General features: G+C 40.8%; 6 protein-coding genes across 13 annotated transcripts; 4 read left to right on the plus strand and 2 right to left on the minus strand.

The window, feature by feature from the left end:
* Positions 1–1,579: 1,579 nt before the first annotated feature.
* Positions 1,580–9,516, plus strand: mazb (MYC-associated zinc finger protein b (purine-binding transcription factor)). 2 transcript variants are annotated; one of them, XM_068306277.1, is made up of 7 exons: positions 1,580–2,165; positions 2,336–2,531; positions 4,801–4,907; positions 5,788–6,035; positions 6,457–6,520; positions 6,845–7,016; positions 7,340–9,516. In XM_068306277.1, the coding sequence occupies exons 1-7, from the start codon at positions 2,133–2,135 to the stop codon at positions 7,681–7,683; spliced, it is 1,164 nt and encodes a 387-aa protein (XP_068162378.1). In that variant the 5' UTR covers positions 1,580–2,132; the 3' UTR covers positions 7,684–9,516. The 2 variants fall into 2 exon arrangements, with proteins under 2 accessions (XP_068162378.1, XP_068162379.1); XM_068306278.1 differs by having other exon boundaries at positions 2,336–2,486.
* Positions 9,517–11,074: 1,558 nt separating this feature from the next.
* On the plus strand, positions 11,075–19,365 carry tlcd3bb (TLC domain containing 3Bb). 3 transcript variants are annotated; one of them, XM_068305056.1, is made up of 7 exons: positions 11,075–11,770; positions 13,133–13,330; positions 13,518–13,601; positions 14,043–14,268; positions 14,901–14,996; positions 15,999–16,108; positions 16,265–19,365. In XM_068305056.1, exons 2-7 carry the CDS (start codon positions 13,206–13,208, stop codon positions 16,530–16,532), a joined length of 909 nt encoding a protein of 302 aa, XP_068161157.1. In that variant the 5' UTR covers positions 11,075–11,770; positions 13,133–13,205; the 3' UTR covers positions 16,533–19,365. The 3 variants fall into 3 exon arrangements, with proteins under 3 accessions (XP_068161157.1, XP_068161158.1, XP_068161159.1); XM_068305057.1 differs by having other exon boundaries at positions 11,075–11,766; XM_068305058.1 differs by lacking the exon at positions 11,075–11,770 and adding an exon at positions 12,582–12,681.
* Positions 19,366–20,059: 694 nt separating this feature from the next.
* On the minus strand, positions 20,060–22,282 carry pagr1 (PAXIP1 associated glutamate-rich protein 1). Its single transcript, XM_068305059.1, has 5 exons — positions 22,094–22,282; positions 21,624–21,824; positions 20,728–21,046; positions 20,538–20,626; positions 20,060–20,433 (listed from the first exon to the last, which is right to left on the minus strand). Exons 2-5 carry the CDS (start codon positions 21,787–21,789, stop codon positions 20,198–20,200), a joined length of 810 nt encoding a protein of 269 aa, XP_068161160.1. The 5' UTR covers positions 21,790–21,824; positions 22,094–22,282; the 3' UTR covers positions 20,060–20,197.
* A 335-nt stretch (positions 22,283–22,617) lies between these two features.
* Positions 22,618–28,437, plus strand: kif22 (kinesin family member 22). 2 transcript variants are annotated; one of them, XM_068305055.1, is made up of 13 exons: positions 22,618–22,762; positions 23,036–23,246; positions 23,335–23,462; positions 23,704–23,855; positions 24,541–24,750; positions 25,144–25,540; positions 25,919–26,039; positions 26,394–26,514; positions 26,615–26,789; positions 27,331–27,428; positions 27,610–27,810; positions 27,910–27,969; positions 28,218–28,437. In XM_068305055.1, exons 2-13 carry the CDS (start codon positions 23,059–23,061, stop codon positions 28,245–28,247), a joined length of 1,881 nt encoding a protein of 626 aa, XP_068161156.1. In that variant the 5' UTR covers positions 22,618–22,762; positions 23,036–23,058; the 3' UTR covers positions 28,248–28,437. The 2 variants fall into 2 exon arrangements, with proteins under 2 accessions (XP_068161156.1, XP_068161155.1); XM_068305054.1 differs by having other exon boundaries at positions 27,910–28,437.
* A 262-nt stretch (positions 28,438–28,699) lies between these two features.
* prrt2 (proline-rich transmembrane protein 2) lies at positions 28,700–34,576 on the plus strand. 4 transcript variants are annotated; one of them, XM_068305848.1, is made up of 5 exons: positions 28,700–28,879; positions 31,058–31,357; positions 31,449–31,744; positions 31,838–31,967; positions 32,819–34,576. In XM_068305848.1, exons 2-5 carry the CDS (start codon positions 31,126–31,128, stop codon positions 32,833–32,835), a joined length of 675 nt encoding a protein of 224 aa, XP_068161949.1. In that variant the 5' UTR covers positions 28,700–28,879; positions 31,058–31,125; the 3' UTR covers positions 32,836–34,576. The 4 variants fall into 4 exon arrangements, with proteins under 4 accessions (XP_068161949.1, XP_068161946.1, XP_068161948.1 ...); XM_068305845.1 differs by lacking the exon at positions 32,819–34,576 and having other exon boundaries at positions 31,838–32,305; XM_068305847.1 differs by lacking the exon at positions 32,819–34,576 and having other exon boundaries at positions 31,088–31,357; positions 31,838–32,305.
* A 4,393-nt stretch (positions 34,577–38,969) lies between these two features.
* Positions 38,970–60,543, minus strand: LOC137588515 (double C2-like domain-containing protein alpha). Its single transcript, XM_068305640.1, has 11 exons — positions 60,315–60,543; positions 56,719–57,083; positions 56,310–56,389; positions 55,379–55,453; positions 55,000–55,109; positions 51,827–51,953; positions 50,124–50,183; positions 43,797–43,996; positions 42,148–42,229; positions 41,805–41,901; positions 38,970–40,282 (listed from the first exon to the last, which is right to left on the minus strand). Exons 1-11 carry the CDS (start codon positions 60,344–60,346, stop codon positions 40,146–40,148), a joined length of 1,365 nt encoding a protein of 454 aa, XP_068161741.1. The 5' UTR covers positions 60,347–60,543; the 3' UTR covers positions 38,970–40,145.
* Positions 60,544–69,630: the final 9,087 nt, after the last annotated feature.

Here is a 69,630-nt window from a genome sequence, read left to right on the forward strand (position 1 = left end):
TGGGTTGTTCTTACTGTCAGAGGTTGTGGCGAGAGCATGGAAGTCTCAGTACCTGCACCATGATGCCCATGTGAAAGATGAAGACAAAGAAGCAACACAGACTCATCTGTGTTTTGCAGAGTTTTCTGGTGAAGTGGGGTTGGGGGCAGAAATAGTCATCAAAAATTCAAATCAAGCAATTACAAGCAGGAGGAGACAGCAGATGAGTCTTAACAAATGTGTTAGAAAAGAAATGGGGTGCTTTAAAAAGTAAGTTAAAAAAAGATAATAAATTGATATTAACACTATAGTTTGTCTTTTTTTTTTTACATGCTTTACTCAAATTACATTATTTGGGTGTTTAACTCGGTTTCTACTACCTCAGACAGCTAATTAATTGGTCAGTCATCCAAAATAATTCCTGAACTACTTTTGATTTTTCATCGTCTAAATAATTTTTTTAAATATACAAATGAATATTTTTTGGGTTTGACTGTTATTGGACAAAAAAAGGACATAAATAAGCATTCGAAATCTGCCAGAGTTTATAAATATTATCAGTGTTATTCATAATATCTAATTTAGAATGAATGTTTGATGGTTATAATCACTAATTACCTATTGCAGACTGCTATAATTATTGATTAGTCTTTCAAATTATTTTCTTGTTGAGTATATAAACACCGATTTTACACTGACTGGAAAAAAAACCCCATTTCTGAGCTGTTTTTCTTAATGAATGAGATGATCTCGACTGAGAAAACGCGAGACGCTTTTTTTTTTCCTCTTATGATTGCATAACGCTCCCATAAAAAATGTCCTGCTTTATCCTACAAAAGATATACAAATACACCACTATTTACACTTACGAGGTTGGAATAAGTAAATTATGGGGATTATAAGAAAAAAAAATTACTGAACTGATTGACCGATCGCCACTTATATTTTTCAGATAACTGATTGATCCGCTGTTTTCCGGTCGTGTTACTCATTGTCAGTGCGCTACTTGGTGGCATAAATGATTCCTAACCCGTTAATTTCTATTATGAGCTCCTCATCTATTGTGTGTCTCCTTAGCTGCTATTCGTCCTGTGTTCTACGTCTGTCTGACATCATTATTACAGGCCAACTGGGAGGATCTGTGCGCACTTCCCTTTAAAATGCGTCTGTCATCTCCGCTAATGGACGGCGTTGTGCTTATTTTCTGCGCTGGAGCGGCCGATCTGTTCCATCTGGCCTGAGGAAGGGAAAAAAATCAGCCGCCGTGCCGCATTTTGTGTCGGCCGACTCCACAGGACGGAAGGGGCTCCGCGAGGGAGACGGAAATGAGAAGGGGTGTCCGAAGAGGAAACTCTATCCCTTTAAGAGCAAGTGGGACATAGCGGTGCGAGAAAAGGAGAGGAGGGGGAGAAGAAAGAGGAATTAAAAAAGAAAAGGAAGAAAGAGACAGGGAGGGAGGAGGGAGAGCGGGCGATAAAAAAAGAAAGATGACATCCTCGCTGCTGAACGGCCGAGGTGGAGCGATAGGCTGCGGCCCGGCGAGAGCGCCGCTCGCCGGGGTCAGGGCTTGAATCCAACAGCGAGGCTTCGACAAACACCCGATAGGCCTGTTGAGGGAAATCGGAAAAATAGATTCATAAATTAAAAACAAAGCATGACCTGCCGTGCTGCCAGATGCGTGTGTAATGACTCATATTTGTTATCTTGCGTAAAAACGCATCTATATAACGTAGAATTGTTTATTGCTCAAATGTAACTCTGTAATATGCGGTTTTGGTTTTTTCTTTAAAAACCAGTTTAGCTGTTGGGAGGATTACGTTTTAGTGAGGTTTGATGAATTAAAGTTAGAAACCAAAGTGAAATAGTAGCAGGCCTTTATTGTACCCGGCCTGCTCCGCCACCGCTTGCGTTAAACAGCTGCATGCATGTTAATGGACAGCTTTGGGCTACCTCAACAAGAAAAAAATATATTTTTATAGACGACTTTATCCACGTTTTTTTCAAGAAAATCCCGAAGTTGGTCGTTTCTGCTGCAGGACAGGCGACGGTTCGCACCTCTTTATCACCGGTGGGCCGATTTAAACCATGCAAAAGCTGTTCTCCTCGATCTCAATCAGGAGCTGACTTTATAATCTCCACCGCTGTGGCGCAAAATGGATGCTGCTTGGAGCAATTTTCTCTTCCAGGTAGGCTTGTTGTGCCTTTCTGCATTTTGCCTCTCACACGGGACACTTAAATATGAATGTATATGCATGTATGTGTCCGCTAATCCCGCCACCTCCACGTCTTGTGTTGCTAAAGACAATACTTTAGCTTGTGTTTACCCACGGTGACGGCCTTCTACTTGCTTCTTCAGAATACTCCCACCCCGAACCAAGTGGAGGGGAGCCTCCAATCAGAGCTGCTGCCCGTGCACACGAGCTCTCCCCAAACCCCGCCCACCGAACACGTCACGCAGCCTCCGTCCACTGTGGACACTGCTGCCCTGAGCGAGGAGCCCCTGCCTGGTGAGGGACACTTCAATGCACTACATGCTTGCAGAGATGAAAACAGTAAGGGATTTAAAAAACAACAATATATTTTTGGTTTAGTTATATATTAACTTTTTAATTAATTTTCTGATTTAATGACTAACAAATAGACATAACAAAGCTGAAGACTTGAGTGCTATCTTTTTTTTTTCCTGCGACAGTTGAAATACTTATTTTGACACAATGAATAATCGATAACCCCCCTCCACACACACACCAGTGACATGCGGTGAGGTTCATGGCTGGTGAGGCACCGATGTCATCATGATCACGTGATCAGATATACAAAAATATGAACCTACAGTGTAGCTTATTCACCATTTAATTAGCAACAGTGAGTGGGTTATGTTAAAGTCTCATTGCAGAATTATTTACACATACAAACTGTAATGCACAAATAAGCATATTTGATTTAAAAAAACCGGAATGTTGTTACGTACCTGTTAATATGTCAGGTTTACTTGTAAATGAAGTCCATGCGCCGCTCCCTCTGAACAAACGCATCAATAACTTGTTTGTAGAAATTGTCCGTATCTTCCTCCAGTTTGTAATATTAAATTCTTCCATTTGAATAGGCGAGCGGAAAAAAAATAATTGCTGCACTTGACTTAATGTAGATCGTAGCCTGCATTCTCTTATTCTTCGGCTGAGGAGTCCCAAGACGAATCCCTGGGATCACCAGCGCCCCCCATCCATGAGGCCGGGTATTTTTGTGCCTCACCTAGTGCCTTTTGAGAGCGGTTTCAGGACTGCTGACTCAAGAAAGACGTTACACACATACAGCTGTTGACAAAAAACACTGTACATTATATACATTAGCTAAATTACGGGAATTTAGTTTATAGAGCAAACTTGTTTGAACATTTTAATAGCGACATATAGAGAGATAGCATTACAATCTCACTGTATAGCTACCAGCACAGCTATCTGAGCTATTGCGCAATTTATGGTGAGGCACGGCTGGCTGGTGTCTCACCGCAGGTCTCTTCTCCATATTTCAGCGGTAAATGTGAAAATATAGCGATTTTGAGTAAAAATAACCTCAAATTAGTGGCGAAAAATAAGTTTGTAATACGCATCGCTGGATAAATATTAGCATTTTATTTATACCTTTTTCCAATTTTTGCTTTCATGATGGCAGGTGAGGCCGGGCCTCCCCTGACCGCACGTCACTAACACACACACACACACACACACACACACACACACACACACACACACACACACACACACACACACACACACACACACACACACACACACACACACACACAGACATCAGCATTGATAACAGCAGGGATCCTCATCTTCTCCCAGACCCTGTTTATGAGGTGCAGCAGGGAGATTTGTCAAACCTATATTTAGACTGTTGCCGGTCTGACCTCGTGTCTGATGCCATATCGATGGCCATAGACAGATGGTATTGTGGAATGAGTGATCACTGCCCTGCCCCTCAACCAACCTGATCCCACTTTTGTTGCCCCATCATTGGGATTCTTGCAGATAACGTCGTGTCTTTGCATAGGGATGGGTTAGATTTACACAAGTTGGATTAGTTGCGTAAAGTCTCTCCATAATTGTTGTGTTTTGAGTGTCAGGACAAGTCAGTCAAGTGTTACCAAACTTTTTAAGAAAGATCATTAAACCTTCTCTCTAAATAGAGAAAAGGTCTTCTTAAAGTGGAAATGCGTGAGGGTTACATTTTAAAATCCCTTGAGTGTGTAATAACATTTAAATAACATCAAATTATGATTTTATTCAAATCATATTGTGATTTATTCTGAGCCAGAATAAAGTAATTTTGATAAAACACAACATTAAGCCAAGATATGTAAATATAACTGGTAAATGAAGGTAGTATGATGAATAAATATTTACATAATAATATATAAATGCATGTAGCACTCCCTTGAACTACGCCACACATTTAGAAATACATTATCTTTGCTGATCAGTTAGAAAAAAGAATCATGAATTTGGAAACTTTATCATCTATTTTTATTGTTGTGTTTTGTGTTTATGAGTAGAAACAGACCAACATGTTTTCAAGTTGCTGCTTTAGTTTGAGTCATAGTCTAGAAAGAGAAGATGTTTAGTTAACAGTGATAAAAAACAGAAAATCAGTAACATTTTGAGAAGCTGAATTGAACATGTATCATGTTTAACTAATAACGGACTCCTTCTTGATGTCATGTTCTTTTAAATAAAGTGTTTAAAATGCAAAATCACCTCTGTTTGAATGAATAATTACTCTCCTCCTGTCTCTTTTTCCTGCCTCCCTGTGGTCCAGTGAAGCCCGTGTCTCGGCCGGCCCGTGTGCCTCACGTCTGTGCCATCTGCAACAAGCAGTTCAAGAACAACTACAACCTGCGGCGGCACCAGTCGGTCCACACCGGGGTACGCATGAAGGACAGGGCCAGAGAGCAGGCGGAGGGGGCAAAGGAGGGAGCAGCCGGCCAGGTGGCTGTGGCGGCCCCGACGGCCATGGCGGTGGGGGCTGGAGGGAGGGCGGAGAGGACCACGGTTCCCTTCTCCCTGCTACACCTCTCCGCTCCTCCCCCTCTCGCCCCTCCCGGCTTGCTGACGGGGGCCCAGCAGCCCCCCCTGGGTAGTCAGGATGGTGATGGGGTTGCCATGTCAAACGTAATGGCTAGCGTTAACCCTCACGCTCCGCCTCCTGCTGCTGTCGTCATGGCCACAGGGGCGACAGTACAGGTGGGTCAGGGCCTTGTGGAGATGGCTGTCGTCAACCCCAAACCTTCAAGCATGTTGTTTCTTAAGCCGCCTGGCTACAGGGAAGTTTTGAGCCAACGCCTTTGTTTACTGTTTGGGACTCACAAGCAGTTTCTGTGTGTCACCTGCTGTCTATTCTGCTGAAACTCTCCCGTGTGTTAAATTTGGCAAAATCTCTATGTACAGTAATGTGGTCAGGGACAGATAAATTCTGTCCCAGGGTTTGGCACTGGTCCCCAGTTCTAGAAACAGTGTGCTAGAAGACCCCCACGCTCCCCTGCATGTTCTCTGTAACAAAAACACTGTGAGAAAACATGTAAAGACTTCAAATCTAGCGGGAACCACTGAACCGGAGATCAGTCAGTGAGAACTGTTTGCCTAAGTGACGACGTTCAAATCAGGCAACAATATCTGTGTGCATTTGCATGGTGTCAAAAGAATAGTTGACACTGAGTGTGTTGCATTTCTTTTTTGCAACTACATGTACAAACTACTCTCATCTAAACTGTACAGTTTGTTCATCTGCTTGTCTATGTTGCATCAGCGGCCATCAAATCCCAACCCAAACCCGGTGAGAAAGAACCACGCCTGCGAGACCTGTGGGAAGGCTTTCCGCGATGTTTACCATCTCAACCGCCACCGCCTGTCACACTCAGACGAGAAGCCGTTCTCCTGCCCCATCTGCCAGCAGCGCTTCAAGAGGAAAGACCGCATGAGCCACCATGTGCGCTCACACCAGGGCGGTGTGGAGAAACCCTATGTCTGCCCTCACTGTGGCAAGGCATTCTCCAGGTGACAGCAAAAGAACATTACCGTCAATAGTGACTTCATTGAGGTGGAAGACATAGTTTGAACTCATGCCAGCGAATGTCAGAAGCAGTCGTTGTTTCCTACTTACCAAGTCATGAACCCAACTTTGATGGTCCAACTTGAGACTGGAAATTTTAACCTCCCACTTCAAGTAAAAATAAAAATTCCTTAAGCTGTTAATAAAATGCAAATACCATGAAAACTTTTCAAGCTAATGTGTCAAAACTAATGGGGCAGCAATAAAATGCATGCCATCACACACTAATAGTGAACAGGAGTTCATTGTTTGCAAGTTCAGCTTAATTTTGAAGAGGGAGTTCATTTGGATGAACCAGTGGGTTCAAATCTTGTATACATACACCCTTCAGTTTTCATAACATTTGGATTCTTGTGTCTTCTGAAGGCCCGATCATCTAAACAGCCACGTCAGACAGGTGCACTCTTCAGAACGACCTTTCAAATGTCCGGTACGTCATGTTTACCATCACCTGTCGGATGATGAGGGTATCTTTATGCTGTTTATCACTGTTAACAATGACCATGGTGACAAAGATTTAAACCTTCTTAAGAAACATTGTGTGTTTATAAGTAGAGAACTCAATAAAATAATCACAAAGGTTTAATTGTTTTTACACAATTTAATTCAGTAAAATGACGAGAAAAAAATCCATGTACATATCTGTCGTACTATTGGTGAAAATGCTATTTGTGTAAGATTTTGTAACAGTAGACGTTATACATGCCTATTGGAATTTATTTTCTCCATACTCATCATTTCCTTGTTCTTTTAGACCTGTGAGTCGAGCTTTGCAACAAAGGATCGTTTGCGTGCGCATATGATTCGGCATGAGGAGAAGGTCCCGTGTCACATCTGTGGCAAGCTCCTGTCTGCTGCTTACATCACAGACCACATGAGGGTGCACAACCAGTCGCAGCACCATGCTTGTCATCTCTGTAACCGTAGTAAGTACAGTGCTTTTACTGCTTTATATTAAAGCTGCTATTATCAACTTATATGTAATCTCATTGTTTGTTTGTTCCAGTCAGTGTCATCACTGCTCCACTCATTTCTGTTTGATGCATGCAGTTGTTTTAAGTGAAAAAGCCATAATTGTCCATTTACTCACACCATGTAAACAGATAAAAGTTTGTGACTTTCCTCAGAATTGACTGGAGAGCAAACGTTGGACCTACATTCACTTGGCTTTGGGCTGAATGAATCATGTCCTTAACCTCTATAACATCCTCCTTGTTGAAAAGTGCTTCTTGTTCATTTGTTCCATCAGGCTTCACCACGCTGACATACTTGCGTGTCCACGCCCAGAAGCATCATGGCCAGGAATGGAAGGAGAGTCCGGGGGGCTTTGGCGGCACGGCCTCTGGCGGCGTACTCGTCTGCCACTTGTGTGGTGTTCACTGCAAGACACCCACCCAGCTCCAGGGGCATATGGGCACCCACACAAACAGCCAGGGTGTCCCTAGCCCCATCACCTCTAACGTGGCTGCCAGCAGCTCTGTCTCCCTTAGCAACATGGTGACAGCACCGACTGTGTATGTCACTGGTAATACAGTGGTGGACCTGCTCGTCACAGACTGCTCTAGCATCGCAGCACCACAGCAACACAGTTAACAGTAGAGAGCTCAGCAATAAAAACCTCAGTTTTGTCAATGGGGGCGTTCAAGAGCAGTATCACCTCCAAACTGCAGAGCTGGAGAATCAGAGGAAGGTGAAGAGCTGTAATTATAGGGAGTCTAGTTATTCAGTGAAGGACATTTGTGGCTGCAGCGGGTTCATCGACACTAATGACAAAAATGGATGTGTTGTCCAAATATTCCTGAACCCTCTTGTGCTTTTAAGACTCCAATGAAACTGTGGTATTGTGAGCATCTACTGTATTACTCTCCCCTCTCTGCCCTTTCCTTCAGTCCATTCTTTGAATGCTAGCTTTGGATGCTCTCTGCAAGTGCACAAAGTACTGTATATCTCACACCAGCTCTGATCTTACCTCCATTTTGCAGCTCTCTAACTAAAAATCCAAATGGCTTTGTGTTAAGAGTAGTGGGGATAAGTTCCAGTAAGCATAAAGTAAGAAGAATCACATTAGACACGGAGCTTTGTGTTGGGGCGTATGTGTAAGTCAGGGTTCCTCTAGCATGTTTGCTTGTTTGTTGAAAAAAAACCAACTAAAAAACAAAACAAAAACTGATTTAGCAGTGCCAGTTCATTAGGTCTGTAGAGGGCTGTTGTTTTTAAATCAGGACATTAGACCAGATGTCATTGGTCGGTTTGGAACTGTGGGATGTACTTATTTGTTTTGTAACGGTACAGAGTTGAGAATAGAGTCGCGTTCAGGAGTGTCAAGCACCTTAAATTGTTATAGTTTGATTCAGCGAGGACCAGTGGGTTTGAGATTTCTTGGATTTTCTTGCTCTGAGTCTTCCTTTCTGGGTCTGGGCCATTAAAATAAAAGGCAGCATAACCGCTTATCAATACTTAAGCTTCTGACATGGCAGTTCTTGCACCTGAAGACTACCTTCTGCATGCAAATAAGCTAGCTCAGTCATGCTTATTGTTAGGGAGCTGTCAAAACGAGTCATTTTTAGCAGTTCCTCCATGTTAGTTGGCTGTAAACAATATTTATAAAAGTGTTGATTTTATTCAGACATTTTAACATTGTTGGCCATTCATTTGATTGTAAATGTCATTGCCATAGCGCTTTGTTTTCTCTATGTACCAGTTCAGTGAGTGAATCTTATGCATTAGATTTAGCCGTTTTATTCTGTATAGCACACAAACGTTCTGAACCAAGTCATTGTCGTTCTACATTAATCATGTGAAGATGGGTCACTTCTCTGTTGAGTATTTTGGTTTCTTTGAGTTATATTGTCGGTGATGTGGTGTCGAAAAGGGCTTATAAAGTCATATGTCAGGATACATAAATACAAGAGATGGCAACACCATGTGGTATGCTGTAAACAAATCCTGGTTCTGTACTGGAGTGCTTTTTCAGTTTTTTGTTACGTTGAAGGTTGTAGAAATGTTCATTCTTCCTTTTCATTTTCCCTTTGGAAATGTGTTCTTCCTGTTGGGAAAAATAGTGATTTATTAAAAAGTTGATTTTAGGGTTTTCCTTCATTACACTAAGAAAGTAATACCTCTACTCTAGGATTCTGTACAGCTCTTGTGATACATCTTAATGCCTTATCATACTCAACTGCATTTTAATTCTTTTATGATGAAATATTTCAAATCTTAGTCATGGATTCATTAAGAATATTAATGGGATGTATTTATATTTATATTTTTATATTTCTCTACAGTATGCATGTTTAAAAAATTGTTAGAGCAAAAAAATCAACGATGCTTACTACAGTCATAAATCTTACGTTATTTTGTAGATGAAGTAGAGATCATGGTATTATTTTGTAATTTGGACAATTAAAAGTAAAAAGAGTAAACATATATTGTTTTGTTTGCTGATTTGTTTACCTTGTCTGGCATGTGAACACTTGTTTCTCACACAATACCGTGGTTTACGAGCATATATGCTTGGGCAGTAGTTTTAAATAGAATTATGAAACAACAAAAACCTAAAGTAGAAAAAAATATGACCATTATATAAATAAAACGGACCGCACAGTCGTTAGACAACATATTTCAAATTGAGCAAAATATGCAGATACGTTTCAGCTATTACAGAAGTTAACTGAAAGCTTCTGAACAATCATAAAACTATTTTTCTCCAGACAAACTAACTACAGCAGAAAGTAACACAGAAAAAATATCTCAGCTTCTTTAGAAAACTAATGTATTCTTACTGTGTTATCGCTATTGTCATCACTATACAGTCTATTGAACATATTCTCCACAGTTAAAGTAAATCTGGAAATATTCAAATACAATTAAAAGGGTATAAGACTTACAACAAAAAGTCAAGTTGGGTGATTAAGCTGGCATGGATGAGACAGTGAACGCTTTGAGTAATCAATTTAAAACTCCGTCATGTCATGATTTTTCACTAAATTTTACACTGAAGACAAGACATGCATATATCTCAGCTTTAGGACTGTGTCTGGAGATTAAAATATTGATGACTTTGTCCAGATGAGTTCTGCTTTGATGACTACATTGATCTTTGCTGAATTTTAAAATACAACATTAAACATTCACATTATTTACAGCGCTTTGCTTGTTTCTGAAAGCACTGATTAAATTACCACTTCTCTGCCCAAGTGAAGTAAATAGTAAACACGGACATATTGGCTGTGAATTACTGTATACATAACTAATGTAATTTAGAGTTAAATAAAACAAATAAAAATAATCACAAAACTACAGTTTTTAACAGTGTTTTAACTTTCCCTAATCCTGACGATAGAATCGATCATTGTTGCAAAACTTGAGCAAGGCTATATTGATCAGAATGCATGCCTCACGACTCCAAACATTTCACAATTCGTCAAGTGTCAAAACGTAGAAAAACAAACAGACACACAAACAAACAAAAAACAAGAACCAATGCAGTCAGACTGCAACATCCCACGACACCCCTGAATTAAAATTTTTACCTTGACCTACTTGCATAGGTCAAAGATCAAAGCTAGTGCTCTGACCTACTCGTGTTGATCAAAGTACTAGCTTTGATCTATGATCTTACACTGGCCTTCTATCTCGTCTTTCTATCTTATCCAGTTCCTCAGTGTACAAAAGTTGAAATTTCACCTTGACCTAGTTTTCACAAGGTTAAGGTCATCATCTCATTTTCATCCCCTTTGCTGCCCGAGCAATGTGCTTTTTGTTTCATCTCTATCTGCAATTCTGCAATGGTTGCAAAGATATTTGGTGGACATACGAACGAACGGAGTAACGAACGGACGAACACTGACAATTACAATACATCAGCGCTTTGAAGCGGGATGCAACAAGAAATAAAGGGGGTTGATAAGTTGTCGGTCTTTTTGAAAATCCTGGTATTCAAAGATCAATTTAATAAGCATTCAAAACTAAACAATAATCTAAGTCTTTACAGACAGAAATGATATTATTTGCTGGTCAACTATTGGAGTGACTTATTTTAAAGAGATTTCGAAAGGTTAAACATTCTACATAATTGCTTAATCTATTGTCTGTTTACAAAAAAACAAACTATGCACAGGTTGAAAATGAAAAAAAACCTACAGCTGGAATTATCGTGAGGATTTCATTGAACGTTTTCCAACCATGAAACGACAAAAAAAAAAAAAAAAAAATGCAACGCAGTGAGTTGGCGCAAATCCCCGGTCGCGTCAGGAGCGGTCGCCCGGACCTGTAGGCGCAGCAGCCGCTGTGTTGAGTCAACGTTGCGCCGGCAGAGCTGAGGCGGCGGCAGCTTCTCTGCTCATCCGTTACGAGATGTCTTAGCGACTGGAGCGGCTGGAGACGCTGACACTCAGTCCAGACCGGCGTTGTTTCATAATCTGTTGGCTTTTTTTTTTGTTGTTGCCTAAACTATCCAGGTTGCAGGATAACCACCATCGCTCTTGGCTTGGCTTCTCATACATGTTGATGTAACTTGCTGCAAGCTAGCAATAGCTCGCTGCTGACATTACCATTCAGACATTGAAGTCGCCACACAAAAATGCGGATCATTGAGGCGGAGAGCCCTGGGACATCTTTAAACGCCTTCTGTAGAACTGCAAGAGTTTCGACTGGCCGCTGATTGGACTCTGCAGAGTATGTGCGTGAATATTTAAAATTTGTGATTTATTCTAAACATGTGCAAACTCCAATCTGTTAGCCGGTTGGCCGCGGCTAGCGATCACGGTTAGCAAGGTGGCTACTGCTAACTGCTACAAACAAATAAGCTAACAAAACATGCAGTGAAAATATCACTTTAGTGAATATAAGCTGCTGATTCTTGTGTGACAACTCATTGTTTGCAAAAGCTACAGTTGAATGTGGTGAAAAACCAAATGGTTGCTAACTAGGCCAGTGGTGTCTAGCTGGATATGCTAACACCACATTTGAGGGCAATGCTAACATTTCTAGCGTCATTGTTAGCAGCCTGCTGTCATGCTGAACAGGGCGATGGATGACATTCACTATTAGCAAGACCTCCTCTGCTCACTCACCATACGTAAATCAAGTTTAGATGCATATAACCGAGCACATTGTTTGTGTTAGCTTGAGCTTGCTTGAGTAATTTTTAGCTCATCCAGCAGGTTTATTTTGCAGGAACCCTTACTAACAGTAGCCAAGTTATCGTTAACGTCAGCTCGTTTGGCGGATGAGAAAAGTCGATTTTGGTCATCTTGGAACTGATCTTCAGTTTTATTATAGTTGCCTGTAATAGCGCTAATATTAACCTGTAACAGTAGTAGTGAGCGCAGTTATTAAAGTTGATGGACGTTAGTATGCATGTCAACATACGGGCGGTCGAAATGCTTTATTTTGATTGTCATTTGCTTAAGCTTGGCCACTCATTCGTTTTCTAGACAGGTGATATTCACCAACACGCTGCTCAGATCTGTGAGCTCCAGCACGCCTGGAAAGAATGTGTCGATAATCTCGACGTTGTGGATTTTTAAAATAGCGCAATGCGTATTTTGCTAATGGACTTCAACTTTTTAATGAGTCAGCTCGTGTTCTGTAAGTAAACAGCAAAACTCGTGTAAGTACAGCATGTTAAGTGTAGGAACAACTAGGATCAAAGATCAAGTATAAACCTTACAACGTGAGCAGGTGGATCTCCTCTCCTGCCACTGTTAGCAGCATTTATTTAATCACATTACTTGTTATCCCATGTGCTGCCTTCTTTCAACAATAATATAGGACTATATTCCCTTATGTAGCTCCGGTGTCTTTTCATACCACTTGGAATCTCGCTTAATCTGTCTTTCGTCTGCCATGGAATTGTTCTGCACAGTGCACACATAGCAGAACCTTTAATGAACCTTAATGAAGCTAGAATGCTCACACTACATATGTTGGATGTTGATACTATATGTTGTCGTATCTCTCTGGGTGCAGATAACTGTATGCTCATGGGAGTTGCCTCCTAGACATCATCTTGAACTTCTTAATACGTAATGTTTTTCAGAGAGGGCGAAGTGCGACAGATCTCAAGAAACGGCTTGCCCACTCCTCGACTCGCAGATACATTTCCAGGGACCATGCTGACCTTCCTAGCTGCTGGGTCTGTGTTCTTTCCAGGCCTTTTCCTGCTTTCTAAACAATGCCTGAAGTCAATCCCAGCATTGAGATGGAGCGAAAGAGATGCAGTCATTGTGTCTGCTAGGTGAGATATCCTAAAATGTGCATTCTGGTTTCTTTGTACAGGGATTTTCTGTGTTCATACTCACTAATAGTTTCACAGCAACACATTGTGGTTTAAAGTGAGATCCACATTGTTTTAGACGTGTGTGTAGTTATTTTGTGCAACTACTAGGAGTGCAAGACTTATTGTTGCTATGTCCTGCTCACAGGTTGGTGTCATCAGTTCAGGCAGTTATGGCTTCTTCGGCTGGCTACATCATTGCTTCCTCCTGCAAGGACATCATTGAGGACCAGTGAGTCAAGACGTGTTTATTAGAATATTTTCAGTATAATCTGAACTTCCTGTAATGTATGCAACAAGTGAACTACTGTTGTTCCATTCAGGGATACACAGGGATAATTTGACTTCATGTCATGTTCTGTATATTAGCTGCAAGTATAATTTAAGGATTTGACTCATTAGTGATGCCTTGACATGCCTTTATACAGTATATTTCAGGATCAGAGAAAGAGTATGAGCAAATTTCAGTATAGATCATTATAAATTCGGGTGAGAAGAGTTCCACTGAGATTTGCCTGTCATGTCAGGGTTTAATTATGTTAATGCTATCAGCCAAATGGGGAGACATGCTGCTGGATTGTATTTGTTGTATTTTTGCTGGTATCAAAGCTCATTTGAGTAAATTCTTTGTTGTCAGTTCTGCTTTAAAAGCAAACTTCTCCTATGTGCACAGGCATTGGCTGACTTCTACCTACATCATGTTTGCTGTTCCCTACTTCGTGTACGACATCTACGCAATGTTCATGTGCTACTGGTACAAGCTACAGGTCAAAGGGCATGAGGAACCCTCAGCAGCTCCCCACGACATGAATTCAGCACTAACCAGCTACTTGCGTCGCGAGTTCCTCATGGTGCTGCACCATGTTGTCATGGTCACAGTCTGCTTCCCCGTCTCTGTGGTAACTCATCCAACTTTTTGTTACGTTGACAATTGAATGAGGCAAAGAGAAACTCTCGTACAGCGTTATACAGGATTCTTCTTTCTTCAGTTGGTTTTATCTCTTTTAATTAGACCAAATTAAGGCATCAATGGATGGTTTCAAAATCTCAATCCTATTGTTATCCCTCATTGTACCAGCCCTACATAACGTAGTTGTGGCAAAGCCAATACTCACGGTCAATGTCATATTTTCAGATGCTATAAATCGGATTTTTTAAAAAGATGCTGAAAAGACAGCAGTTAACAGAAGTGCAGAAGATCAATGCTGTGGAACCTCGACTCGTGACATTCATGTAAACTGTGAGGTTTTCCCTAAGGCAGCAGACCTTCCTGTTTTTAAGAGAAGCACACTGACGTCTTTGAAACAAGCAAAGTTATGAATAGGTCAATGTCACACTAGATGTGTTAACATTGCCTGTTGAGATATGAAAAATCCTTGTCTGACTTTGGGATAGTCGGGATTAAGTCTTTAAAGTGTTTTGTTTATTGGCTTTGTGTCACATGAAGGGGTATTAAAGCAAATGTGCAAAAATAAATAAATGCTTTACTGTTGTTTTGTACCAATAATCATCCTCTTTTCTTGTCTGGTAGTTTTGGCGACAAGGAAAAGGAGATTATTTCCAGGGTGTAATGTTCATGGCTGAGCTCAGCACTCCATCGGTCTGCTTAGGAAAAATTCTCATCCAGGTAAGTTTGTTGGTTCAGCTTTATAGAAGTGAGATTTTATTTCTTGCATGTGCATGCGTCACACTAAAGCTCTTTTGCACTCTCCACTTCTGTCTTCCTCCTTTCACCCAATGGAAAATATGTGATCTTTCTGGTCATCCCTGGCATGCAGCTTGTTCATGCTGAGTACCCGATGACTTGACTTAGAAGAACAGCATTGTCCTTTCTTTTCATCAGTCACCGATTGGTAACACAGTTTGCTTAAATACACTGTAGGAGCTGCATCCCTGCATATTTGTTGTGGGGTCGTTTAGCTATGTGCATAATGTGTTGGCATCCTGGTAAAAGCCCTCCCATGGCTTTCTGCTTCATCCCCCATCTGAGGCTCCTACAGCTGCCTCTGAATATAGCCCTTAGTATTTAGACTGGATATCCAGCAGATACATTATCGGTTTGTCCTTGTACCCCATGTCACTCAACACCCTGCCCTCCCGTCCCTGACAACAGTGCATGTGATAAACAGTGTGAGTAAAATCTGTATCCCTGTAAACCAGCCTATTATTCCTTTGGAATAAAAAACAACAGTGATTACCAAGAAACAATGGAACATTTATTGAAGGGCTACCATTAAATTCTAAGATGGGACTGGTGACTGGGCAACTGGAAATCAAATTAAATGTGTGTGAGTAAGATTGTTCTGTATTTATCTCACTGAAGCAGGTTGGTTGTTCCAGATTGAAATAAACTAATTTTCTGCAAAACAAATGTGCCTTTAAAAAACCCACAAAAAAAAACCACGCGCTGTCTTCACAAATCAACAAACACCACGACATCCTGTGCTCTCCCATTGTGACTTTATCAGTCCACCCAGATATTCTTTGCAAATAGAAAAGTTTTAGTATAAACAATGTGGTAGTGAATACGTTGGAAAACAAAATTAACACCACCTCTTTTCACCAAACTGTACTGCCTGCTTTTCTGACTGTCCCCTTCTCTCAACCTCTGTTTTTTTTCTGCTCTCAGTACAAACAACAACACACTCTCCTGCACAAAGTGAATGGGGCTCTTATGCTGATCACTTTTTTCATCTGTCGAGTCCTCCTCTTCCCTTACCTCTACTACGCCTATGGAAGGTATGGCTGTCTTTCCATCTCTATTTCCTCACATTCTGCCCTCTTGCTGAGCTTGGGTTGCTAACTTTTATGTACACATGAAATCAAGGACAGATTATGGAGCTAAGAGAATGTGTCTTCACAAATCCTTCATGTCCTCCTTGCTTTTGGATCCAGGTACGCGTCCATTCCATTCCACATGGTTCCCCTGGAGGTGCCTTGGCACTGCAACGCTGGTGCTGCTCTGCTCATGGCTCCTCAGCTTTATTGGTTCTCCCTAATTTGTAGGGGAGCCCTGCGACTATTCATGGGCACCTCCCGCTCTCGGAGGCCGCATGCGAGCACAGCCACAACCAGCGAGCGACAGCTGGTCGGCAACACACTGCCCCAGCCTTCCAATGGCTACAGCCCACGCGCCACAGAGCCTGAGCTGACCACTCACTGAGACGAGTGGACTGGGGAGGGAGGGGAGGGAAAAGAACGCGAATGTAATAATCAGTATGTAAAGGAAGGAAAGCTTATGAAGGAAAAGTGAGACTTGAAACTAGTAGCAATATAATAGAAGCTACAGACGAAGGAATCAAGTGGCACTGAAGTTTTTGTGCCCAGCAAACACATTGATTCTAAATGTTTGGTTGCTGGCCTTCAAATACTTCGGCTTTTCCATTTGTTGGAAACACAAGCGTTGCTGCACAGTATTTAAAGATGTCATCATGCACTGTGACAGATGGGAACATGCACTGACTTGAGAGGAATTTGCCTGGCTGTATTTGTTTAGGTGGCTATTTCCCTCATGTAGATCAAATTCAGTCCTCTCTGCCTCACGGTATGGGAAGAGCAGAAAAATAGGAATGTATTATATTGTATGTTAGTACATATGCTGTAGATGAAAGGCCGGATTCAGTTTAGTAATGAAGAAGACCTTCAAAAAAGAGAAAAAAAATCCCAGCTAAGCAGTATTTTGACTTGTTAGTGTTTATTATCTGTATCCTCTATGTAGTCACTGTCACTCTAACAAAATGTAACCAACCTGCAGACACACTCACCTTTAGAAGGGAGTTGATTTCATAAGACTGTATTCTGCTGCCTTATCCCCTTTTCCCATTCTTTGCGGTCACTTTTAATTTTTAATCAATTTGAGGATGACCTCAGAGGAGAAGGAAGCAGCTCCCTCAGACACAAAATGTGACGAGTGTACATAGCCGATGTAAAAATGTCCTTATTCCCGTGTCAGTATTATGTCAATGTTTATTTCTCTTTTTTAAAAGTTCAGTTTCACTTCTGCGTCTGATTATTTTAACAATGCCATTTCAGCATTAAAAGAAAAACATTTCACAGTTTTACGGCTTAGTGTGGGTAAAATGCCCTGGGACATTTTTGCGGTTTTTGCCCTGGTCCTGGATCACTGGACCAGCTCTTAACTCTTAAGAGGGTGCTGGAGGGAGCATGGGAGTTTGCCCAACTAGTCAACATGTGCTTTGTGGATCTGGAGAAGGCTTTTCAACTGTGTCCCCCAAGGCATCCTTTGGGGGTGCTTGGGGAGTAAGGGGTGGATTGCTCATTGCTATGGGCTTTCCAGTCTCTGTATTCCTGGATTCAGAGTCTAGTTCACATTACCAGGAGTAAGTTAGACTTGTTTTCAGTTGGGGTTGGACTCTTCCAGGGCTGCCCCTTGTCAGCGATTTTGTTCATAACCTTTATGAACAGAATCTATAGGCGCAGTCAAGTAGCAGATGGTGTCAGGTTTGGTGGCTTTAGGATTTCGCCTTTGCTTTTTGTAGATGACAAGGTCCTACTGGCCCCGTTGAATAGTTGACCTTCAGCTCGCACTGTTGTGGTTTGTACTGTAGTGACCAGGATGAGGATCCGTACCTCTAAATCTAAGTCCTCAGTTGAAAAAGGGGAAGTGTCCCACTACGTAAACGAGAAATAAACAGGCAGATCAGTGTAGTGTCCACAGTGATGCGGTTGCTAAACCGACCTGTGTAAATGAAAAAAGAGATGAGCCACAAGGCGAAGCTCTTCATTCACCACTCTGTCTACATTCCAACCCTCACCAATGGTCACGATCTCTGGGCAAAGACCAGAAGGATAATATCGCGAGTGCAAGTGGCTGAAATGAGTTTCTCCACATTGTGACTGGACTCCGCCTTAGAGTTAGGGTGAGGAGCTCAGACGTCCGAGGGAGGCTCAAGGTAGAGGTGTGAGGGTAGCCCCTCTGAAAGCCTTCCTAGGGAGGTGTTCCAGGCATGTCCATCTGGGAGGATACCAAGTGGTAGAACCAGGACTTGCTGGAGAAATGTTTTCTCTCCATTGGCCTGGGAACGCCTTGGGATCCCCCCAGAAGAGTTGATGGAAGTGTCTAGGGAGAGAGTGTCAGGGCTTCCCTGCTCAAACTGCTGCCCCCTCAACCCAGATCCAGATAAGCGGCTGATAACCAATGAAGGAACATTGTTGGCGCATCTTTTTTTAGTGTAGATACAGTATGACCTCATTCCATTTACTGGTATCACAAAATTTTTCTATACACAGTGAAGTGATGCACAGTAACAATCACTTTTCAAATGACTGAACAACTTTTATTTACGTTTGGTGCTGATGTGGATCACTAAATATCCATTAGACTGGTTGGAGTATTTCACCAAGACGTCCACAAACTTGTGCATCTATAGCTTTGTGCGAGGGCTTGTTGCATTGCTGTTTGAAGGGAAACAAAAGTGAAAAATGATCAATTAGGGAAGAATTCCTTTTGTAATTGACATGCAGCACATTTGTCCATGATTATCTATTTTTTATTTTTAATAATTAAGTCTTGTTTACACCTTTTCAATTTAAAGATTTGATGGGTTCATTAAGCAGATTGAGACACTGGTTCCATGAACCATCTATGAACAAACTCACTTTCATCATCTGTTGAAATTAGCTTCACTGTTCTGAAAATGAGTATAACAAATTTTTAAAAAAAGCAAAAAAAAGCTGAGAAACCACTCAAACAGGACCGTGTGCCAAAACACCTGGACAACTGTGGGCATGTTGAACACAGAATATCCATTCCTGCTCCTTGAATTCATGAAGTACTGCTTCTTGACGATACTAAAACATGTACTGTATATTCCACAATATGCTTGTTATTTATTTGTAAGTAATTATTTATTTATTTATTTGGTTTGTGGTTTTTGAATGCATATTTATGCATACATATACTATATGCTTCTGAGCCTTATGTGAAGGCTGTATTGTTACTCAAACGTAGCTAAAATATACTTCTCTGTCCTGAGTCTGCCTTGAGTCTTCTTTCTTCTGTTCATGTCATAAATGTTGAAAATTGCATTGCTTCATCATTAAGTAAAACTGAGCCACGAGGGAACACAATAATGAATTTATTCATGACGCTACCAACTGACACATCTGACCTGAACTGAAAAATCGTCTGCACTACACAGCAATGGAAAATCATTCACGTCCTTGAAGTACTAATACAACACTGAAAATACCTCCAAGTATTAAATAGTACTTGTTACCATGCATCATTAGATTGTCTGATGGATTTGTTTCATATTCATGCATCACTTGTAACTGATGTGATGTTATTGCTGCTACTTTGCAGCAGTTAGCAGCCGCTCCAATGTGCTGGTTTATCTGGAGCAAAACTGTGCCAATCACACCTCTTGACATTGTTTTGTTTTTTTAATCCATAGAAAGACAATTCTATAAGTACACCTTTCTAGGGTCTCTGTCCTGTGAGAATCACATGCACAAAAGTCATGATCTCAAAAGTTTGGTGTAATACAATTTAAATAATGCTGCTCCTGTAAGAATTAAAATATCCTAACCCATAAATGAACATTCTATAGTTCAGTTTAAAAGCACATTCAGATCTTAACCAAATTTTTAGAAGCCTGATTGCTGGTAACTTCAGACTCATCCCTTTAATTTCAGCCACGTTTTGCAAGCTTTACAGATCATTTAACATTCTCCAAGGTTAAAATGTTTATTGCAAATATACAAAACACATAGAAAACATACAAAACTCGTTAATTTAAAAAAATTCAAGTTTTGAGAACGCATCGGAACGCTAATCATCTTAAGATGGCCACATGTCTTAATACTTTAGTATCTCCTCTGTCTTGGGGAGAAGATGGTGTTGGGGTTGCTGTCTCGTTCCCTCTCTTTCTCCCGCTCCTTCTGGCTGTTCGGAGACAGTGCCTCCTCCAGCTTCTTGTCGCTTTTGAAGAGATCTCTACCTGTGCGCATGATCTGCTGCTCAAGTTTGCGGTGACGCTTCATATCTGACAGTACTTTGTCCAGCTGAGCTTCTCTTTTTATAGAAGAACGGGCTGAAGATCCTGGGAAAGAAGACAAACATCAACCAGATTAGCCTAAAATGACCAAACTGCTCTTAATTTAGTGTAACTTCAGGAAAGCCATTTTTAAAGCCCAAATATCCCACCTGGTGTTCTACGTCTGTTGATGAAGGAATTTTTTGGAGTGGCTTGTGTTTGCTCTTCATCAAAGTCAAACTCTGTTGGAGTTGGAGGCCTGCAAAAAGAAACATATTAAAAAATAAAAATAAAAAACATTCAGGAAGTGTTCACCTAATAAAACCCTAAAAACATAATATGAGAAACAGTTATACTGACTTGCGCTCTCTCTCCTCTCTTTCCCTTTCCTTCGCCGCCTCTTCCTCATCATCTACCTCAGGTGAGGGGGTGTGTTCAGGTGTAGGGGGCCTCCTAGGAAGGGGCTCAAAGTCCAATTCCAGCATCTCCCCTTTAGAAAGGAGCTCATACAGTCTTTTGATCTCAGCAGGAGGGGGCATCCAGTTTTTGGGGTCTTCCATTTCTTCATCGCTGTAGGGAATTTCCCATTCGTTATCCACAACTGCTGCTTGCTTTCCCTCTTCATCATCCACACCTGTTTCCTGAGGGTCATCCTTGTGCACCTCTCCTTCCACTGCATCTGTCCCCATCAGAGAAGATGACAAAAATGTATTGAAAGGCAGTTTGACAAAAGCTGTGAAGTGATGGGGAAATACCAGAATAACTGTAACCTCAATTTGTCATAGGTTTTGTTGAATTAAATTTTGATTTCACTGTTAAATCATACTCTAGGTGACACAGTCCACAAGGAGCTGGATTACCGCTGATGGGGACACAGTAAATATTGATATGTATGTACTGAATTTGTACCACATGAGAAATAGTGGTGCTACTATTTAGTTCTATCCCTTTTCCTCCCCTAATTTAAGATAATCATCTAGTCAACAACAAACCAAATATGGGTTATTTTTTAATAATATTTATGACTCAAATACATTTTCAAAAAGCTGAGTCTGTAAAGCCTGATGTATTAACATATTGTACATCATTATAGATTTAAATATTTGTATTTGTGATGTAGTTATAGTATAGCTACTGTTTTGTTAATCCTTTAGTATTCCGGCGCCCTGAATAAAACCTTTTCTAACGTGATCTACAACACAACTAATAGCTGCCTGTTCAAACCTGCAGCTGCATCTCCTGTTCGATGGAGTTACCCTGTTCATCCTCAGCTGTATCCTCCTCCGGGGCTGCGGTCATCTCCGTGTCCTGCTGCTCCGTGTGGCCGTCTTCCTCCTGGACCGCTGCCGTCTTCTCCGCGTCCTTCACACGCAGGGACTCGATGCCCTCTCTCAGGGACGAGTCCGCGGCCTCAGCCTGCATCCTTACGACTGCTTCTGAACTTTGTGCCCGAAAAGCTGCTCAACAGAAGCATGATGAAAAAAAAAATACGATTTAGTTGAACTGCAAGTCCCTTGATACGATATGACGGTGCTCATTCTAAGCCTAACATTTAGTTTAAAGCATGTCAGAAGCGGGTTTGGGTGCGGATTGATGAATTTACAAAGAAAAAAAAACCCCTTGATTTACCTTATTTGACATATTAAATAAACTCGCTTACATGAGGCCTAAACATCAGCTATTACTGCAAAGCGATTAACAAGTAAAGAACATCGTCTGCTCTTACCGAATGTCCAGTGTATCGTTGATCACCGCTGCATTAGCTAGCAGCTAAATGTCGTGAATATACTGTAATCACAAATACTATCCATGGGAATTGTTAGGGATAATAAAATAATATGTAACGACGTAAACATAGCGCCATTTCGGACCGTAAGAGCCGTACTTCTGCCAGACAACACGTTCCCACCGATTACACAAAACATGGATAGTCCATGGACGGCGTTTCCCACCGTTAGCTAAGGCTAACAGCGCAGCCATGAGACTATCCGTGGTAATACAGATCGGCTGTGACACGACTTCCTTGGTATTGCGCAATCGCACACCGGAGACAATACGAATCGTACGTTTAAAGCAGCACATTTTGTGTCTTTATTAAGGATAATAACGTATTTGAAATGTATGTATCTAAGTATGTAGATTTCATGTAGTATAGAATTGACGATTATAATATCACACGTACGACTTGTTTTAGAATTGACGTCATAGGTCAAACGGGCGCCACTGTTTCTGATTGGTTAATAGCCTCTTCCGTTTACTGCGTTCTTCATTTGAATTGTTATCGCGTAGACGCTTAACGGCTTCGGTCGCCATTATTAAAATAGCTGTGATGTTGTTAAATGTGGAACTCGGGAAGTAGCAAATTGTCTGTTCAAGGACTCAGCAGACAATATCGGTAAGCATCAGAGAAACGTAACCGAGATAATCTGTAAATGGTTAACAGACGTGAGTTTGGCAAGTTTCACAGACGAGTACGTTCTACTGTTAGCAAATGTAGCTCATTAGCTGACTGTGGCTATGGAAACAGTCTATCTTGATATTGAAATAGTTTTTAAAGGGAATTTGGTATTTCACTTGACATCGAAGGGATTTTAATGATGTTTATCAATGTATATGTTATGTAACATTTTGCACACATATGTAATACGTGGCATGTTTTACTGTCCAGACCTTTATTACAAGACCTGAAACATGGCCCAGCGTGTAGCGCCGTCAGATGGGGGAAACAAGAAGACGACCCGGGTTCGGGTAGCAGTCCGTCTTCGACCATTTGTGGCCAAAGAAGATGAGAAAGACGAGGGGCCGTGTGTCAGAGGCCTGGACGCACAGAACCTGGAGATAGTGAACTGGAGAAACGCTACAGAATCGGTCAAATATCAGTCAGTGTCCATCTCAGCCTCTATCGCATATGAATCATTGTGTTGTTATAATTTGATTATTCTTACTATGAGAATACTGTTGTTTCAGCTTTGATGCATTTCATGGAGAGCAAACAACTCAGCAAGAGGTTTTTCTGTCATCGGTGAAGCCCATTTTACCTCACACACTGAAAGGCCAAAATGCCAGTGTCTTTGCCTTTGGCCCCACAGGAGCTGGTAAGCCACGTCTATCTTGTTTCTTGGAACAATACAACTGGTGATCAATGCAGCCTCCAATGCTGTCTGTACCTTTTCTGATATTTTTAATCATTCTTTGTGGCATTGTATAACAGTATTGATATTTTACTCTTGAAGTTATCCATTTTTTTTGTGTAAATTGCTCCATGAAATACATTCAAACTCCCCCTAAATGCGCTGTTTATACAGCTGACTCCCAGGCCTATACCCTCTTCCACAGGTAAGACCCACACCATGTTGGGTAGTTCAGAGCAGCCAGGTGTGATTCCCCGTGCTGTTCGAGAGATCCTCAAACTTGTCAGTGCTAAGAATGAGGATGAAGGATGGGACTACAGCATTGGAATGTCTTATTTGGAAATCTACAATGAGAAGGTATGTCGGTTATATACACAGTAAAGTGTTAAGACGTAGTTTCTTGATTTTTGGCCATGTTGAAGAAAGTTAACTAGTGTAAAGTACTGTAGTGAACAAGTGAAATTAGGCTGTTGCCACAACAGTGAAATGAGTACTCTTTGTACCATGTGGAATTTGAGCGATTTATCAAACTGTATCTAATCTTACAAGTGAGTTTCTGTTAATAATTTAATTACTAAATTAAGTTAATTAAACTATATCTTGAAATTGGAAATAAACTTTGACTTAATTGTAATGTTGATCTTCAAGAGTATGAACTTTTAGGTTTTAAAATGGAAATCCTACATATGATTAGGTAAATAACAAAACAAATATTGAAACACCAGTCTCTGTTCATCCAAACCATGAATACAGGCCTAAAAACAATACTGTGGCATAAATTTCCTCACCTTGGCTGCTAAGGGGCTGAGGATACCTGAAGTCCAATCACTCTCAGAGAACATTTGTGTTCTTCATTTTAATTTACACTCTAAATTATTCAAATTGATGCACTCCTGTCTTTGAACGTGTCTTCCCTTTAAAAAAAGTCTTCGATCTGTGTTGCTTTGATTATTGCTACTGCATTTAATGGGAAATTGTTTCTTTGCTATTAGCAAAGTTGTGCAATCCAGCAATGCTTTCTACTTTTTTTTTGTCCTCGAAGGTTCTTGATCTACTATCACCAACCTCCCAGGATTTGCCCATCAGAGAGGACAAGGATAAGAACATCTTTATCCCTGGTCTCACCCACACAACAATCTCCTCTTTCTCAGATTTTGACAAACACTTTGTCCCTGCTAGCCTCAATCGCACTACAGCCTCAACCAAACTAAACCAGAGATCCAGCCGGAGCCACGCTGTCCTCTTAATAAAGGTTCTATACATGACTTGATCAGCTCTAACAAAAGTCTGCAGGGTTTTTGCTTTGATTGTTTCTGTTATGTATGTATTGGGAAATGGTCATGCAGCATCTTAAACAGGTTGTGGCCTTTGAGCGGTAGGCCAGAATTTGGTAGCTGGTGCTGAAATCAATTCTCTCTGGCAACACTCTAACTAGTCACTGTTGGGCTCTTTGGGGATATTCCAGGAGAGATACAAGCTGGTGTCTGCTTTGCTTTAACCAATTTAGTCCTTTCTTCATACTTGCATGCGTGCCTAAAATTGTGGATATAGGTGCATTTATCACAAAATGTGATCCTGTTTTGTGCCCTAATCGTGACTGTTCATTTGTTTGTTGTCCTCCTCTCCCATCTTTTCAATGGTGTAGGTTGTGCGGACTCAGCGGGCCTTGCCCCATAGACAGCAGACAGGAAAGCTCTACCTGGTAGACCTGGCTGGTTCTGAGGATAACCGTCGCACTGGCAACCAAGGCATCCGTCTGAAGGAGAGCGGTGCCATCAACCTATCTCTTTTTACGCTCAGCAAAGTGGTGGACTCCCTTAACTCTGGCACAGCCATCCGCATCCCATACAGAGACAGTAAACTGACACGGTTGCTGCAGGACTCTTTAGGCGGCTCAGCACACTCTGTCATGATCACCAATATTGCGCCAGAGTACAAATATTACTTCGATACTTTTAGTGCGTTGAACTTTGCCGCCAAGTCAAAGCAGATTGTGAACAAGCCTTTCACACGTGAAACTGTTGCCATGCCTGTGTTACCAGGTGAGTGAAACGGTGGGGTTTTAAAACATTTTTTAAAGGTCTTGATAACAAATAAAATGCATTAGCAGGTTCTGACAGAATTTTATTCCAGATCAATTGGGGGCACCCATGTTGCATCAGAGGATGAGGGCAAATAACAAACCCTCTGTCGATGATGGATGTCTCTTTTTTAATAGTGAAAGGGTGGTTGTTTTGAAACGATGTTGAATATATTCTTGATATTTTTTCATTTTCCCCTGGGCCTCAGCATAACACTACAGTCTAGACTTTGCCATGCCATCATCTTCTGAATTGCTTAATATTCTCGAGAATCCCACCAACAGTGTTGCTTGAGTGCGTTGAATACTAAACTGTTAATTTCCCTTGTGCCTTTTATAGTGAAGCGAGCCAGAGAAGACCGCGAGACTGCAGCGTCTGGCGCTGAGCCACAGAAGAAGAGGCAGAAGGAGGAGAGGAAACCTGAACACGATGATTCCTCACCCTTAGCAGAATTTCACAGGTTAATAACCAGACACACTAGATGAGCTGATTATTATCATCATTGGTTTGCCAGTCAGACACGTGATTGTAGTTTGATACTTAGTCCACATGACTTAAAATAACAAATTAAATCTACACAACAGCAACTTCAAACAAGATTTATGAAATGCTGAAAGCATCTGTCTCTGCAGTGTTGTAATTGGCTGCAGTTGCAGTGCCTTCTGGGATTGCTTTAGGAGAGATGCAGCTTCTGATTTCTTGCCATCTGTTATTAGCTGTTGTCTGACTGGTTTTGCGAGTCCATTTCAAATGCCTTGACCACACTTCCAGTACCTCCATCTGATGTTTCTTTGTAAACAATTGTTTCTTTCAGTCTGTCAGATCCTTCAGTCATGGACAGATTAATAGCTTTGGAGAAGCTGATGATGAGCTGCCAGGACAAAAGTAGACAGGACATGCTCAAAGATGTGGCTCAGTCACGTAAGGAGATCCAGGTGTGATCCAAACTCCAATTTGTCTCTTGGGTCTTTTTTTGATGTTTCTGATCGATCAACTCTTCCTGGATATTTGATCTTTCTTTTGCGTGTGTTGCAGGAGCTCAAAGCAAAGCAGAAGGAATTGGAGAGCAAGACTCTGCTGTTCAATCGCTTGGCTGGAGAAAAGTCAAGTACCAAACAGGAGCCTGTTTTCAACACTGCTCCTCTGCACAGAATACAGTCAACGGCTTCAAAATCCAACAAACGGCAGGCTGTTGTCCAACCGCTACACGGTCAGTCGGGAACCAAAGTTTTTATTTTTCTAAAATTATTAACATCAGCTTTACAAGATTTATAAATAATTGACTTAAAAACCACCATATTCAGAGTGTAGACACATCATATATTATTGTCTGAACTGACCTTGAAACAGAACTACATGAAACACTTGACAGCCCCTTTTTTATTCCATAATCTTGTCATTTGTTATTTACTGCTAACGCCATGTTGAATCATCTAAGCTAATGATTAGCTGTAATGTGATGCGAGACCTCGGTCTACAAAATAGAAGCCAGCGCATGTATCAAATGATGATGAGGAACAGTTATTTTTACACCCCTCAGCAACTCGGACAATGAGCCAGATAACTTTACCTGAATCTGCCTCCTGTGTTTGACTTTGAAATGTTATTTGGAGTAAATCAAATTAGTTTTAGTGTGTTTTACTACAATGTTCGGTCCTTCTGTGAAAGCATTTTTATTTTCCAACATGCTTTCTAAACATGTTAAATAATACTATTAACATAAACTGTAAATGTGTTTTGCTTCCTGACAGTGTCACAGCTCCAGGATCTTCAGCAGATTGCGGTTCTAGTCAAGAAGCCGTCTGTCTGTGTCAAGAAGAAAGATGGGAAGCATTCAGACCAGTTTGAGGTCAGAATCTGAGCCTTGAGTGTTTTGTGAAGCATCAAAACAAGCTGACATAATGTTCAATGCAACACCTCACATAGTCGTTTGTCAAAATGGACCTTTTCAGAGTAGTATATACTGTACATGTACAGTAATGATTTTATTTAAATTTATAAAATGCAGTCATTTTTTTATTTATTCTCAGCCACCGGATGGTAAAGAGAACAGAATGGATTGGGAATTGGAATCCCAGCTGGACACTTCAGTGCTGGAGCAGTCCAGAAAGAAAATCCTCCAGATTCTCAACGCCGGCTCCCTCAAGGAGCTGAAGGGTCTGCAGCAGATCGGTGACAAGAAAGCGAAGCTCATTCTGGGCTGGAGGGAGGTCCATGGTCAATTCACAGAGGTGAAGGCAATGTCAGGCTGAGATCTCATTTTTCTGATTCCATGTCTGGAGAGGTGAAGAGTTCATTTCACTGGTGTTCACTTGTGACTTGTTTTGCAGTTGGAAGACCTGGTAAAAGTTGAGGGTATGTCAGCAAAGAGATTTTCCTCCTTCATGAAGGTGAGCAAATTCTGTCTTGAGCCACATCGGGGCATAAGCAGTCACTTAGAGTGAAATATCTTTAACTATTGAAGTGTTTCCTATGAAAGGACTTAAAATTGTTTGCCAACTTTAGAATATTAATACTTTAATAGTGTTTTTGAGCTGTGGAAAATGACAGTACTGTGCTCGCCAACAGAACTGATTTCATCTGGATGGTATTTCTTGTGTTCATTAACAATAAAAGTAATGGGTTTTTTTTCTTTCAGGCGAACATCCTGAGTGTGATGGGAAAGTGATTTTATTTTATATATTTTACCCTGTGTCTCATGTCTGTACATAACTGTCTATCCTGGACGCTTTTCACGAACTATTGATATTTTTGTAGATACTACTGCGTTCCAGGTGGGGGCGCACCATCCTTTTTTTTTTTCTCATGCATTCTTAAATGTTTTATTCCATAATTCTAAATAAACGTGTAACACGTTACACATGTGGTATTTGTGGTTCCTTTACTCAATTGTCGGATCGATCATCTTTAATAAATCTCTGGTGATAGAGATCGATGCGCCTCCGCTGTGATGGAGACGGGAGGACTCCCTTCATCACGGGTTGCTGTGATGCAGCGTCATTGGATGTTCAGAGGCTGTGGGGGGGGGAGTAGAGGTGGATGCTATTACCCCCTCCTCCCACATTACCTAGTCTGTTTGATTTCACTTTTCATTTCACACACACACCCCTCACCCTATCGTCCATCCCAGCGGGAACGAGGCGCGACTAGAGCCGTAGTGAAGCGACCAGAGGACGGATCCGTAGTGGCTGCAGAGATGATCGTTCGCCTTTGATAACGGATTGTTTTGCACCTCAGAATAATACGATGGTAGAACCGGGGATCGTCCGGTTTCTCTGAGAGGCGCTGCAATTTAAAAAGGTGAGTTATTGGAGAGGGAAAAAAACTGTTTTGCGCATTGTTTTGATTGGAAATTCTGAACTGGAGCATCTGATCAGGATTTTAATAGTCAATAGTATACTGCAGGCTTTGTTGTTCTTTTTCCTGCTGATCGTGACGTGCCTTGAGGCGGTAATCACGAATACAAATCGGCAGCAGGAGGATTAATAAGCGGCTCCTCCTCCACTCGTTGATCGAGTATTTCTCCTTTGTCCTGTTGGCTTTTCTGTCCTGGCCTGGAACCTTTTGTTCCAACAACCGTCCACTATCATCCACTTAGAGCCTGTGTACACACGAATTATGGTATGTACACACCTGCACGGTCGAATCCTACCGTTTCAAAGGAGCTGCCTCCATCTGCCATGCCTTTCTTTGTACTCCATCATTGTGACCCTCTTTTTGTTATCTGATGAAGCTGCTCGACTCTTGATCCATCAGGCCTGAACCTGTGTGTGTGTGTGTGTGTGTGTGTGTGTGTGTGTGTGTGTGTGTGTGTGTTTTATCTGTTTACACAGTGTGTAGTGATCTAAAGATGTTTTCAAAAGTAAAACAGGATGCATGTTGAATGATTAGATCCAAAATGAATTAATGGATTAGACCTATTTGTGAAATTATGGGGAAGCCCTTGATTTCTAAAACAAGAGTTATCTGAAGATGAAATGTACAACAGTGCATCAGTACAGGACTATATATCTATGCATCTCCTAGAATAGTCCTGAATGTATGCTGTGGATGTTACAGATTTTCACAGAACACTGCAATTTGTATAATGTGTTCTACTATTATGAAGGTAGGAGTATTTATTATGGTTAATTCATGTGTACGGTTGGGTAAAGCAGCACATCTTATAATTGTTTGATAAATGTGAAAACTTTAGTGAATCTAAATGCAAAGGATGTGAGATCTGAACTGAACAAAAAATGATTGGTATAAATTCAGATTAAGAAATCCTCCCGTCTTTAGTCACACCCTCTAAGATATTTTCCAAACCTGGGTCAAGTACTGAAGAAATTAAAAAATGTAGCAGTCATTTCTAGGACAATTTTTATTCTAAAAAATAAGTGTACATCTACTTGTTGGGTGAGTTTTGTGATAATTCTTAACATATGAGACTTGGTAAAGCTTGATGGATTTTTGTGGTTAGTCTGGAATCAGAAAACAGAATTGGCAGAGAAGTGACCCATGTTGCTGCCTTTATCCTATCGATGCCACATGACTGCTCCCTTGCTGATCTAACCCTCCTGTGTTAGCTTGAGAGGAAAATGACATATGAGAGAATGTCATGAGTGGGATGGTGCCAGTGGGATGCTGGGGTAGTGAACGGTCACCTGTCACCCTCACGCTGGTGCTGATGGGATAGTGTCACCGCGCCCATGTGTCCTGACTCTGGATGAGCGTGATGTCACATTTCTAGAGAGAAATCATCCCTGACATAAACCCCTGAGGAGACTGTGTGTGTCAGTCCATTAAGACCAGGATTACCGCTGTGGCTAAAACAAATGTCGAGTTGCGTCACTTTAGAAATTCACGGTGGTTTAATGCAGTACAGGACTATATATGGACTTTTTTAAAATTAATAATAAAAATAATAATACGTGTGGTTGTTTTCATACAACATAACTACACAAGAAAATATTTACAGCCCTTGAATGCAGATTTTGCACACCTCTTGTTCCACATAAGAACACATATCCAGCAACATTTACGTCTAAAAAGAAGAAAACCAGAAGACAACAAAACGATCTTCTTCACCAAATCATCAGAATGATGATTCATCAGTGACTGGCTCTCCTTAACAGAAGGAATTACTATAAACTGAGGTGCTCCCTTAAATTATAAAGTTCAATGGCCAATAATGAAGTTTTCTTTATTCTCATTGTCCTCTACTTGAGTAAAAGGAAACCCCGTCACAAGAATAAAAGTTAAATGAAGCTTATCTACCATATTGCACAAAATTAATATTTTTCATCATGTCTTTTCTTTGGAGTGAAATTTCATTTTTGGGTGAAAAAAATGTTCAACTTTTCTTTTTTTCCACTACGAAACACTGAGCGTCCCTCCTTTTAGAGTAACTCATTTGACATAAACCTCTCTCCTCCTCACTTTAGCTCGCTGGAGGGAACAGTTTACAAAAAACTTTACATATTTTCTGGCCCTCAGGTTTAACTACAGGTTGTACTGTACAATCAGGACTGGACCAAACAGAGAGTCTTCACTTTGCTGCCAGTATGTCTGTGAACATGATGCCGTGTCCCACCGTTTGGCCCGGGGAGGAACAACCATCCCTGCTGGATCAGGAGGAGTGTCTGTCGGGTCAAGCCCCCGTCTCTGAGCCCTGTCTGCCCGCCATTAGTGAACAACACATCCACAGCAGCAGCAGCAGCCCGGCCAACGCCAGGCTCCCCTGCAGCCAATCCAAAGGAGAGCTCGTCATCGTCATCAACGAGAAGCTGAAGAACGGTGAGTGACCTCAAGGAACGGGTGGAGGGAGGGCGCCACATCTGCTGAATCAGCTTAACATTTGTCCGTCCTTGTCCTCTCTCGTGTGTAGGTAACGGGATCCACCCAGCGCCTGCAGAGAGCACCTCCCCGGTCATCTCCTCTCCCCCCCGAAGACAGCACTCCATCTCTTATCCCCATAATGGCAAAACCAGGAAGGGAAGCAGGGCGAGCTCCATCGCCTACACCGCCTTCTCACCCAGGCCGTCACTTTCCCGCCACTCCAGCATTGCCACCAACCCGCCGCTGGACCGGACAAAAGTTAAAGACTACCTCCTCCTGTCCGTGCTGGCCTGCTTCTGCCCCGTCTGGCCTATCAACATTGTAGGATTCGTGTACTCCATCATGGTGAGACGAATGCCTCGCCTTGAATGTCTGTTGTTTTTTGTTGTTTCTTTTAAACATGACCCAAGCTAACAGATGTTGAATTCACTTCTACAGTCAAAAAACAGTCTGGAGCAGGGGAACCTGGATGGCGCCGTGCGTCTGGGACGTGTGGCCAAGATGCTTTCCATGGTGTCTCTAGTAGGCGGGACGGTCATAATCATTGCCTGCATTGTCAACCTGGCTAGTGAGTGTCCCAAATCCGACCTTTAAACCTTAACCATACCCCTGTTTTGTCTTCCTGTTTTTCTTTCATAAGTCAGAAACTTGGTACTGGTACTATTCATCACAATATAGCATTTAGTTCTGTTAGCACAATCTGACGGTGATATTATTTCCATCCATGGCAGACTCGATGAGGATTCCTGCACCTGTTCTTGTACACGCGATCAGAACATACTAGTCACGTTCTACATTATAGGACATGTTGATTCCATTTGCATGGATGGTCTCCAGCCTCCAGCTGTAACCGACTGCATGCCCCAGATTGTCCTGTGTGTATCTGTAGTTTGGTGTCTGTTGTTTGCCTGGATCTATTGTGTCTGTAGAAAATGTCTTGTTGTCTCTGTACTATATGTATACATATATTTTGTATGTTATGAACGACAAGCTCACAAGTCCAATGAATGCCTGTTTGTTATGCCTGATAAATAAATGTATTTTGTTAACAGATCGGTGATTATTACTCAGTGATGTTTAAAGAAAGGACTGAGTGCTTGTTTTTTTTTATTCTTTACATTTAAACCAGAGCAAGAAGGGTCGCACCGTGAGGCGATTCTTTGCCTATTCCTCCAGGTCAAAGGGATACTTGTTTTTGAATGCTCACAGTTGCAGCCTGTTGGGTCTCATTAAGCCAAGACATGTTCTAATTAACAGAATTACTAGAAGAACAACTGTACACAAGGGCTCTGGGACTCAATATCCCTTGTTTTTCTCATTATGTAACCGTCGTCCTTGTTCTATGAAAGTTTATACGTCCGTGCTAAGTTACAGTAATGTATAGCTCTCCAACTAATACGCTTCCTTTTCTTTTTTTAGTAAATGTGAAAACCTGAGTTTCATCCCGGGATGAAACTGGATAATGCAACAGACTGCCTGGCCTACACCTGCACCACTGTCCTTACCGCCATGTCATTACCTGGATGTGTGACAAATATGCACCTGATATACAGTTGTTACTTATATTTCTGTAATCTATATTAATCCCCTTTGCTAATGGAAGAAAATAGCATATGCTAATGACGCTGCTCCTTTTCAAGAGAGGGCATATCTGTAGGTTATTAGATGGAGGAGGGAGCAGACAGTCTAATCAGTCCCTTTGTATTCTGGTCAACGCTCATTCTTGTGAGAGACAAACTCTTTGAGAATCCCAGCATCAGCACCCTGCAGAACAGATTCAGACAAAGTGGAATGGAAAATGTGGAGACGCTCACAGATCATAAAGCCTCAGCCCCCACATCACAAGTTCCAGCAAAATGTCCGCCAAGTCCTTCCTTTAGCGCGCTGATGACAGGACAGCATCACAGCTCCAAGCCTGCAGTTAAATCCCTTCGGATGTGCGGAGAGGCTCTGGGATTTGTGTCCCGTTGGAATCACTGAGCACAGATTCATCCCTGGGAGAGAAGAAGCACTTTCAATCACTTTATATTCTCTTGTTTTCACACTCTCATCCATGTTGCTCTTATGGCTTCCCTCCATGCATTATTGATTTATTTGTACAAGTGGAAGAAGAGGATGGAAGCCATCCTCACTAAGGACTAGCTATGGGTGCTAAACCAGAAGAAGGCACAGTCATTACTACGAGGAAAAAATTGTGCCAAAAGAAGTCCTTTGTTTTGTTGTTGTCGTCGTACTGGAACATCAGAGGTGTTGATCCTCTGCTGCACCTTTAATGTATATCCACTGGACGCCACTGATCACTGTGAGCCGGGGAAACGTCACATGTTCACGTGCAAACCCCGCTGTAGCAAAGTTCTTATTCTTTTTCATTTTCCAGTCAAGGTAATTGCATCATGTATAACTTTTTGATAATGTTTGTAAAACGATTTAGTAGCGGGATAATCTGCTGTAGAAGACAGCTGCTGGTAGTGCTGTGTACATGTGGCCACCGCTGTTTGGTTAATAAATTAAATAGCTTGAGGTTTCAGTTAAAGCTTTGGGTGGACCCTCAATCGGTATTTTCAAACTAGAGGAACTGGCACATCTGACCCTGATAAGAACCCCTAACAGCACTGAACACCTTAAATTAAACCCGGTATGTCAAAAGACACAGTATATTCTGTTTTTTGACGGTTAGTTTGTAGAACTGGTTCGGACGATTACAGTTTTTTAGGAATGAGGTGTGATATGACTCATTTAAAATCTGGTTTATTGTTATTCTATCTTTGTGTATCCTTAACCAACCTCTAATCTTTATACATTTGTGATTCGCACTGTGATCTTAAATGATTTGGTTGATAGAAAGGATCAAACCCTTCTTATTTATTATGACCTGAATTTTTATTCATGTATAGGAATATCTCAATTTTTCATATTGAGTTCAATGTTAGTGCTAAACATGTAAAATGAATTGTAATCGACAGCTGATGTATTCTGCAGATATAGATCTCAATATTGTGATAAATCTCTAGTTGTTCTTGAGTTAGCATTAAGTAGCTATGATCTAACATAGACAGGGAACTCTCCCGACAGTCGTTATCACCACCGGGCTTCTATAATCTTAGTGGTTATTGGCATGTTGTTTATTTTTATTAATGTATGATGGTGGAAGTTGGCACTTGGAATATTATTCTTCTGCAGCACATTCATAATAAAGACACAATGCATGCACCATGCTGTCATTGATTTTGAGATTTTGTTTTATTGGCAAAAGGTCATAGAGAAATAAGTGGGTTGTTTTTTTTAATACCGTAAATGTGGTTGCAGGTGGTTCAGTGTGATGGTGTGTAAACTGCAGAATTTGAGAGTACATCATGTTCTCGGGGAGGGGGGGGGGCAGGAAAAAACAAAATGCAGACTTGGGCAAGACTGAGGAAACACAGATAGTTGGATGTAAAGAAAGAGAACACCTGGGGTGACTCCAGCAATATCAGAGCAGATTTTTCTCATTACGTATTTACGTTTTTGCTGCTGAACTATGAATCCAAATCAACATTTTAAATCATTTTTCTACATAAACATTATCATCTTATCTGTTTGATCCTAAAGTAATCTAATAACCGATTAATCGTTTGAATCATTTGTCCAGGAATGAGGGATCGTCTGCAGCTGTTTGACTGACTCAGTGACACAACATTGATTGGTGCTAAATCAGCATTCTAACATTGTCACAAGTAACATATAACTTTTTTTTTTTTAATTGTTTTCGGATGTGCTGCATATGTTATTCTCCAACAAAAGAAAAACAAATTAACAAATAAGTAATGACTATCAGCACTGGCTGCTTTCCTGGTTTTAATGTTTGCAGCAGTCACAAGTCCAATGTTAAAAATGGGGTCATGATGAACTTGGAAAAAAAAAAAAAAAGCATTTAAAATCATGATTAAGTTGTTTTAAAAATCTCTGAAGTGAGAATCCGGTGTGATACTATATAGGCCAATACAAGCAAAATAAACATAAATGCTCTGAAAATGGATTACGAAGCGATTTTAAGAGTTCACAGGGAAAAAAAACTGAAAAAAGCTACATTTGCAGAAAAATAACAGCTCTCACAACGTCTGACAGCAGCAAATCCCCTCTAACAATGTGAACATTTTGACAGTGAACTACATTTTGCTTGGTACTCAGCTAATTTAGTGGTGGGGATATAGTCGACTGTGGCTGTAGCGTGGATCAGGATATGAGACAGGGTCACATCCAGATGCAATAAGTGGGTCAGGGATTATCCAGCTGGTCACATAAACACAGAGGCTGTGAGTCAACTTGGCAGCGTGTGGATGCATCATGACCAGCCTGTCAGTCTGCATAGCAAGTAATAACATAATGAGATAGACTGACCTGCGGCGAAGTGGCTCTGTTGGTGCCTGGCTAATTTGTACAAAGAGCTGAGCCTGAGAGAAAAGCATTCTGACTGTAAACGGATGCTTTGCTTGGTTGGACCGTTGTGGAAAGAGTTATTAGTTAGAAAGTTAGATATGTTTAAAATACAGATCAATAAAGTTCTCAGCTTGTAGGTGAAGAAAGAAATCTGATCTTTTTGATGGAGATGCAGCTACATAAGTCATACTTCAATGTGTTGTACACACACACACACACACACACACACACACACACACACACACACACACACACACACACACACACACACACACACACGCACACACACACACACACACACACACACACACACACACATACGCACACACACACACACACACACACACACACACACACACACTCAAGTGATGCTGATGAGGCAGCTCTGTTTCCATATTATGTCACTGCACCTATAAGTAATAGTCTAAAAATAGCTTATGCCTCATGATGTGACTCAGTGATCATCAGGGAACCCGACGCCCAGAATATAGAATCACACCTGTGTCATCATTTCATCCAGATCCACCTCAAACTGTAGTCACGTCTGTCTTGGCCTAAACCCCATCCTCACACACACTTCATGGTAATACAGTAATCCAAAAAAATCTGATAATAAACCTGTGATTTTTTTCTGACATCACAAAGTGCATTCTGTGGATGAAGCTAATTGTTGGATTTGTGTTATGTTATCAGTTGTGAAAGAAAGTTTTCATCTTGGGTTTTTGGTCTGTAATTAATAATCAGTGCAATCCGTCACAGTGACAGATTTTCCATTAGTTGTTGGATGTTTGCCACCTTCGTAATGAGAAACAAACTAATGATGAATTTTCTGTTGCCCTCATTTGTATTTGTAAACTCATCATTTCTGATAGAATTACATTTTGCAATCACATGCATGTGGAACAAATTCATCATTGAACAGCATAGCTTGGTTTATATCTCCATCAGGATATGTGAAAAGTAGGTTGATCATTTCAAACGTATATATCTACACACTGAACGTATGTATGTTGTGATACCTGTCATTGTACTAGATGGATGGATTTCTTTCACTAGAAACTTCTGTGGCTGTGACTTTTAAAATAAGAAACACAATAATTAATGATTGAGTAAATTTAAAAAATATTTGGATTAGAAGATTTTATCACATGCAAAAATAACAAACCCACATATGTCAAACTACAGAAGCTCCAAAGTGAGGCAGCATAAATGCCCGGTCTGAAAAGATTCTGACCATGAGCGTGTGAAGAAAAGGTGGTGGGTAATGCAGGTAATGAGTAGACATCTACTTATTGACCTGGAGACACTGAATGGGCCAGTGAGGTGAGCTTCAGGCTCATATTCGGACTATTATTACTTCTACACTACATTTCATCAAACTGCTAAATGGTTATAATCTTGACTAGATGGCAGTAATGAGCTCATCATCAGCGGGTGGACTGTGACTCTGTGATGAATTATTGTCATAATGTTTATATATAATACTCTAATCTCTCTATAGCATCCACCTTACATTGACTTGCATATTAAGCTGCTGTTTTATGGTAATTAGATGACCATGTGTGAGCTGGAGTATTTGCATTTAACACCAACAGCTCAATATCATCCTACCTACCTACATTATGTGTTTTCTCATTTAGCAATAATGTTGGCTCTTGTCCCCATAGGGAGGACACAGCTTGGGTTTAAAGAAATATGTGTGGTAGTACACAAATCTGTAGTAGTAGTACACAAACCACTGGATTTCATATTAATCCTCACTGTACAAAACAACTATTATTTTTCTAAACTGTTATATTAGAGATGTGTCCAGCACTCGTTTTGTGTTTTGTGGTATTTCTTTTATGTTCTTTTATTCTGAAAACCTCTTCCTGGTATTAGGTGTTATTGCAGCCTCTGAGTCTGCTGATCACTTGAATTTAATAGAACATTTGCCACATTTGCCACTATAGATGCACCACAGAGAATGCCCTCAAATGTCCTTTTTTCCTCATATCAGTTTAGGTTATTGTATCGCACGCCGCGGATCTTTTTATCGGCAGGTATATATTCATATTCATCAACTCTGGACCTAGAATTTTTGCAGGAAAAGACAAACATTGATGACATGTGTAATGCTGTATCCCACTCTGATTTCATAAGGCACTTCCTTTCTGCTCAGAATGTGAGAAAATACATAAAATTATAAATTATAGCTGCAAACATTTTCATTGGTTTTCCTCTTCTTTTTGTAGACTCAAATGAGTTTCAGAGATGGTGAAGAAATTCAACTGCTATTCAGTTAATTTTTTCTTCAATGAATAAATATATCTGTCCAGACCGCTACGATCATGGGATAAAGACCTGTATAGCTTAATATATTTTAAAAACTGGGCAGTAATCTGGTTCATGTTGTGAGTAAATGGATCCAGACCTGAGGCCTCTTCCTTGTGGAGTTCTTATGTTCTCCACACGTCTGTGTGGGTTCCTCCTGGTGCTCCTGCATCCTCTCACAGTCCAAAAACATGCAATGCAGGTGAATCAGTGACTAAACCGATCACAGCTGTGAGTGTGAATGGTTGTCTTTCTATTAGAATATTTGGAACCCTGTAGGTTATATGTAGTCATCCAGACCTTTACTGTGTAAGCAATGTCCCTAAAAGTAATGTGGGTTTACATGATGTATAACTTAAGTTAAGGAATTAAATATTTTGTTTTTTAGATTCTTGTATTCTCGATATTATCTCCACTTCCCTCCAGTTCATGAACAACACTTCTGAAACACCTATTTGGAAAACCTATAATAAAGTTATTAAATAATAATGCTATAAAGTTTGGGTAGGCTTTCATGTAACTGTTTGAGGGTGAACCACTTGTGTTCATTTTCACCTGATTAGTCATAGACCATCGTGGTGTTGATGATCAGATTGGATGTTTGCACACTTAAGGGAATAAAATGTTAAACCCATATTGATCTTTATATTGTGCCCAATCACTTCAGCTCCTGTTATTGCGAGAAGAGGATGCAGTTGCACATCCTGACAGCTAAGGGGCAGTTTGGCTTTATTGATTGGCCACTGAGTGAGGTTCAGAGATGCCGCTGTAGAGCCACTGGAATTTCAAGGATGCACACACTCAATAAAAATGTTTTATGGAAAAAAAAAATCATGCACAGTTTAAATTCCAAAAGAACAATATCCAATCCATGTGGAACACAATATATATTTACATATGAACACCATTTTCAGCATGCCTCATTTATCAAATGAGATCGAGCACAAGTGGAATCTGCAACTTTGTCAATGCAACCCATCATAAAGCAGCAACCATGGAGAATTCTGAGACAACACTGTTCTCAATACATCAATTCATATTTGCAGTTTGGATATTTAACAAAGGCTGAGAAAAAAAAAAGAGTCTGTGAAGCCTCTCTGTTAATTTCAACCCTGTTCCATTCAGATAAAGGATTCCAAAGCAAACCATCAACGTGACACCAACAAGAAACTGACACGTTACACAACTGTGAACAACATAAAAAATTACAACTTTGAATTTCATTTAAAAAAAAAACAAACAAACCTCTGCAGTTCACCAGAGCAACACACCCCAGGAGAAATGGGAATAATGTGATGATGAGTGCTTACTGCTGTAGACCCCGGCTGGTATTTGACTTTTAATTCGCTCCATCAACACTAAACATGCAAGTAATTGACTGATCCCCAAACATGGAAGAACCATTCATCTTTAGGTTGTGCTAGCTTCAGGCAGGTCGCTGGATATGAAATGTCTGACAGCATTAAGACCACTTAGAAATCTTCGGAAGCATTGGGTAAACATTATTGCTAGGGAGAGGTATGTTTGCAGTGAGTTATAATGTCACCAGTTAATGGGAATAACAGGACCTAACATAGAAGGGATGAATGGCAGATTAATTGAAGTTTCTAGCTCTTTATATTCATATTCCAATTCAATTTTTCATGTTGGTTGAGAGCTGACCAGTTGGACGCAGTGCAGAGGAATCATTAGGTTGACATTAAACCTATGAAAGAGACAGGATCCCCATGAATATGATTATGAAAATTCTCACACTGTCATATTTGTGGCAGACAGGCTTCCCCTAATTTGCATCAAACCTATTCCAATCCAATAATCCAATATTAGTGCTCTGATCTCTGAGTGTGCTCCCTTTGTGTATGCTGTCGTGAGTTAGGGTTTCATTTATTACACAAAGTAAATAGGACATGAATCCTTCATAGTCATGCAGAAAATCCTCAGAGCATGCGATAGAAACATCTCTCATCCTGAGTTCAGGCCAGTCGCTCCGTGGTCAGTACGGCGGGTGACCTCCAGGTCATTCCTGCAGCGTGGATCCAGGCAGCTCATTGGTCAGCGTGTGCCAGCGCTCCACCTTCTTGCCCTTGTTCTTCAGACAGTCTATCCAGTGCTGCAGAGCATCACCTTGTGAGTGACACCCTAAGGACACACCTCCTAAATCATGCACAGATATTGAAGAAAGTTTATTCAATGAAGTGAATAATAAATAAAAATAGTTCAAAGTACAACAATCAGTTTTATCAGCATTCATTGGAATCCAGTCCCATTTCAGATTTTTTTTTAAATTATCTGATTCGTAACTCAGTTTTACCCAATCTACATATGTTTACGCAGATATCTTGGAGTGATGAGCAAACTTCATGACCTTCCTTGAACTAGAGCCTAGAGGTGGATTCTGAGAGTGAACAGCAGCAGCACTGACAGGCACAGGGAGAGATGGGATATCTCAGCAGCTTAATAGGCAAGGTGTGTGTGTGTGTGTGTGTGTGTGTGTGTGTGTGTGTGTGTGTGTGTGTGTGTGTGTGTGTGTGTGTGTGTGTGTGTGTGTGTGTGTGTATGGTGACTGATGAAAATGAGGCATGTCGTGTGAAAACAGCAGTGCAGCTGCCTGAACGATCTCACTGTCTTCACTCCGTGTGCTATTGTCTTTTTACCTTGTGTCATTATTTTCAGCCAAACAAGAGACTGAAAATACTGTTTTCGTTTTAACAGCAAAAGCACAAAGATGTTTTTTAATATGTGGTTTGGGTTTCAGTGATTCTTTTTGGCTGTCTTTAGAGGGAAAAAAATGCTGCATCATGTTGGTAAAAGTGCTTAAATGTTTATACTTGAACAACAAAAGAAAATATTTATTCAAACCCCATTTGTTTTAGAGGGTAAAACTGAGAATTACAAACTAGACTTACAATATTAAATCATATTTCTCTTTTTATGGCCAGACACTAACTGGATGAGTCACCAGTTAGTCGCTCTTGGGCATTAACCAGCACCTCCTATACTGAAAGGATTTAATAGCAACAACTTTTACTGAAATTCCACTCAAAGGTGGTGATTCCTCACAAATGAAATAAAGATTACAATTGAATTTATTCCTTTTATAGTTATTTTCTGTCCAAAAACAACTTAAATGCATGAGTGAATGCACTGACTGATAATTAGTTTATAAACATGGGCAATGATGTTTTGTTTGCCATCTCATGAACAGTAAAAATGCTCACTGAGGCTTCTCACAGCAAAAAATAGTCCCAGACAAATGCAATACATCTGTTTGAGTGATGCTTTTTAAAGGGTTCACATGTGCAGTGGGGTTTGTTGACATTAAATTCCATAAAACCCCCACGATTGTTCTTTATCTTCTGTGGGAAACAAAAAAACAACAACATAATTTCTTTTAAAAATCCCAGAAAACCCCCCACTAGATTAGTCACAAAGACAGAGATTAGTAAATGTATTTAGTCCCAATTCACAGAAAAAGAATTGGCAACTAAAAACTGAAAATTAAACACAGCACTGCTCTAGGATCATAACGAAAATAGAGAACATCCAAAAATATCTTTGTTAGCATCTGCCACTGGGGCATTAGTAGACTTCTAATAAACTACCAAGCCAATCAGTGATCACAGAATTATCCAGCAGAAAGTGATTATCTTCCATTGGGGTTGTGACGTCAACTCACCGATGAAGTCGTTGGACTTGCCCAGGTCGTAGTCCCACACCGTGACCTCCAGCGTCTTGGTTGCTAACTCTGAAAAGGAGATCTCATAGAAGAACTCCTTGTTGACAACAGATACAGAAACAGAGAGAGGATGAGCTCAAAGGTGAGCAGACCAAACTTCTAATAACTCACTAATGAGGCCACAGTCACAACAGCAATCAACGGATTTTGCATGCAGTTTAACGTCTCTGGAGGATATTCTAGGTATAATTGAGCTGTCTCTTTGTCATTTTCAACCACTGTGTGAGTCCGGCCCCTACAGATACGTGCATGCACATGCACCGACGGACACAGAGAAGTCTACCTCATTAAACTCCGGGTTGAGAGTCTTTTTTATCACCGCTGTTTTGTGCTTGGATTTCTTATGAATGTCTGGCTTGAGGTACCTGAGGCAGAAAGATGTGATACCTTCACATTTTAGTTCACAGTTCACGGTATGTCTGAAAGGAATATTACATTATGTATATTATATATGCTACAAAATGTATATGGAAATGATGCAGTAGCTGTAAATAAATGAGTACAGTATAAAGATTAGCGTGAGTTCATGCAAAGAGAAAATCATTATATTGAAGTTTTGTTTTGTTTTTCTGACATGATTCTGTAAGCTCTGACTGTACCGATGGATGATTCAGAAAAAAAAAAACCCTTATGAGCAATAGTGACATCTTCAATCATTTCTACCAGACAGGCTGGACAAACCTTTTCAGTTTTATGCTGGATTCAACTAAACAGCTTACTGTAGCTTCATGTTTAACACGCACCCATGAGATAAGCTTCTCACCTACCTGTCAGTGAGAGAGTGAGTGAACATATTATCTAAAATGGACAATTTTTCCCCTCAAAGGTTTAACGTGAAGCAAACAATGTGTGAATGTGAGAACAGCAAATTGGAAAAAGCTCCACATCCTTACACTGGGTGTCATTTAAATCTCTGGGTATTTTTAAGCCAGCTGGAAGGAGCATGGTGGAATCTGTGTTCGTATTTCCACCCACTACCCACAGCTCAGAGAGCATATGTTCCCACACGCTCTCAGACACAACAAAGCATCTGAGAAAAAGCTCCCACCGAAGGGCAAATACGCATCTAAAATGAATCAAGGTGCGTGATATATTACGCAGAATGTGCGAGGGCTCAGTGTGTAGGTTCAGTGGGTGTAAAATACTTGAGTTTTAGCCGTGAAAAAGGAGAGGGAGATTGCTTTTGCAGGGAAGTGTGTGTGATGAGATGTTAAGTGTTTTATCCATTGCACAAATGGCCTCAAAGTCGGTGAAGAGAGGATGCTGCTGAGCAAAGAGAAGGGGAAATTCAGAGCTCATTTGTAAAACCAGGGTGCATCTTTCAAGCTTCTTGCCCTCCCTGGTCCAAACACAAACACACAACGGCACGACCGGTATTGCTTTTCTTTCACCAGTGAGTAATGAAAGTCTGGAGGACCTTCATGGCACCAACCATTGTCCCCAGTGCCGTCTCCTCCACGATGCACGAGGCCCCCCCAGAACATTAGATCACATCACAACCTCGTGTCTTCACCCCGTCATGCTAAAGACTGTCGATACAGGCGCGCTTGATGAATGACTGATATATTTTAAAGTGATTGTTGCCTGAGTGAGAGCTGCCCTTATTTGCCGCCATTACCTTATGCAGGGTTAACTCAAGTCATCTATCACTCATGAGGACCAACAAAAGTGATTCATTGGGTCAATAAAAGCCGACGGGCAGTTAAGACCAAACTCTGGTATTAAGGTCTAGACTGAGATGAATAGCTCAATTGTTCTGGAATGAGGGTCATGAAATGTCAATCCATCCGTCTTGTTGTGTATCAGTTACTTAAAATGTGTCCGATGATGCGCCGGCAAGCAGGCCTGAGCATTATTTGATCTGAGACGGCGATATCGTTCCATTTTCTTTGAATCACAAATGCCACGGCACTGTTTCGACGTCATCCTCACGTTTTAACGTAGGGATCCGAGTAGCCGTTCACGTCCATGGCTGCCAGGTGGGCGCAGCGTTTGACACCCACACACAGCCCCCCACGAGCCCTCTCCTTGGCCTCGCCCTTCGCATCGTCATCACCGGCCGGCGGAAGGTACTGCAGGCACAGCAGCAGACGACCTCTCTCCTCCAGACTCCTCTGCTGCTCGGTCTCCCACTGAGAGGAAAGAGAGGGGGCGGGTGTGACAGAAAGGACAAAGACAAGTAAGTTGCATTTCCTCATCTGTTCAGGGTTAAAACCAGATATGGTATGAATTACGGGTAATATTAATGAGGATTTCCATTTTATTGTTTTGTATTCTGACCACCAAAACATTTATTGTACAGATTTCCTCTTAAATGTGCCATCAGTTTTTTTTTTAAATTAAAAATTAATAAAAATAAATAATAAAGTAGAAGTAGAAGAAAGACACTTTAACAGGACAGAAAAACCGTCACATCACTCACACGAGTGACGCGTGTGAAGTTTCTGCCAGTCAAGTTTTAATGATACTGAACAAGTGATATAAATGATAAACACTTAGAAACAGATACGGTCTGACTCCACAGCTCGGGGTGTGTAATTGGACCACAGGGACATAAAATATTCAGTCATTTGAAAAATGACTTGTATTACGTCTTGTTCCTAATAATTATATTATATATATAATTTAATAGGGACGGTTCATATTACTATAAATGAAACTGTTCCAATAAGTTTTCTGGAAGGTTTTCCTCAATAAAAGCAAGTCTTCAACTTTCATGTCTTTTTGTGGATTATAGTTTTTGGTTTACACCAGATGTAAACAGCTCAGCTTTTATATAATCAGTCTATAGAATAATCTTTCAAAAGCTCAGATGGTCATCCAGGTGGGTTGTGACAAAATTCAGCCTTAATGTTCACACCACCCTTCCATAGAAGCCATTTTCACAGTTGCTCATTTTCACCAGTGTCTTTCTAATGGTGGAGCCATGAATATGATCCTGATTGAGGTGAGAGAGGTCTTCAGTTCTTTGGATGTGTTTTTCTTTTTTTCTTAATATCTTTTGTGATTTCATGAATGAGCCTTCATCGTGCTTTCAGACTAGCTTTGGAAGGTTGGTCGCATATAATCACAAATGTTCCAACTCTTTTTCATTTGCACATGTTGTGTCTCACTGTGGATCTCTGGAGTCCCAGAGCTGTAAATGTAGAAAAATACAAATATAAATTTTAAAAAAAGGTCCTATACTCTTTACACTACTGGAGCTCCACATTGTGTCTTTGGTTTCAAACAGGACCGCTTTGGTCTAAAAAACTTTTATTTTCATTACATTATTGCATTGGATGGTATCATCTGTTCAAGGTCCCCACATCCCACATCTCCAAACCCCTGACCCACCCCTGTCCTTCCATGTGCCATCATGGAACAGTTAAGGCTAGGGGAGCACAGCAAACACCCCGTAAATGACCTTACTCGCCAAATCTCTCTGCCTTTCCACTTTCTTCCAGGAAAATGCCAGCAGGGGGGCCTGGAGGCAATTCACACTAAAATAACATGCGGTGGAGCCAATTACAAAGCCAAGGATGTGGTTTGAAGTAACATACTAGTGAGCTGATGAGAGGGTTTGAGTAGTTAACCTAAAAAAATCCATTATTTTAAATTGAACTGACATTCCTTTTTTTTATTTGAACCCGGTGAGACTTTAAGTATTTTAAGAAGATGTAGAAGTAGTCAAGGTTAATTGTTACACCTGCTGTAGTGAGGAAACGTGGGGGGTCTAAAGGTCTGTGCTGGTAAGAAGACAACCCCCTCTGTGGAATTCATAAAAAGCAGTGAGACAGACTGATACTAAGGGTGAGTATGGATAAGAACCAAAGCACCCGTTCTTTCAATATGTGATTAAAATCTGAGAAAGAGAGGGAGAGGAGATATTTTTTAAGCTGGCTGTTGGCGGATTGATCCAAACATTACAGATGGAACTGCCCGTCTCCCTCCAGTCCTTCAATAGAGTCCTGCATTTTCTGGGATTTAAAACAGAACAAAACAACAGCTTGTGATTAGAATGCCTCCTGGTTGCCTTCCTTTAGGGGGTTTCATATCGTGTCCATCTGGGAGGACACCCCCGGGGGAACACGGCTTAAAATAAGTGACAAAACAGTGGGCTTCCGTGTCTCCCCCAGCTCAGTAATGTTTGCCATATTTCCTCATTTTCTTTATCATCAGACAAACTGACTTCGAATGCCTGCTTCACATCACGAACATGAATACGATTATAATTAAAGAACTCGGGCACATTTCCATTAAAATTCTACACATAGGAGTTGTAAGCACTGTGACCTTTGTATGCAAGATTGGACTGAGAGACGGAACCATAAATTGAACAGGAGATAGCACAATTATAATGGAAATGCATTCTTATAAGGGAACTTGGTCTCTGACTAGTCCCATCTCCGGCTGAAACAGCCATCCATCCATCCATCCATCCATCCATCCATCCATCCATCCATCCATCCAAATATTTGATGTTGTTCTCAGCAAGACAATATTCACACCTTTAAAAGATTGTTGAAAATAATGCTTAAAGCTCTTTGAATGTGCAGAGAAATAACGTTTGTCATTGCCAGAAAGGATCATTGTTCCTGTAAAATATGTTTCTGGTTGATAAATATGTCCAAACTGAAAGCAAAGATTCCTTGTTACTGTGTCTGCTAAGACTGAAAATGTGCCTCTTGCTAACATGCTCGTCAAATCAATTTAATAAGGTGGTAATATATCAATGTTCTTTACGCAGATTAGGCTGCAGTGAAATAATACAGCTCAAATCTTCCTGCAGCAGCAAAGCAGAAAACAAAACAAGGCAATCCTGTATAATTTATGGTTAACAGCAGCGACTCATGCCAGAAGTGACGGGATGAATGCTAACACACAGACTAAAACACACACATGAGCTGTGTGCTGTGAGCCGACACCCACAATGTCTTCTAGACCCAACCGGACTGAATCACTTCTTTATTTCAAGCTTAACAAGCTCATGCATTGGTTGTGCTCTTTCTGCTTATCTGCTTTCAACACACAATACCCAACACTATAGACAAATAGCACAGTCAGAGAGACAATTACATTTGAGAATAAACTGTAACCTAAATTCATAGCACTATACAACAAAGCACCCCAACCCTAACACTTCATCTGGACCCGTCTGATTTGGTAGCATGGAAAACAGAGAAGCAAATAAAGAAGGGTCATTGTGAGCACAAAATCCCTCAGTAATGTCTCCCTATATCTTTCTAAAAATTATATAAAGACAAGTAAGGGTGTAGCTTCAAAACCAGAGTGAGCTGAAGATGATTTTATTACCACCATCAAAGCTCTGGATCCACGTAACAATCCAGGTCTGATGCAGAATGTGTAAATGTACAGGATTCACAATGAATTTACTTCTATGAGAAATAATTAACAGAAATAAAAACGCTACCAATCTGAATATGTGATGGTGGCTGGAGCTGTGCTGATTCACTCCCCAGTCTGAGGACTGCTGGAGAAAACCACCATTAGTGAAGCATAGTTCTCAAATATTTATCACACCAAAAATGATATCAGTGGCAGAAAGATGGGGGTTTGATTTCCTGCACTTTCATTTCGACCTGTAAGCTTATCCTTGAGCAAGATACTAAACCTCTCTTTGGCCCCCCAGGCACTCTCACGGGGCTGCCTATGCGCTTCATGGATGACTAAAATGTGAAGAAGGAATTTTCCCCATGGGGTCTATATGTTCATACTTATATATATACAGTATACAGTATACAGTGTGTGTGTGTGTGTGTGTATATATATATGATATATTGTTCAAATATCTCGGGGTTGGCTTTAGTGACCAGTACACACCTATGTGTGTGTGTGTGTGTGTGTGCGTGTGCGCGCGTGTGCGTATGTGTGTGTGTGTGTGAGCTCATATACAGACGATCACAGACAAACCCAATCACCAACATCGACAGCAGCGATGTCAGTTCGATGGCAAAGTCCTAGACAAACCTTGAAGTCAGATTGATGCACTTTGTCCCTCCCAGCGTGAGTATTTTCCATACAGTACATCAAACTGTTACCAAAGCATTTGACAACAGCATAGATTCAAAGTGACACATGAAAGAAAGCAAGTAAGCAGCAACAGAGGGTGAAGAAGACGATGTTCTCACAGCAGTGTGACTCACTCTCATGGCTAACAGCACAGATATGTGAACGTTATTTATAGGAATGTATGCAGGTTTTTTTTTTTAAATTTCAGGCTCTTTATCACTGCAGGTGTATCTTTTCCCAACTCATTTTGTTTGATGCTTTGTAATATAGAAAAGGTTCGATTTTATTGCTTCTAATGCTGCTCTACTGTAAGCTGTTTCACTGTGTCTCCCTGTTATATCCATCCATCTCTCATTAAGTCTTATCTCCAGGCATCAGGTGGACACGACCAGGATGATCAATATACCACACGCCTCACACTCCTCCATGGTCCTCCCTTTTTTTTTTAATTGTCTCAGCAGCCTCCTCTCCTCTCCTCTCCTCTCCTCTCCTCTCCTCTCCTCTCCTCTCCTCTCCTCTCCTCTCCTCTCCTCTCCTCTCCTCTCCTCTCCTCTCCTCTCCTCTCCTCTCCTCTCCTCTCCTCTCCTCTCCTCTCCTCTCCTCTCCTCTCCTCTCCTCTCCTCTCCTCACCCCCCCCCCTTTTTTTTAGTGGTGGGGGGGGGGCTCATTATTACAGCCAATGGGCAGTTTTCCATCTGCTGTGACTGAGAGGGAGACTTTCAAACTTGCAATTTGTGAGAATAATCTACTCCAGGTAGCTGGTAATGAAACAGCTCAGACCTTCACAGATCAATAGAGAAATCATGAAGGAGGCGAGAGTAAACAGCCATACGCAGCGACAGACGAACGGGGAGCACATAAATTTGTAGGTGGGTTTGCAAAGCAGCAAACCTGGCCAGGTGATCAGCAAAACACATTAAACAACCTTGGCTGTGGTGAGAAATGCTGAAGCATCTGTTTAATGTCATTAATAGTCCATAAACGACGACAGAATGGGCTCTAAAATCATTGCACATTTTAAAACTAAGACGTTATGAATTTGTGACAGCTTTTAAAGCGACTCATTTGACAAAGAACTTCATATCAGTGCTTGGAAATCATATTGCTGTTGGGTTGTTTTTGTTGTTGTTGTTTTTTTGAAGAAAGCATCTATGTTTCTTCGTCTTGTATAAACATGGACAATATTACCATTTAGTGCTCCACAATATGCACATGTACGATAATCACATTACAAAATGTGCAATGTCAAACAAGCGTGGGAGATATGAATGAAGCCCCTCACGGTACAGCTTTATCCCACTTCCATTATCAACAAGAGTGTATCTGATACAAAATAATTTACTCCAAATTAAGTGTTTTGTACTTTATAATCAATCGTTGTCAGATGTGATGCCATCTGCCCTTAAACCTGTCCAAAACCCTCCGTTCTGTCTTTGAAGCCTCAACCAAACTAATAAAGTCACCACAGAAATGTTCTAGAATTGATCATAGAATTAAATTAATTCTATTCAACAAGATAATCAAGACTTCTGGTACAAATAGGCGATTTTTTATTTTGCAGTTCTAATGGACAGTGTCAACTAAGTAGTTACTACATTGTCTTCCTTTTAGTGACATCTTTTTCACAAGGTTCAAAAAGCATTTTCAGTTATTGATTTTCATCCTGTATTGATTTTAAATGTGCTGCAATTAATAACAAGACAACAATAAATCAGAGCTAAGTTATCGATTACACGCCTCAAAATAATTTGCTGATTGTTATTGACATCATGAAAATGCTAGGAGAGTAATAAATGCATGGAGAAGCTGAAAAACAGATTAAAATAGTTTGAAAGATCGTTTTTCAGAAATAAATAAAATGCACAATTTGTATTAATGCTTGATTTTCATTGCCCATTATTTAAATTTCTAATTGGTAAAGTGGAATAATCAGTTAATCAGTTATTGAAATCACTCTTTTATATCTTTCTAAATGGAATGTCTAATTTCTGTTTGTTTCAGCACTTGATGATGAGATGTAAACATGGAAAGCTGTTGCTCTGATGAAACATCAATGAAGAATGATGAAGACTCTTTTGCTCAAACACAAAAATGCAGCTTCGAAATGAACATCAGTATTGATTAATAAAGGATTTATTCCAATACTTAAAGCGATGAATAGAAGATGAATGGAATTGTGGCGGACTGTGAGGACTGAGAGACAGACAGATGGACTGATGGACTCCTACAGGTGAGTAATGTGGTCACCTCTCTCAGGTAGCAGGAGATTCCTCTCAGGGCCGTGTTCATGGCAGTCGGTGAAGGCAGCTGGAGGAGCGACAGCAGAAAGAGGAGTGTGAGACACGAAAACTGTGGAGTCAGCTAGAGGTGCAAAGGATGAGGAGAAAAACATGGATGCATCAAATCCAGGGTCAAACCACTTTGGAAATGAGAGCTCTGACACAGCTTCTGCACCGGGGGTGGGGGGTTATCTTTTGATCCCAGAGTGGGCACTGGCCTCAGAGGGCCAATCTAATACGCACAGTGCTTAAGAACAAACAACCCCCCCTCCACGTCACACACGAGCCCGCCTCTGCTCTGCTCCCCAACACTTTTATTTTTTAATCCATTTGTTTCTCATCTTCCTCACATGCTCTCTCTATCCATTGAAGCCCCCCCTCACCTCCTTTTATTCTCCCAATCTCAATGCGCCATTTTCCCATGCGTGACCCAGATGACATTTAGCTTGCACAATAAGCTATTTGTGGGCTATGAGAATAGATTTCTTGGCCGATGCTTCTTCTCAGGCAAGGATTGTCTCAATTATGTAAGTACGCTAATCTGGACGCCGCAATCCAGCTTTGGTCAGGCTTTAATTTCACTCAAGGGCAATCTTTAAGCTACTCATCATGCAATGACATTTCATATTGTGCTCTATAGTTTCTGGTAGCATTTTGTGAAAGGCCCTGCGCTCTTTAACACGGAGACCCCCCCCCCCAAGGTTAGCTACACGCAAACATACTCCAGGTTCAGCTGAGGATCTTGACCCCACAGAGCCATGAAATCAACCTCATCCAAGAACTTTTGGATTACCCAAAATGCCAAATGTGAGCAAGGCGTTGAGCAGTTCCTGCTGTTGAGCAATTGCTCAACAGCAGGAACTGAACTCACTAATGCTTGTGGCTGAATGTGAGTAAATCCCTGCAGTCATTATTCAGAACCTAGTGGAAAGTCATCCCAGAAGGCTGGAGGCTGGTGTGTCCATGATTTAGGGGTTTGGGAACGATGTGACCACCTCTGGGTGTTTACGCTCCAGCACCGGCACGCCTCACGTCACATGTTTAGTGAGTAAATAAACCGTAAGCTTAGCATTATTAATGTGATCACCTGATCAACTACATTCCAGAATAGCAAAAACTTTATTTATCAATGACTTATTGACTATTACTAAAGGGAAAATATAGCACAAACAGTTGCTCGTAACAGTGCGTCTATATGACTTAAATGATCTATTTACCGACAGTCGATAAAGCCATTTGTGTTGTTAGCTATAGTTTGAGAGTTTTTAGAAATCTTTGGAAATTTTGCTACCAGAAAAAACATTTATTTCACAAAATGTGTTTGTCTGAATTCACAGTCGTGTTTAATTGACCTGTAAATGTTATTAATGTCTTTTTATCTTTCATCCTTTGTTATTTAGTATCATTTTAATTCATTGTTTAAAGGTAAAACTTCCTTTTCTGTATATTTCTTTATATACCTTCATGTTGACACGACAAATTCTTTTTCACCTCATTCCCTGCCCTTTTTCTAACATGTCAAAAAAGAGACCATCAAATCATAACATTAAATACTACTCTGCTCTAGCTTTTTTATAGATACTCATTTTCCTATTTCCATCCTTCAGTTTTTTTTTTTCCTATCCTCCTTTTAGAGCGCCTGCCCCCCCCCCCCACCCCCACCCCCCTCACAGGAGGTGGATGCTCCAGACAGATGTTGAAGTGTTTGGTCTGGTCAGGCTTCACACGGCGCAGGGCCACCCGTGACTCCCCAATGAACTCATTATGTGTCAGCTTGTCTTCATCACACACGGACACCCTGGGAGAGAGAGAAGGGGGGGGGGGGGAGTAAACATGGTAAAATGTGAGATTGAGTATGGGAGGGAGGGAAACATGAATAAGAATAAAAAGCACTAATTAATGAGGCTGAGATGGATTTAGAAAATAGAAGGACACACTGTGCTTTTGTGTGCATGAGGGACTGGGATAATGAAACAACTTTACAAATCATCCATCCATCATCCATCATCCATCCATCCATTCATTCGTTCGTTCATTTTCTCATCTGCTTCTGCTGGGTCACAGGACTTTACATATTATGACTCATTTAATTACTCCTGATGTTGTGGCAGCATTATCATGAGGGAAGGAAGTCGTCCACAACAACCCAACATGAATTGAAAGCAAGAAGAATCCCCAAATTCTAAAAATAGCATCTGTCAAGGTGTACTGAACAATAATTACCATTTTCTCCCACAGGTAATTTAGATAATGTAAAAGTGCATTATGCAAGGTTAAGTCAATCCATATTTATGGGTGCGGAAAACTTTTTGCACCTGTCGTCAGCCGACAAGCATAAGTGGATAAGAGTAGCAGAAAGGAAGGAGATGGAGGGAGGCTTCGTGTGTGAAATCAAAGGTTTCTGAGAGAGGGAGGCAATGAGTTTGGTGAGAGGGAGATAAAAACTGAAGAATTTATTCAAATCTGTGTGTGCTTTGTGTATGAATGTGTGTGTGTGGTTGCTATTTATGCAGATACACATTTCTATAAGCAGAAGCAAAAAATCAGTATGCTACAAGCCAAGTGCATTCCTGTGTCGATTATCTTTACTATGCTTTACATAAGCATTAAAAAAACACACTGTAATGAGAAAGCAAAGAACTCAGCTGTCAAACCACCAGATGTGAACATGCTGTCAATTGGCCTAATGTTTTATTGGACTCCTAACTGAATTCATAACTGTGGGAATGAAGCATCGCCTGCTGCCTTCAGCTTCCAGTAATGAAACACGGAATTGCAGGAATACGGGAGGCGTGTTGGGCCAGTTGCCGGGGGATGTCAGAAATCCATTGGAATTTCCCTAGAGGTAATTTCTAGTCTAGCAGCTTATTATCCAAAATGAGACCCCAGCCCTGCAGCGTTGAAAAGGAGCAAAAACAGGAAAGACAGGAAAAGACTGAAACACAAATGGGGGCAAAAATTAGCAGAATAAAAAAAGATGAAATCAGTCAGAGCTGAGAGGTGAAAGCTGGTGCGAAACATGCATGACAGCTCAAAGGGCTGGAGGATGGAGTGGTGAGTAAGTGAACAATGGGTCAATGAGTCAAGTGTGAAGTGCAGAATCATTATAATGTAGGGCTGACATGCAGTTACACACCATGAGGTAATATACACATTTTACTCTCACTGTGACAGCTCACATTCACCACTACATCAAATAGATACCAGCAAAGGACCGTGACACTTCTAATCACACGCTGGCACCGACTTAAATGTCAAGACTTTGGATATAGAAATGTTCACTGACGCCATTTGCAGCTTAAATCAATTTAAAGGCTTTTCTACTACTGCAGGGCTCAATTATGACATCTTTTTTTAAAAACTAGGTCTTGTAGGAGCTAATTCCTACTAGAAAAGAAAAAAAATCTTTAGGTGATTAAATAAAGATATAGTTGTGGAAAGAAGAAAGTTGGTCAAAGCATTGACTAATAATTGCAGTGTACTATCTTAATTTTGATTACATATTATAATTTTTAATTCAGAAGACAACACATTTTTTGACAAAACAAACTTTTCCTAGACTCTTTGTTATCATAGAAGTTTGTCTAATTCTGTTAATCTTAATCTATTTTGTTTTTCCATTCATTGATTGTTGTTGCACAAAAGCTGTTTGGTAAACTCCACTCATGTAGCTGTGATTTATGGAAAATGACACTAAATTTTCGTGTCATGTCACGGTAATATAAACACAAAATTACAACAATGAATTGCATTTGCATTTTCTGAAAATGAGCTTCTATGATCTGTCAGATAACATTTATTTCCTTGTTGCCTTCAGGTGCCGGGTTGACGTTGGATTCAAAAACAATAACAGTCGCAGTTTTTCTGGTTTATTCAAAATGCGGAATGACCTGCGGCTCTATTTCTTGGAGTTCTGTCGGAGAGAGAAAAATGTTGATTTTCAGAATAAAATGTCAACTCTGGGAACAAATAATAAAGGGCTCACACCAGACGTGCATGAGCTGCTGATATTTTATATGCAATAGTCTCTGTGCTATTTAGACTTTTAGACATACTGATCATCATTCTGTACTCAGAGAAGAAGGTGCTGGGAAACAATAAAATTGTCCAAACAATAAACAAGTAGGGTAGATGCCTGTAGAATGTCCTAAAGCAGTTGTAGGGTCAAGATTTAAGTGAGTGCAGAAATCATGAAATCATGTTGTTCACAGTTTGAAATGACTTTTGTGGGTTGAACTCCCATCCTCCTGCTCTGGAAACACCTCTGCTGAGTTGACACAGTGTTGGAGGCTGGCTGCTGGGCCAGCGTCTCCAATTTCGCCCGAGAGAGCAGCCGTCTATCCTATTTAAATCCCACTCCAACGTGTGGCTTGGCAAAGTTTTAGTCACAGACAGAGACAATTCGTAGCTTTTGTCACCTCTGGAGGGGTTCAATGAAATTAAAACACCCCGCAGTGCTTAGTCTGACCTCAATCTGTCACTGCAACTTGAACAGAGAGATAGGCAATGAGAAAGACAGAAAGAAAAACAGAGAGGGATGGCTTGGAAGGAGTGAGGGAAGATGTTTTCTGATCCTAGTGGACAGAAAAGATGTGAAAAGTGAAGGCGAGGTGACAAAGGGGGATCAAGGGATCAGTGGTGATAAAAAAAAGAGTGGTGAATGGTAAAAAAAAAAAATAAAGGCCTATAAAGGCCTATAAACTGAGAAAAAATTGCTGTGATTTGGATGAATTCTGATAAATCCTTTGTAAGTAAGGCTTGGTTATCTGATGGGAAAAAACAGACCAGAAAGGCTTGAAGTGAAAGAGACAGAAATAACCATAAAGCTTAAAGCAGACATTTACCGCAGTGTTTTGCGGTACATGTCTTCCTCCGTGATTCCACAATAGGTGAGCGTCTCGTTCCACACAGGGTTCAGCGTGTTGCGAACGGTCTTAGTTTTCAATTTATTAGCCTGTGCGTAAAAGCAGAGGGAAAGGGGAAAAATAACATTTACAAGGCTTCCCAGAGCTGCAAACAGCTAATAACCCTCAGGAAAACAATTTCTTACTGGCAAATAGGCCATTTAGTTGTAGTGAAAATTGACACTTTCATAATAGAGCACAGAATTAACGCGAGAATGAAATGAGCACTGAATATTGCTCAACATGTGACTGAAAGTCTTTCTTTTCTCTTGGAGATGCTGGCACAGACACACACTGTGGAAATAAAAAAAAACCTGACCTTGCAAGCTCCTGGCAGCAGGTGCAGCTTAACATAAGGATCGGCCAGACCGTTGAAATCCATCGGTTTCAGACCCTAACAGACACAGACAGGAAGAGAAACATTAAGAGAGGGACAGAAAACAACTGGTGGAGAACGCTGTGTGTACTGTGAAGGGTTAATTTCCAAATGCATTTTAAAAGAGAGAGGTAGGTCATGATTGTAGATGCTTTTAATTTGACAGCTACCTTCAGTCGACCAGTGAGCCACAGAGCAAATGTAACACACATGGAGTCTCTGCACTTTCAGAATTTTAACTTCTTTTAATTAATGAAATGAGGAAAGCGGTTCAACTGTGCCTGAGTTTTAACAACTATTTAAATGCAGACTGAACATTGAACAGATGGGAACTAATTTATCTGATAAATTTTCCTGCTGTCTGAACAGGTGATGATTTTCATTTTGATGCTGTGACAGTAATTCTCTGAATTTGCATATTATAAATATGAGCTATTGTACCAAGTTACAAAACTTATATGAAAAAAGTTCTAATGTCAAAGCAAGCAAGACTATAACCTTGCTAGTGGCTCTCTTAGTGTTACTTAGAATTGCATTACTAATATTAGAATGCTAACATGCTCTTGGGGGAAAGGCTAATATGTTTATCATTTAACACGTTCATAGTCTTGAATTTAAAGTGCTGGCATCGCAATAATTACTGTAGATATTGTGATAGATTGCAGGATATTTAGCTAAAAGTAAAACATTTTGATCTCACAGTTCCCTCAGAAGGAGTCAGACTTATTCTTATTCCCTTGTGAACACAAAAATTTGTGCAAGACTGGTTTAGTTATTTCAGTCTGGATGTAGTTGACTGATACCAAGACAAATAATGACCACTGCTACCTGACGAAGCCAGATGTGTTGGCTTATAGGGTATTTTAGGGTTTACCTTCGCTCTCAGGACTGTGCAGCGTAAGGAGCTGGTGGCTCGCTCATACAGCAGGTCGAACTGTAACATCCCCAAGGAGGCTGGAAAGCAGGTGATTAAAACAAGCCCCAAAAGAGACACAGATGTTTGTCACACTCTAGGCATGTACACGGAATACTGCTGAAACATTTCACATCTCAATTGGAAAAAAAGTTGTCAACATGACATCATTGACCTTCAGAATAATATCGGGTATGTGATATTAATACATGTTAGTTGAATCAACTTTTAGGGTTGAAACAAAGTTAGTTTTCAGTCTGACTCGATAGATTCTTAGCAAAGACTAAATAGTGCGTCTGTTTGATTGTGGAGTTTGCTTCAGTGAATCATCTCATGCAGCTGCATTAGGCTTTACTTTCAGGTGACTCACTGCTGTCGTCGCTGTCACAGCTGTCGATCTCAATGGAGGTGTCCACGCTGCTCATGGCAGACAGCGTGCCCCCTCCACCTGCTGCCCCCGGTAATAGCGGGGACAACAGGCTGGTGCTCACTCCTCCTCCTCCTCCTCCCCCACTCGCGGCCCCTCCGCCTTGACCCGTACCGCCAGGGGTGAGCGTGGTAGGAGCTGCCACCTGATTGGGCGAGAGTGGCTCCGAGAAGGAGGAAGTGGGCGATAAGCGAGGGAAGTAGGCAGAGATTTGACGTATGGGGCGGATGGGGCCCGGACACACGTCGATGGCCATGTGCTCCTGGATGGAGATGGCTAAACTTTTTCCTTTTCGTACAGTCATGGGGCTACAAGGTAAAAAAACAAGTAAAGGAAGAGTAACGGAAGAGTTACAGGTTTAAATTTCTCCAAGGTACATAAGAACTTTCTCATCTCATCTGCGCTATTTCAAGCGAACAAACAAACATAAGCTTAGAAACATGATTGGAGATTTAAAAAAAAAAATCACTTGATAGATGTCCAGATTTGATCACATAGTCAACTATTCTCATTTTCTATCCAGCCAGGAGGAAACATCAATCTTCCTGTCATGTAAAATGTGTAGGACAATGGATAATAGAGATCTCTCTACCTCCCTCAATTAAATTGGAGTGTGTGAAATGCTTGGACACGCAAACTAGTTGAGGTGTTTAACAGTCCTCGATGGACAGATAGGTAATTAATGGGATGAAGTCTTCTCCTCAGTACAGACGGAGAGAGAGAGTGATGGTGATTATGTAAAGTTGTGATGGCGAGGCGTGGAGTCGGATGCGAGGCTGATGCTCTTCCCAAAATGAAAAAGAGGGGGCTGGATTACAAATAACTCACAGCTTTTGTTTTCTAAACACAGCAGGCCTCGAAGGGGCATTCTGTCCTCAATTCTAAATAGACACCCCCCCCACCCCCCATTTGTTCTAACTGCATCAATCGATTGAAACTGGGGCGTGAATGTTGGAGTTTCTCTGCCTTTAAGATGAACACGAGTGAAGTTAAGACAAGAATCTGAGCACTCAGAAGAGAACATTTAGGAGTAGCGGCCGTATTGGTTCAATCTGTTGACTCACAGGTCTGACAATAATGACATTAAACCTTAAAATGTGGAATCAATCAATAGAGAAGTAACTGATCTGAAACTGGTATCCGTTGTTGTTCACCACAGGCTTTCTTGTTGAGTTACATGAGAACATTGATTCCTCAATGATGTCTGAATTACAGCCCACTAATTTACTGCAACGGTCAAGCAGTAATTCAACACTGTCTTCACACCTTTTCCACAGATTAAGCCAGCAACATGACATGTTGAATAATGCAATCTAGAGGTGTTTCTCTGATCACAGCAAGGCTAGCTGTTTCCCCCATCATTGAGGCAAAGCTGCATATGTACAGAGGGGTGTTGGGCTTCCAGTGATTTCTTGCTGTACTTAAAAAAAGAATGCAGGTTTCAGGTCACCTACTACAGTAGTTTTGGTTTTGAGACAACAATCTGTAATCACGTTGCTATCTTCCAGTCATCAAGGTAAAGTCAGCAGGAGGAGCGAAGCCCTGACTCTGAAAGTGTTGCATGTTGACCTTCAGCAGAAGCTTAGCCAGCGAGGGTCATTTGTCATGTATGGTCCAGTGTCTGCTGTGAGCACAACAGAGGGTGATACGCTCCAAAGCTCATCTAGCTTTTCCTTGGCTGGAGATGAAACAAACTTCTGAAACACACTGCTGCGTGCCAGCCCACAAACTTCACAGGCTCATTGGAATGAAAAGACAACGACACACCAACGGTTCACGATGGAAACATGTCGACCATCCAGAGGCACAATAACAAAGTTAATGAATTCTGAAAGACTGGTCACCACACAATAAAATAGCACAGAGATAACCTGGAACCCTGTGGGTCGGGATGAGATGTGGAGGTTTTTGCTTTTAAATATGAGGTTGATGAAAGAAGAGAGGATGAATAATTCCTTATCACGCTGTGCAGTAAATGACTTGACAAAACAATAAAGGGAAATAATTCTAAACGGTATGGATTGTCACACATAAAGAGAGCAGGTGAAAACAAGTTAATGAGTCCCTTGGAGGACGGTGACTTAAAGCAGAATTTATCGACAGATTGATTACCCGAGATGAGCAGACAACAAGGATTGGTCTTATGAATAATAAATAACACCTCAGAGGAGACACATAAAAAAAATACGTCAATACAAAAATACCAGTGAACAAACACGCCACACTCATGCAGAGTGTGCATCTGTTGCAGGCTAGTGAGTGAGCGTGTTTTGATCTAATGTGTACAGTCAGTCGCCTCCCGGTTCAGGCAGATGTGGCTGTAAGCTGGAGCAGCACCATCTCCAGCAGCAGCACCACACACATCGCCTGGAGGCCTGGCGGCTTACGCCTCACAGGGAAGCAGAAACTCACAGAGCGATCATGATTGATCGCTCTCATGCTGCCAGCTGGAATCCCTCTCTCAGCTCATCTTTTCATCCTCATCTTGCTGCTGAGAAGTGTGACACTCTCCAAACAACGACCGCACAGGTTTCAGCACACGCAGGTTTTTAGGTGTTCAAACTTGACCATACGCCCACAAGATTCTTCATCATAGAGAGAAATACTTCACACCATTTTTGTGAACTTGTCCACGGCAGCGGCTGTTAGTTATGCAACCACAAACCCCATTATACATATATTTGTGAGGTAATGTGTGTTTTCAGCTTGGAGAGGGAGGGCTGAAGCTGCCAGAAACCGGCAGTCGAGGATGTCTTTGTGCAACATGTGACACCCCCTCCTCCACTTTCAGGTCCTTCACATTAAATTAGAGTCACATCACAGCATGGACGCGCTCTCCTACAATCCTCCTCTTATCTCCACCTTTACTAATCCTGATCTCCCCCTTTTTATCTTTGCTATTATCGCTCTGTCAGTCTTCCTCACACACCTCTGCTCCACCTGTAGGGATACAGGGAGGGTTCTTCATTTCTCGGCCTGGTCTTCTTCCCTTGGTGTCCTATATACAATGGGCCCCTGTGGCGTGCTGAGTTCACCTTTAAATAACAAGCTGCCGGCTGACAGACAGATGGTATAGTAAGGGCTGCACACTGTAGCGACTCATTAAAGCTTGACAGTGAGCACATATAGCTTACCAACGTGATAGTGAGCACTTGTCAATTACAGCCAAGTTATTTCCAGGCATTCGGGATGAGTGAACTTCAGCATGTGTGAGTGACAGAGTCTGATATGTCTGTGGATGCTGAGACATGTGAAAGAAAAGTGAACTAGATGGTAAGAAGATTGAAAAGAAAACACGCTGTACCTCCCCGTGGTGTGTGGTAAGTGTTCCAGTCGCTGTCTGTTTTTGTGCTGCATTATGTTATTTATTACATATAATGCAGTTAAGAAAACAAAAGCAGGCACACATGATTCAAACAGATGAGAAAAATGAAAATGTGAAGATATGATGGTGAAAAGTGTATCTGATCTAAAGACATGAGGAGGAAACAAACACGCAAGAGCACAAGATCAATAAAACAATAAAGATGTTGACTTACCTCAGAGATAAAGCCAGTGTGAAACTCCTCATAAAAAAAGAGGGGATTCCAGCATGGAGAGGAAAGGGAGACTAACTAACAGGTGGCGTGGAGAGAAGCTGAAGCGGGAAAAGGAGAGAGAGAGAGAGAGAGAGAGAGAGAGAGAGAGAGAGAGAGAGAGAGAGAGAGAGGAGTAGGACAAAGAAAGAGAAGGACGGTGAGCTCCACGCATAGCATTAAAAATGAAATGCATGAGTAGTTCAAGTTGAAACGAGAACGAGGAGCAAAGGGAAACAGAGAGCAGAGCAGCAGGCTAGATGGAGATGGGGAGGAGAAGGATGGAGGGAAACGAGAGAGAGAGAGACAGAGAGGCAGTGAGGAATTATTCCTTGACATTCTCCATGCCGTTGTGCGTGTGACTGTTTTGCCTCGCTCCCCCAAACACACACACACAACACACACACACACACACACACACACACACACACACACACACACACACACACACACACACACACACACACACACACGCACAGCAAGAGGGTTGGTTGTTGTCATTTATGAGGACATCGCATTGAACAGCCTTCACTTCCTACCTTCTTAACCTGACCAGAGAGACGAGGCTGACATTTTTCTACATCTTATTTTTTTCTCAACAACTCCAACCAGCAAACCATTCATGCATGAACCAACATTTCCTGACAACAACAACAAAAAATCATATTGATTCATATTCATAGGCAAATGAAATCAACTTAGTTTGGCACTTGATTACAGTAAATATTACACATTTACCCCACAACAGCAGAAGCCATTGGGTTTATTTAGCTAAACATTATAACCATTATGTATTATTGATTATTTTACTTTGTAAACTAATTTAAATAAATTTTTAATTAAGTTACACCCACTAGCTAAGAGGCTTTTTTTGACAGATATGCCTCTGTTGGTCATTCTCCCCGGTCCTCAGTAGAATTGTTCCAGTTCCAGGTCTATTATTTGGTAAATGCAGGAGGAATCCCTGAGCTCATCTTCCTGAGGCCATATTTTCAATGAAAGTTGTCAGTTTGTTTCCATTGTTGCACAGAGACTAAAATCAGGCGTTTCACTTCACACTGGACGATCATCACTGTAAGTGGAGAGAAAGTAAAACTGCTGAATGGATGACAAAAAAAAGTTTTTTTTGTGAAAAAACAGTCCAGCCCATAACTCCTTTTACAGCTGGTTCATTGAGATGCATCTATAATGGACCAAATGTTGCACTGCACCCCTACTGGAGGGGTTCAACAGAACTACACAGTACTGATGCTCTTGTCTGTCTGTAGGGTCTCCCAAAGATTCCAACTCCACCTCTTAAGAAAAAGTTCACCAACTTTTCAGTCTCCACTTGTAAACTAAGCAGATATCATACTTCCAAACCACTTCAAGCATTTAACTCATGAAGACTTGATGAGTGACCACCTTGAGTTTTGTTAATTTAATGTGTAAAAAAAAAGAATAATTGACATCCAATTAAACCTCTTTTTATTTCTGATCATGTTAATTCAGACTAGTACACTGTGTCTAAACCTGCCTCCCTCCGTCACAGTCTCTTCTGTCTCCTTCGTATAATTAAGCTAATGGCTCTTGAGTCAGTGATAGACAAAAGACAACATGCTATTTCCCTCCAATGTCTATTGAGAAGACACAATTGGCATCCTCTCCCCGTGTCCTGTCATCTGACTTGTCCCCCTCTTTGAGGCGTCTTCCTTTAGTGTCACGTCTGCCGTCTGTCTACCAGAGAGAGGAGCAGGAAAGCTGTCACACAGCTCAGGCTGTTGAAGAGGCTGCTGTTTTTCTGTGTTATCTTCAAAAAGTGCTTGATGTCTTTTTTCAGTTCATGATTCTCTTCTTCCTTATCTCATGCCCCTTCTCCATTTCTCCAGTTCTGTTTAATTCCATTAAAGCGATGCTGTGGCGCGGACATGCATGGATGCATTAACATGGTAATGTAGCGAACACAAGTCTCCAGAGGAGGATGACTCCCACTCCTTCACACAGCTCATGTTATACACATTAACCAAATCACACACACACACACACACACACACACACACACACACACACACACACACACACACACACACACACACACACACACACACACACACACACACACACACACACACACACATACATAGACACACAGAATATATATGTCTGCCACCCTGCCAATACTGTCAAAAGCCTCCAATCCTTATTTCATCTTCTAGATCCTTGGACTTCCTCTTCCTCATAGAATCTCTGTTCTGCTACTTTTTTATGACCAAATCTCCTCATTATGATCGAACAGGCGTTACATGTTGTGGGTTCTAGCACTCAAATTAAAGCAGCTGACCAGGACTGAGTGAACAAAGGCTCTGACAAAAACAAATGACATCAGCGAGCCAGTCGGCCTTGGCGCACACAACACACACACACACACACACACACACACACACACACACACACACACACACACACACACACACACACACACATAACAGACACTGACAAGAATGGTTATGCAACAGGAATTTCTTACAATTCACAAGGAAACAGTTTTGTTCGGTATACAGTTTACAGAATGTCATCTATGAACATGCTAGAATAGACAACTACACTACCTTCTATAAGAAATTCTATTGATGCCTAAAAAAGTAAAAGTGAACCAGTTGAAATTCCCTCAGAGTGAACCTTTTAAGAGATATACCACTGTTTAATGAGCACATGTCAAACCAACAACACTCCAGGAGCATAAAGGCTCACTCCATGACAATAAACTGACACTAAGCTTCATATGGATGATTAGATTTTGAAGCAATTTCCATACATCTGTTGGTAAATTATAAATGCACAATGGGCATACTCTGTAGAGAATTATAACAATTAACTGAACAGAAAAGGATTAAAATGCAAAACCGTGACTGAATTAAACAAGCTATGGGCACTGCGGCAGTGCAGAAAGCAATATAAAAAAAAAAAAACAGCCAGTGGGCTGCAAAGTGAGCTGCAGTTTTACACAGAGGATGCACACTCAGTACTATGTTATCAGATAGCAGTCAGTGGATGTATACTCACCTCTCTGTGGGCCTAAGGAAGCACGAAGTTATTAATCTGCTCTTGGTTCAACTTATACTCACAGCCAATAAAGGAATAACAATCCATTTAAACCTAATGTCTCAGTACAACCTGTGCATACAGCTTCTCTGTCCCACTGCAACCCTCAAAGCTTTATGAGTAGCTGAAACTGAAATTGCATTTTTAAATGGTTTTGAATTCAGTGAATCATCTTGTACTTTCAGGTTTTTATGTGATAACCTACGGTTAGTTCAGCCACTACCTCCAGATGAAATTACAAGATGTACCCTGAATATTTTTCATGCTGGTATAGTCAGGTAAAAGCACAAATCCTCCTGAATACAAGAAAAATTACATCCCACCCACATTCTCAATGTTTCCTGCACCAAAATGGACAGAAATAGTCAGAAACAGGCTCCACTGAAAATATAATGCATATTCCTGAGGAGCATAGCAAATATAGAAATGACTGCTTCTGTGTATTTTTAACCATGTCAGCATACTGTATTGCTTTATAGTGGATGCCAGAAGGTAGGCAAAACTAAGATTTGTAATTATTAAAAGATTTGCTAAAAAAAGAGTCGAGAAACAATTGAGAAATTAAAATATTATAAAGCTTTTTATTCATTTAAGCAGCAGCTGTGTCATTTCCACTACAGCAGATGAACTGAAATATCACAGGAATAGGTGGAACCAGCCGATGTGTCTGAATCTTCTAATGCTATACAGTGTGATTAAAGCATCTATGGCTACGTCAATGTGACTAACAACTTTCTTTGGTGATGGAGGAGCCAGAAGGGAATAGAGAGGAGGTCCGACATTTAGAAATGGGATGTTCATATGAAAATCAAGCCTTGCTTTTCAGAGTAGCAGCTGCCTGCATCCAACATTTCTGCTAAAAATGTATGTTTAATTATGTCAAAAATGAATTTGGTGAGTTGGCTCATTAGTAAAATGAATGAGGGGAAAATGAAAAAGAAGCAGTTAACATCATTTTATTCGTTGATGCTGCATTTTGTCTGCACCTCTCCAGACTGAATGCTGATCAATTATAGGATATAGGCTGTTGTCTGCACCTTCTGGAACAGAAAAATATGAGCAAACAGAGGAGAATAGAATAAGTGAAACAAAAAACTCCAAGGTCTTCTTTTCTCTGACTCAGTGAGATCAGCTAAGCTATAAAGTATTGGCCCATAAGTGTGTGAAATGGAAAGGCAGGCATGCCTGTATGCTGGCAATGAAGAGGAAGGAGTGTGATGGGAACATCAGAGAAAGAAAGACTGCAGCTGTTTGGACGGCAGGAACACAAGAGAATAGAGTGTGAAAGATAGGAGATGAAACTGCTTTCAAATAACAAAGATTAAACTTGAACGGAAAAGAAGGGTGACTGAAAAAAGAAGACAAGGACAGGCAGATTAAAACCTTGACTCCAGGACTGAAGTGTTTTAGGGCTATGGAATTTATTATTGGTTTTTCATTTTATTTCTTCACAGAGCCCACGCTGAAGTAGTCATCAGATAGGATGTGGAGTGCTGATAATTCGGGTTCAAAAATTAAAAACTCATCCAAGCAGACATTTCACACAAATGTTATGGCTTGAGACGATCTCGTCTGTTCATCAAAAGATAAAGTGTGATTACCAGAATGTTCTTTGTGAAAATATTTTTTTCCTTTAATGTAATCAATGGATAATCCATAAAGAAACCAGAGAAAAAAAACACATTAGGCATGAAATGTATGCTCTTTTACTGTATTATTACATAAATTTAAGCAAGAGCGTTTAAAACAAGGAACGGCAAGATTTTTGGCTTCAAGGATGATAATCTCCCGCATGAACATGGATAACTTTTCATATTATGTTTCTGCTAATGTGGTGTATCTATGTACTAGCGATGATCTTGGATGCCATCCCAGTTTACTTTTTCTCTTCTTTCTCAACTGTATCTTTAAATGGATCTTTATATCTTCAGAGATGAGAGCATCTGAGAGAGAGAGAGAGAGAGAGAGACAGAGAGAGAGAGAGAGAGAGAGAGAGAGAGAGAGAGAGAGAGAGAGAGAGAGAGAGAGAGAGAGAGAGAGAGATGTTATTCCAAATTATTCGCTCATGGAGCTAAACGTTTGTCCAGCAGCAGAATGGGAACAAATGTGAAACACATTTTATTGCTGTTTCTTTCTTCTCTAGAAAAAAAAAAAAAAATCATGTGGAAAGATAGACGCTAAAGATGTTTAACCGCAGAGCCGTTTGGTGAGACATTTTTGCTGCCATATGCAGACGACAGCAGCTGAAGAGTCATGGAGGGTTTTAAGAGATTACATGAGTGCATGACCGACAGTGCTGATCTAATGAGGGCAGATCAGGAACCCTGCAGCCTAATATGTACATCCACATAACAGGCATGTTTGTGTGTCTGTGTATCTACATTTGCTCATCATGATGAGATGTGAATTTGTAGAGCATGTGTGTGTGTGTGTGTGTGTGTGTGTGTATGTGTGTGTGTGTGTGTGTGTGTGTGTGTGTGTGTGTATCTGGGGGGGGGGGGTTAAGCCTAAAGTTAGCCAAGGGCTTCCTCTGCCTGCTTATTCAGACATATACAGTAACATCATTTGTAGGGGAACAGTCCCATTCACTTATTAGATAAAGTACTGTAATGCACATTTAAAATCAATACTGCAGAGGTCTGTAAACACACAAGCCCACAGGCTGTAACCTTTTTCTCAAAACAACAGCAACAAAAAAAATGAATGAATGAACATGAATGCAAATGTTCTTTCTGTTCTTTCTGTTAATTTTCTCATTAAAAAAGGTGATTTCTGAAGAGAGGCAGCTATTTGAGGTTATTGCCATTGCCCCTGCGTTTGTGGACATTAATAGCTTGTCACCTTCCCTGAATGACTGCAGTTCAATCCATTCGCTCCCTTAAATGATGGTTAAATGTCAAAACTGTGTTTAATGGTGTAAAAACAGGATATTGAAAATAGATTTTGTCACAATGAAACTGATATGTGGAAAGTTTATGATGATGATGATGATGATGATGATGATGATGATGATGATGATGATGATGATGATGATGATGATGATGATGATGATGATGATGATGATGATGATGATGATGATGATGATGATTGGACAACACAGAAGTTAGAAGTTTTGGAGATAAAGTCAGAGAGGCCAGACTGAGATGGTTTGGACATGTCCAGAGGAGAGATAGTTAATATATTGGTAGAAGGATGCTGAGTTTTGAACTTCCAGGCAGGAGGCCTAGAGGAAGACCAAAGAGGAGGTTTATGGATGTAATGAAAGAGGACATGAAGGTAGTTGGTGTGAGAGAAGAGGATGCAGAAGGCAGGGTTAGATGGAGGCAACCGATTCGCTGTGGCGACCCCTGAAGGGAAAAGCCAAAAGGAGAAGAAGAAGATGATGTTGATGAAGATTATTATTATTATTATTATTATTATTATTATTATTATTATTATTATTATTAATTTACTTACTTTATTTCTATTTAACTTTGTGCTTTCTAACATTAAGTCATAGATCCAGTAGAAATCTAAGGGGTCAGGAAATGATTGTCTTCTTGAAGTAGCCCCTTGTACACTTGTATCTTACAGTGAGAGAGCAAAAGTGCCCTCTTGGACATTGTTATGGTAGATAAAACAAGATAATGTGTCCTCCACAGCAGCGCAATATGCACTAAAATAGAGCGTGATGGGTGAAGATTGAGAAATGCAGTGCCCTCTTGTGTCCTTGTAGTGTTGAAGACATGCTGCTATGTTATATAGCTTTCCCAATAAACTGGCTAAAGGTTAGGATTTCTTTTCACCATGAAAACACACTGGCTTTCTGAATATTGGTTCTTTTGTTAATATTTTATGCACCTCAGTTGACAAAAATTGGAGGATCAAGGTGTTGGGAGTGTTCCTGCCAGCGTCTCTGACGCATATCAATGTCTTGCAGTTTATAAATGTCGATACAAGATGATATAAAAATATTAAAAATCCCTCCCCCGTAGCAGCATTTAACATTCTGTTCAATGAAGTATTGTATTTCACCCACAATGAAGACACACTACTGCAATGAGTGTTCCTTCATTTTATTGAAACACCTGGCGAGTGCTCTGCTGTTTCATAGCGAAGATGTGTTCTAACAGGCGTGTGTCCAAAGTGAGGCATTAGGATAAAGCATTTTAATCAGGAAAGAGCAATAACTTAATGCACTGTCTCCATATGGGTTCTGTTGTGGTCTCAAAGCCTTTAAACATATTTAGGCTGAATAAAACAATTTCATGAGGGATCATCAATTTGGTTTTATTACTGAATATAGAATCCACGAGGAAGGATCATTCTAATTAGACACAACCCAGAAATGTCTGCAGAGGTTTATTTAGTCTTCAACCTGCACAGTTGGAAATCCACTTCTGAAGTGTGCTGGAGTGAAGGGCATCTCAAAAGACAAAAATGTTCACTGAGGCATCTCCTCCATAATTAAATTGCACTTTAAAATATTTAAAGTATATTATATTGAGGTTAGTAGCCCGTTTCAGTTGGTGCCATCCTCTGTTTAACTTTAATGTTTCTGTGGTTAAAATGAAAAAAATATAAAACTGACATACTATAAAGTCTGGTTGTTTGTAAAGATCCTGCATCATATTTTTCCATCCATCCATCCATCCATCCATCCATCCATCCATCCATCCATCCATCCATCCATCTTCCACCACTCATCGGGAATCGGGTCTCGGGGGCAGCAGCTTCAACAGGGAGCCCCAAACTTCCCTTTCCACATCCACCAGCTCTGACTGGGGGATCCCAAGGCGTTACCAGGCCAGTGTTGAGATATAATCCCTCCACCTGGTCCTGGGTCTGCCCCGAGGTCTCCTCCCAGCTGGACGTGCCAGAAACACCTCTCTAGGGAGGCGCCCCGGATACCGCTCCTGCTGCCCCAATTCTCCATCCAATCTCAGGCTCCATTGTTCCCTCACTCGTGAACAGGACCCCAAGATAGTTAAACTCCTTCACTTGTGGAAGGACCTCATCCCCCACTCGGATAAGACAGTCCACCGGTTTCCTGCTGAGGACCATGGCCTCAGATTTGGAGGTGCTAATCCTCATCCCCACCGCTTCACACTCGGCTGCAAACCGGACCAGTGAGTGCTGCAGGTCAGAGGCCGATGATGCAAACCACATCATCTGCAAAAAGGTAAGCCCCACCAGATCCAACTGGTAACGCTCCACCTCCAACACAACACATCATATTTTTCTCACAGATTTTCTTGGTTATGAAATGTAAGCTGACATGTTGTTGTGTCAGCAATGTCTAATCTGTGCCCAAGTAAACAGAACTGATATACTCCCTATATACAGGAGCACGACATTGACTTACTTTTTTTTTTAACTCCCTCCTCAAAAGTGCTTACATCTAGCCTCCGGTGATGTGCAGCCAGCCACATTCAGAATGGAATTCTATTAAAAGTACATTGATATGCAAAAAGGCTTGAAAGGGCATTCGAAAATGTCTTCTTTTTTTTTTTTTGGTCTGATGTTTGTTTGCAGTGTGCATAAAATCATTATATAGAAGGAGTGTTCAGCGATAAAAGCAGAATAACAGTTTTGATTAATCTATTGTACAATAACGTCATCTTACAGCCTCTGAAAGTGAAGCATACCTTATGTTAAGCTTATGTTACCATTAACATCAACTCATTTTGGTTTACTTTTACATGGCAAGGTTGCAACTTTTATCCAAAGAGTATTAAAATATTAATGTCTTTGTTTATTTGAATAAATTGGTACATAGAGTTGAGAGCTTAAAATGTATTTCTGCTTAATTCTGTAACCAAAGAGTGATGTAATATTTGATAAAATTCAATAATAACATTTTAAATACCAGTTTTAATGAGTGGCAGAGCAAAAGCACAAAATGACTTCTATGTATCAAGATCTTTAAAGTTGTTTTGGCTATTTTTGTGACATGTCTGCAAGTCTGTTAAAGTGCTTTAAAGTGCAGTCATAATGAATTGTGATTTTTGATGAAAAACCCCCAGAATATATAACAAGGCAGAATGACAAGACAAGAGAAAAACAAATGAAGAAGGATTGGGTGAGGAAGAAATGTTAATGGGATATCAGATAAACTCACAGAGAAGAGTCAACTCTTTTGTTGATTTAAGTGTTCAGAATTCATAGGAAAACATATCAGAGAGCTGCTCCTTTACTGAGGAGACAAGCCTTTAATGTT

This window comes from Antennarius striatus, chromosome 21, assembly GCF_040054535.1.
Source record: "Antennarius striatus isolate MH-2024 chromosome 21, ASM4005453v1, whole genome shotgun sequence".
In the NCBI taxonomy this organism is placed as follows: domain Eukaryota; kingdom Metazoa; phylum Chordata; class Actinopteri; order Lophiiformes; family Antennariidae; genus Antennarius; species Antennarius striatus.

Excerpts from the sequence above, each read along its gene's own strand:
- kif22 (XM_068305054.1), top strand. The coding sequence starts at position 23,059 with ATGGCCCAGCGTGTAGCGCCGTCAGATGGGGGAAACAAGAAGACGACC. Across the intron at positions 26,790-27,330 it reads TGTTGTCCAACCGCTACACG|TGTCACAGCTCCAGGATCTT; the intron begins GTCAGTCGGGAA and ends GCTTCCTGACAG. Across the intron at positions 27,811-27,909 it reads TCCATGGTCAATTCACAGAG|TTGGAAGACCTGGTAAAAGT; the intron begins GTGAAGGCAATG and ends CTTGTTTTGCAG.
- prrt2 (XM_068305845.1), top strand. The coding sequence starts at position 31,126 with ATGTCTGTGAACATGATGCCGTGTCCCACCGTTTGGCCCGGGGAGGAA. Across the intron at positions 31,358-31,448 it reads CAACGAGAAGCTGAAGAACG|GTAACGGGATCCACCCAGCG; the intron begins GTGAGTGACCTC and ends TCTCGTGTGTAG. Across the intron at positions 31,745-31,837 it reads GATTCGTGTACTCCATCATG|TCAAAAAACAGTCTGGAGCA; the intron begins GTGAGACGAATG and ends TCACTTCTACAG.
- mazb (XM_068306277.1), top strand. The coding sequence starts at position 2,133 with ATGGATGCTGCTTGGAGCAATTTTCTCTTCCAG. Across the intron at positions 2,166-2,335 it reads GGAGCAATTTTCTCTTCCAG|AATACTCCCACCCCGAACCA; the intron begins GTAGGCTTGTTG and ends TTGCTTCTTCAG. Across the intron at positions 7,017-7,339 it reads TTGTCATCTCTGTAACCGTA|GCTTCACCACGCTGACATAC; the intron begins GTAAGTACAGTG and ends TTGTTCCATCAG.
- LOC137588515 (XM_068305640.1), bottom strand. The coding sequence starts at position 60,346 with ATGAGGAGTTTCACACTGGCTTTATCTCTGAG. Across the intron at positions 55,110-55,378 it reads TGCTGCCAGGAGCTTGCAAG|GCTAATAAATTGAAAACTAA; the intron begins GTCAGGTTTTTT and ends TTTTACGCACAG. Across the intron at positions 43,997-50,123 it reads TCTCCTGCTACCTGAGAGAG|TGGGAGACCGAGCAGCAGAG; the intron begins GTGACCACATTA and ends CTTTCCTCTCAG.
- tlcd3bb (XM_068305056.1), top strand. The coding sequence starts at position 13,206 with ATGCTGACCTTCCTAGCTGCTGGGTCTGTGTTCTTTCCAGGCCTTTTC. Across the intron at positions 14,269-14,900 it reads TCTGCTTCCCCGTCTCTGTG|TTTTGGCGACAAGGAAAAGG; the intron begins GTAACTCATCCA and ends CTTGTCTGGTAG. Across the intron at positions 14,997-15,998 it reads TAGGAAAAATTCTCATCCAG|TACAAACAACAACACACTCT; the intron begins GTAAGTTTGTTG and ends TTCTGCTCTCAG.
- pagr1 (XM_068305059.1), bottom strand. The coding sequence starts at position 21,789 with ATGCAGGCTGAGGCCGCGGACTCGTCCCTGAGAGAGGGCATCGAGTCC. Across the intron at positions 21,047-21,623 it reads TACAGCTGAGGATGAACAGG|ATGCAGTGGAAGGAGAGGTG; the intron begins GTAACTCCATCG and ends TGATGGGGACAG. Across the intron at positions 20,434-20,537 it reads CAACAGACGTAGAACACCAG|GATCTTCAGCCCGTTCTTCT; the intron begins GTGGGATATTTG and ends CTTCTTTCCCAG.